Source organism: Dipodomys spectabilis, unplaced genomic scaffold, assembly GCF_019054845.1.
Source record: "Dipodomys spectabilis isolate Male_0828 unplaced genomic scaffold, ASM1905484v1 ptg000480l, whole genome shotgun sequence".
Taxonomy (NCBI): domain Eukaryota; kingdom Metazoa; phylum Chordata; class Mammalia; order Rodentia; family Heteromyidae; genus Dipodomys; species Dipodomys spectabilis.
The window spans coordinates 113,615-174,562 of record NW_024871157.1 but is presented as its reverse complement, the minus strand read 5'-3'; the positions used below and the strand labels follow the sequence as shown (position 1 = coordinate 174,562).

At 62.8% G+C, this 60,948-nt stretch overlaps 2 protein-coding genes across 2 annotated transcripts in view; both read left to right on the top strand.

Moving 5' to 3' along the window:
- Positions 1 to 4,930: 4,930 nt before the first annotated feature.
- On the top strand, positions 4,931 to 28,211 carry Aacs (acetoacetyl-CoA synthetase). The gene is made up of 18 exons (XM_042668957.1): positions 4,931 to 5,096; positions 8,983 to 9,086; positions 9,289 to 9,409; positions 12,784 to 12,897; positions 13,741 to 13,838; positions 15,048 to 15,162; positions 16,085 to 16,166; positions 18,815 to 18,962; positions 22,012 to 22,092; positions 22,173 to 22,297; positions 22,492 to 22,556; positions 22,641 to 22,763; positions 23,805 to 23,918; positions 24,160 to 24,285; positions 24,667 to 24,736; positions 25,003 to 25,061; positions 25,604 to 25,806; positions 27,857 to 28,211. The coding sequence occupies exons 1-18, from the start codon at positions 4,964 to 4,966 to the stop codon at positions 27,992 to 27,994; spliced, it is 2,019 nt and encodes a 672-aa protein (XP_042524891.1). The 5' UTR covers positions 4,931 to 4,963; the 3' UTR covers positions 27,995 to 28,211.
- A 10,354-nt stretch (positions 28,212 to 38,565) lies between these two features.
- The window catches only part of LOC122098492 (transmembrane protein 132B-like), a 102,259-nt gene continuing 79,876 nt past the window's right edge, over positions 38,566 to 60,948 (top strand). Inside the window, exon 1 of the mRNA XM_042668940.1 lies at positions 38,566 to 38,632. Within this exon, the coding sequence (XP_042524874.1) occupies positions 38,566 to 38,632 (67 nt within the window). The remainder of the gene's footprint in view (positions 38,633 to 60,948) is intronic.

Sequence of the window (60,948 nt, the reverse complement as noted above, 5' to 3'; positions counted from 1 at the left end):
TGAGGGCGCCCTGCCAGAAGGGCATCCTCACTCATCTGACCCAGTAATTCAGCAGGACAGCAGAGGAGTACGGCGGCTCCCGCCTGTAATCCCCATGCTCCACAGGCAAAGGCAGGACAACTGGAAGTGAGAGGCTGGCCAGGACTCCATGGTGAGATTCACACTGCAGTTCTCGGTGTGAACAAGGCCGCACTGCTTGTTCTTAGGAGCATTCTGAATTGCTTCACTGTTTTTTTTGATAAAACACTCTCACTGTGAGGTCCATGCTGGCCAGGAACTTGCTCTCCTTCTGTCTCTGCTTCCCAAGTGTGGGATCACAGGCATGTGCCACCGTACCCGGCCTTTCTATTTCCATCGATGACATCTGCCCTTGAGCCCATGACCGATGGTGGTCTCCCAATCCACTGAAGAAGGCCGGCGCTTGCCATCCAGCTCGAATGACTGGGAATTCCCAAGGCTCCTGAGTGCCAACCCTTTGCCCAACCCTTCTTCCAGTGCCAGGGATTGAACCCAGGGCCTAGTGTGTACTCTACCCCAGAACCACACCCCTAGCCTGCAGCCTTTTCTTTTCAAACCTGTGTCACCATTGTGCTAAATTCTCACTTATGGCTATTTTTGAGCCGTAGCAACTTTCTGCTCCTCCCTTGTGAATAACTGAGTTGAATCTACTTTGGTGGGGATGTAAGCGACGACTGTCCCGGACAGCCATCAGTGTGATGTGTTTCAGGTGAGTTCGGCCTGCTGGATTCGTCTCCGTTTGGCACCTCGCTGTTGCCCTTTGTCAGGGGGACAAACACCACAGCCAGTCATTCATCTCTCGAAAGCCTGTGCCGGCTCGTGCGTCTGTGACCTCGCACATCCTAGCGTTGCTGCAGATCTCAAGGTGTCATTGTGTCAGGCTAATACCTGCATGTGTGCTAAATCTCTGAATACCATGTAATTAAATTGATTTCTTGTGATGGTGACTAGTGCACAATTTCAACCCTCTTCTTTACTGGAAATCACATTTGTGAGGTATGAATTTGATTGGGTTCCTATTTTGTGTATTTTTTATCAGGTTATAGAATTTCTATACCATTTGCTTTGACACAGTAGACAGCTGTCTTACCTGAGCCTGGTGTGGGTGTGCCAGCACCATGCTGCCTGGAGCCTTGAGAAACTGATTCTACAAATCTTAGACAAATGTATTAGGCTTATTTTTTGCAAAGCAATATATACATTCCACTTATTTATTAATCTCTGGCTTTGTATTATGTAGAGATATTTGTAGATTGATATTCAGAACAGAATTAAAATATTGTGAAAATCACACAGCTTGTTTACTGTAATTTTGTTACACTGACTTGTTCCATTTGATCAAGCAGGCATGAACGACTTCCCCCAACTTAGACATGCAGTGGCAATGCCATGGTGTGTGTGTGTGTGTTGGTTTGGAATTTTTGCAGTTGCAGACTTGAACTCAGGAGCTGTGGCTGATGGCTCAGCTTACTTGCTCAACTGCTGCTCTACCTTAAGCCTTGCCTCTAGTTTGACATTCTTGCTTCTTAATTGGCAATGAGGAATCTCGGAAATTTTTTGCCCAGGCTGGCTTTGAACTACAGTCCTCAGATCTCAGCCTCCTGAGTAGCTGGGATTTCAGGTGTGACTATCCATGTCTAGGTTGCCTTATTTTTCAGACCGGGATTTTAGAGTATCCCTCATCCAGCCTGGAACCATGTGGTTTCGGTGACAGATGTGTGCCATATATGTGTCCATATATTCTGAAATGGGGTCTTGCATTTATGCTCAGCTGTCTTGAACCACATCCTGATCTCTAGGATTCCAACCTTCAGCCACTGGTAGTACTTGGGTTTGGCCCCTAGACACGCATGTGTCACAATGCATTGGATTTGGTGTGTGGAGCCTGGACAGGTCACATGTCCCCCAGGTGTTCAGTGCACACTTACTGGGAATAGCAAGCGGATTCCCCAGACCTAGAACAACTATTAATTTTCACAGGATGGGGCCTGGGCCTGGGCCTGGGCGCCCCAGGGTCATTCTCATTATCCAGCCCGGTTCCACCTGCCACTGCTCAAGTTTCGCAATCCCTCCCTAAGGAGATTATCTGCCCCACCAGAGGGAAAGCCAGCCCGAGGGAGATTGGCAAACTCGGCCCAAGGTCAAGTGGCTCCTTCGCGGGGACTTTTCACACCATCTTCCATAAAAAACAGCTGTAGTCTCCCTCTTAACGGAGGAAGTGTGTCTTTTCAGGGTTTCTGGAGCGGGGATCAGTGGGGATATTAGTGGGTGGTTCTGATGAACGTGAAATACGCGATGACACAAAGAAAGCTCAAATAGAACCGGGCGCCGGTGGCTCGCGCCTGTAAGCAAAGCTACTCAGCAGGCTGAGGTCCGAGGAGCGCGGTTCGAAGCCAGCCCAGGCAGGAAAGCCCGAGAGACTCCCATCTCCAACCAACCACCTAAAAGCCGGACGTGGCGCTCTGGCCCAAGTGGTAGAGCGCCAGGTCCGGCGCAAAACGCAGTCCCTTCTCCCGCCGGATCGCTGGGCTCCTTCCGGGTCCCATTCGGACACCCAGAGGAATCGCTGGCTTTTCCCAGACAAAAATGCACGGGTCCCCCCACCAGCACAGGTGTTAACCCGGGGCGGGTCCCGGACTCCACGGAGTTTCCGGACTGGCGGGATTGGATGTTGGACCGGACCGACCAGTCCCGCTCCCGGGTTGTCATGGCGACAACGCTCAGGTGACTCCGCCCTGTTGCCCTACTCCGATTGGGCACGCCCTTTCCAGGGTCTTCTTTCGGATTGGCTGAATGGCCCAGCCCACGCGCCGGAACTCCGTGTGATTGGCTGGCGCTGGAGCCAGCCTTCCGCGGCGCGGCGGCCTGGGCCGATGTGGGCCCAGTCCCTCGCCAGCCAATCAGCGCGCGAGAGGAGTGTGGCGCGTGCGTGTGCCCAGGATCCCTCCGCCGTGGCTGCCTTTGCGTGTTCGGATGCGGGAGGGGACGGGCCGCGTGGGGCGGGGGGTGTGGCGCCCGCCGGGGTGTGGCGGGTGAAACCCCGGCCTCCCGGCTCTGCCAGGAGCGGCTTCCCCTCTCCGTGACACTTCCTGCAAAATGGGTAAGTGAGCAAACGAATGAACTTTGAGGAGGACTACCAAATTAAGCAGCACATGCATACAAGGATGATAATGAAGGGCTTCAAACAAACACAGTGTAGGCCAGCCACAATCCCACGTCCTGAACCCCAAGCGACCCCGCTTTTCCTATCAATGTCTGGGGAGCAGCTGCCCCCCCTCGTGCCCTTCCCCACCTCGTGCCGGGCTCCTCGGGGACCCCAGGCCCATGGCCAGGGAGCCTTATGGGAGCCATGAAAAGGCGAATGCCGAGGCCGAGAGCGCTGAAGGGTTAGGATGGAAAAGCCGCAGGCTGCTTTGCTTAGCAACCGTTAGGAAAGGCGAGAGCCGAGTGTAAGCCCAAGACCGAATTCTGCACACCTGTTACTATTTGCAGAGGAGAAAGTGTGCAGAAAGGAAAGGGCATTGCGTGCACGGAATAAACGGAAGCCTTCTTGCACCTTGTCACATCTCAGCCTTCTGTGCAGGGGACCGGAACACTACCGGGAGGCAAAGCACTGGAGGATCAGAGTTCGAGGCCAGCTGGATAGAAAAGTCCCAGAGACCCCTTCTCAACCCCTTCCCGGAGCGGTGTCAGGCGCGCCGGTCATCCTAAGCCACGTGGCAGGCTGAGAATGGCCGGATCCCAGTCCTCGGCCAGGCTGGGTAGAAAACGGAAGAAGCTGGGTGGCATGGCGCACGCCTGCCATCTCTCCTACGATGGGAAACAGAGTAGGCGGATGGAAAGCCAGGCCTATGCCAGGACAGCAAGCCAGACCTTATCTCAAAAGTCATCTGTGTAGGGAGGGACTCTTCAGATCCTGGCCTCCTGCTCCTGGGATTACGGGCAGGAGCTGTGATAATGCACCTGCCGAATCTCCTCTTGGTAGGCGATCAGGTCTCACGTATTCCCTTCCGGCATCGCGAGGTGCTCAGGGCTGAGCGGTCTTAGCCGTGCAGCTAAAAAGAGCCCCTGCCCTCACCAGGCCACGCCGGGGCTCACTGGCTGCGGGGACCCTCCCTGCGGCCTACCACCTCCTCCTTTCCCTCCTCCTCCCCCTTCTCCTCTTCCCGGTCCTCCTCCACCTCCTCCTCCTGCTCCTCCTCGGCCTACCTCCTCCTCTTCCTTCTCGGACCTCCCAGACCCTCGGGCGCCCATGGCTCTCGCTTCTAACCCCAGCTTACCCAGGAGGTTGAGCTCTGGGGGTCATAGTTCAAAAGCATCCCAGGCAGGACAGTCTCTCCAACCCATCACCAAAAAGCTGGAAGTGGAGTGTGGCTCAAGGGGTGGAGCACCGGCCTTGAGCAAAAGAGCTCAGGGTCAGTGCCCAGTCCCAGGACCGGCCCGCGCGCGCACGCACACGCACACACACACACACACGCGCGCCCGCGCGTTCGGTACTGTGCCTGGGGCCTGAGCTCCCTCTGGACACGGCTACCATCCTGACATCTCTACTGAATGGAACACTCCCCCTGCCAGGTCTTCTCTCCCAGACTGTCTACTTCACGTTAATGCCCCCCACACCCCTTGTCCCAGCCGGAGACGGCCGGGCCTCGGGCACCTCCGGTTCCCCCTTTGGCGAGCACTCCTTCTGCCCGCGGCGAGCACTCCTTTTACACGCGGCTCCGCGGAAGGTTACACCGAGGGGGCGGAGCCGCGAGAGGGTGTGGCCACGAGGGGGCGGGGCCAGGCCGGGTGTCCCGCGAGCCGCGGCGGCGGCGCCGGCTCAGTGTCGCGCTGCTCCTGGTGGTCCCCGTCGCCGCTCGGCCCCGCCGCCGCCGCCGCCCCCGCCAGCCGCCGCCTCCGCCAGCCGCCGCCAGCCGCCGCCCCCGCCGCCCCCGACGCAGCCATGTCCAAGCAGGCGCGGGCCGGGCGCGAGGAGATCATGGAGTGCCAGGTGATGTGGGAGCCGGACAGCAAGAAGAACACGCAGATGGACCGCTTCCGGGCGGCCGCCGCCGCCGCCTGTGGCCTGGCGCTGGGTGAGTGTGGGGTCCCCCGGGGTGCTGCCCCGCGGCGCCGCCGCCCGCGCTCCCGCGGCTGCCTGGAGCCTGGACCCTGCCTGGCGCCGAGGCGCTGCCGCCCCCCGGGCGCGTCGCCCGCCCCGCCGGCCCGCGCAGCCCGGGCCGGGCCGGACCGCCCGCGGACCCGCCTCCCTGCGCCGTCACCCCGGCGACCCAGGCCGGCCAGGCCTCCTGCCCAGCCGCGGGGCTTCCTCCCGGAGCGGGGCTCTGGCCGTCCCACTGGCGGGGTTCGCGTTCCGCCCCGCGCGCGGAGCGGTCGGGCGTGGCCCGCTGCGGGCCGGGAGCGCCCTCCCTCCCGCCCGGCCGCTCGCTCCGCGCGCGGGCCCCGGCGCCCTCCCCCGCCCTCTGCCGCAGGGCGCCCTGGCTTCGGTGGGTGTCGTCCCGGGGCTGCCGGCATCGCCCCGCCGCCGCCCCGCCCCGGGCGGCTGCTCCCCGCGCTCCCCGGCTGGCGCCCAGGATGGTCCGAAGCGCCGGTCTCACATGGGCTCCGCGTGGCTCCCCGCGCCCAGCGCGTCCCTGTTGACCAAGGCGTTGGCAGCTGCCACCTGGCTGCCCCCCCCCGCCCCCCCTCCTCCCTCCCCGGACAGGTGTGGGCCTGGCCGCACCGGCCTCCCACCGCCGTCAGCCGAGGGGTGTGGACTAGGGAAGCGGGCAGGGCCCGGCCAGCCCCGCCTTGTGCCAGCTGCGAGATGCTGCCGAGCCCTCTGCTGCAATAACAGCGACGGGAACCGGAGACCCGGGCTGGGCACTTGTTCCACCTCGGTTCACAGCAGGGCGGAACTTCCTCTCTCCACAGGAAGTGGTGCAAAGGAGGGAGCCTGTGTCTGTGCCCACCAGGGTGGTGCACAGGCTGCCCCTCTTCCCAGTCATCAGGTCGTCCCAGCCTCGGTCCCCTCCTGTGCCTCTGGGCGGAGGGAGGGCCGCGTGAGGCGGTCACAGGTCAGACCACAGCATCGCCCCTGGCTGCTGGGCAGCTCCTCTGTTTCCAGCCCGGAATTGTCCCGTGAACCCCAGAGCCTGTCATGCTGGGCCCGCAATCCCAGGAAGCCACGGGGCCGCTGAGAGGTGCCCCTACCTTTGGTGCCAGTTAGCACTTCCTGTTGCTGCTTCCTCTTCTTACCAGCTGCGTACCTGCCTGCCCTCCACGCTTTGGGCTTTGCTTTTAAAAGTGATTTTTGGCCAGGCGCCTGTGGCTCACGTCTGTAATCCTAGATACTCAGGAGGCTGAGGTCTGAGGATCCCAGTTCAAAGTCAACCCTGGTATAAAAATCCCCAATTAACCCCTTAAAGACCAGAAGTGACACTGTAGCTCTAAGTGGTAGAGCATTGACCTTGAGCAAAAGAGTTTGGGGAGTGAGCCCAGGCCCTGAGTTCAAGCCCCCTGACCAAAAAGAAGAAAAAAGTCTCTTGTTTATGCTTTTTGTTCTGCCAGTGGTAGGGCTTGAACTCAGGCCTAGGTGCTCTCCCTTAGCTTTCTTTTGCTCAAGGCTGGTACTCTACCACTTGAGCCACAGCTCCAAGTCTGGCTTTTCAGTTAATTGGAGATAAGCTCTCTAGCTCGGGTGCTGTTGTTCCTTTGTTCTCCTCTCCCCCCAGGGTGTGTGATGGGGCTTATGCCCCAGGTCACGAGTGTGGGTGGGCACCTGTCTGCTTTAGGAGGGGCGAGGCCCTCCTGCAGGTGCAGAGTCCTTTCCCATAGCCAGAGCATAGTTATAGTTCTGTCTGTGCTTGAGCTGACCCCCGCAGGCCCCCCGCATGTCCACACAGGAGCCTATGTGCACATGCTCTCAGGCACAGCCTTCAGTGCCAGCCCCGCCCGCCGTGCCCAGCCCTGCAGCCCATGTGCTGCCAGCCTCTTGCAACCTCATGGCCCTTTAATTACAGAGGGCAGCACTGCCCTGGCTTCAAAGGAATGCTCTTTTGGAGAAAGCTGCTAGCCCTCTCTCTCGGCAGCTGGCCGGAGTTTGCCTACAAGTAGAAGGCTTGGTTCCTGTTGTCAGGTGGCCTTAGCACTGGGTCACCCCAGCGCTGGTCTGTTTAGGGCCCAAGGCTCTGCATCTGACATTTGCAGGTGCGGCTGGTTGACATGTCCCCCAGAACACCCGGAAGCCTGCAGGGAGCAGGCAGGGAGAGCCCGTGGGTCCCCCCCCCCCCCCGCCCCCCTCCGGGCTGCAGGCCTGGAATCAAATCCCAAGTGGCCGAGTTACCTTGAGAGGACTTTCTGGGCCCACTGTGCTTCCCCACTCAGGTCCTGTGGGCATTAAGTTGCTGCCATGGTGACCGCCTGTTTCCCGTGGGGGGGGGCAGGGGCGGGGCGTCCTCTCAGCAAGCTGCTGGAGGGCGGGTCTAGGGCAGGTCGAGGGCGGGGCATCCTCCTTCCTCAGGATGCTGTTGGAGGGCGGGTCAGGGGCGGGGCATCCTCCTTCCTCAGGATGCTGTTGGAGGGTGAGTCTAGGGCGGGTCGAGGGCGGGGCATCCTTCCTCAGGATGCTGTTGGAGGGCGGGTGGGGCGGGCTTCCTTTCTGTGGTGCTGTTGGAGGGAGAGTGTCAGGCAGGTGGAGGTCGGGGGCGGGGCGTCCTGCTTCCTCAGGATGCTGTTGGAGGGCGGGTCGGGGGCGGGGCGTCCTTTCTCGCTATGCTGTTGGAGGGCGGGTCGGGGGCGGGGCGTCCTTTCTCGCTATGCTGTTGGAGGGAGTGTCGGGCAGGTGGAGGTCGGGGGCGGGGCATCCTGCTTCCTCAGGATGCTGTTGGAGGGCGGGGCGGGGCGGGGGCGGGGCGGGGGCGGGGCGTCCTGCTTCCTCAGGATGCTGTTGGAGGGCGGGGCGGGGCGGGGGCGGGGCGTCCTGCTTCCTCAGGATGCTATTGGAGGGCGGGGCGGGGGCGGGGTGGGGGCAGGGTGTCCTGCTTCCTCAGGATGCTATTGGAGGGCGGGGCGGGGGCGGGGTGGGGGCAGGGCGTCCTGCTTCCTCAGGATGCTGTTGGAGGGCGGGTCGGGGGCGGGGCGTCCTGCTTCTTCAGGATGCTATTGGAGGGCGGGGCGGGGGCGGGGCGTCCTCTCCGCCCTGCCTCAGTCTCCTTCAGACTCAGGCATCTGGGACGCTGTCACCAGGGTGATGGGGAGACAAGGTCGAAGAGGCCCGGGTGTGGAGGCTGGAGGCGGGAGCCCAGGGCGGCGGCGCCCTCCTGCTGGGCAGCTGGCATCTTTGGCCGGTGCAGGCCGCCTCGGCACCGGTGCCCCTGCGGGGGCCTCTTCTCAGGCGGTGAGGACAGCTGCGTGCCTCCTTGCCCCCACACGTGTCCTCTGACCCCTGGAGGTCGTGTTGCCTGTGGTGCCCGGAGCTCAGAGGCCCAGCGGGGTCCGTAGGGGGCGCTTTTGCGGGAGCACGTGCGGGGTCAGTGGGCCCCGGGGCGCGTGGTGCCGCCCCCGGCCCTCCGCCGGTCCCCAGCCCCTCCTGGCCTCCCGAGCGCTCGCCTAAGGAGTCGTGACCCGGCGTCCCCAATCGAGTTTACCCAGTGGCTTTGGGCTCCTGACATTGCTCCGATCGTGTCCAAGGCCCGGGGAGTCACGCTCTGTATCCTCCCCATTCTACAGCTGGGTAAACCGAGGCAGAGTAAGGAACTTGACTGAGGGCACATAGCCAGGGTTCTAGGTCTGACTCCTGCTACATGGGTCAGATGTTCAGTTCCCGGCCTCATTCCTTCTGAGGGCCATCTTCACTCAGGGCCTTTGAATGGCTCAGACACACCTGCCCAGGTCGGGGCTGAGGTGCTCTGCCTCCATGCTGCCCTGCCAGCATCCCCCCTCCGAGGGGCATCTGAGCCTGTGCATTGCCTTTGCTTTCAGAGAATTATGACGACCTGTACCATTGGTCAGTGGAATCCTATTCAGACTTCTGGGCAGAATTCTGGAAATTCAGTGGAATCGTCTACTCACGCATGTATGATGAGGTAGGGAGACATTCTGCTTCTCTACCATTGTCATCACTTTGGGTGTGTGTTCGTGCACACCTGTGTGGGTACAGGGAGGTGCTGTGTGTGCACACATGTACAAAGCAGACATACTACGAGTGTGCACACACATGTGTATGAGTACAGGGACGTGCTCTGTATGTGTGTGTGTGAGTTCCAGGACATGCTCTTATCTCTGCAGGTTGTGGACACATCGAAAGGGATTGCAGACGTCCCTGAGTGGTTCAAGGGCAGCCGCCTGAACTACGCTGAGAACATCCTTCGGCACAAGGAGAATGACAGGGTCGCCCTCTATGTGGCACGTGAGTCTGTGGCCCCAGGGCTCTTCCTGAGTGGGGAAGGCGGGCACCGCCAGTGTGAGGAGGGGCTTTGAAGCATCCAGACTACAGGATGGCTGGCGGCCAGTCCTGCTGTGAGGTGTCTGTGGGAGAAGTGGAGACACGCCTTGTTTTTCTTGAGTTTGTCTTTGTTCTGGAGATGGGCTCATTCCGTGTCCCAGGCTGGCATCTGATGCGTGATCCTCTAGCCTCAGCCCCTGAGCATGGCCACCATGCTCAGTATGGAGACATGTGTTGAGTGCTTTCATGTCTTGGAAAGGATAGAGATTAAGGATAGATACTTTCCCACTGTCTTCTCCTTGTAGAATAAAGTTTGAAAAATATTCCTGGCCAGGCACTGGTGACTCAAGTCTGTAATCCTAGCTGCTCAGGAAGCTGAAATCGTGAGGATCACGGTTCAAAGCCAGCCCAGGCAGGAAAGTCCATGAAACTCTTATCTCCAATTAACAAGCAAAAAGCCAAAAGTGGAGCTGTGGCTTAAGTGGTAGAGGGCTAGCCTTGAGCAGAAAAGCTCAGAGATAGTGCCCAAACCCAGAGCTCAAGTCCCAGGACTGGCACATATACACAAAAAAGAATACTTCAATCTATGTGTTATGCAGTCTCTGGAAGAAGTGGTATAAAGGACATGCTTTAACCTTAGTGATGAGTTTTATTGGCAGAGGCTTCCTGTGGGCTGGGCGTGGTGGCTGGTGTCTGTGTTCCCGCACTGGCGAGATTGAGGCCCAGCCTGGACCACACAGTGAGAGATTGTCTCAACGCCAAAAATGAAAATAGAGCTGGGTGCTGGTGGCTCAGGCCTGTAATCCTAGTTACTCAGAAGTCTGAGCCTGGGCAGGAAAGTCTGTGATGCTCTTATCTCCAATGAGCCACCAAAAAACTGGAAGTGGCGCCATGGCTCAAAGTGGTAGAGTGCTAGTTTACAGCAAAAATAGCTCAGGGACAGCACCTAGGTCCTGAGTTCAAGCCCTGACTAACAAAAAAAAAGAAAGAAAAACTGAGTAACTCTCTGATTAAATCAGGGTTTTGGATCTGGCTGAGCAGCCTAGCAGGTTTGGGGAGCTCTGGGCCACACTTGGGAAAGCTCCGGCCCCAGGGCTTCTGAAGGACTGTGCTGAGGGGTGCAGGGGCCGTGAGGGGTACGGGGGCCATGGAGGTGCGGGGGCCGTGGGGGTGTGGGGGCCGTGGGGGTGTGGGGGCCGTGGAGGTGCGGGGGCCGTGGAGGGGTGCGGGGGCCGTGGAGGGGTGCGGGGGCCGTGGAGGGGTGCGGGGGCCGTGGAGGTGCGGGGGCCGTGGAGGGGTGCGGGGGCCGTGGAGGGTGCGGGGGCCGTGGAGGGGTGCGGGGGCCGTGGAGGTGCGGGGGCCGTGGAGGGGTGCGGGGGCCGTGGAGGGGTGCGGGGGCCGTGGAGGGGTGCGGGGGCCGTGGAGGTGCGGGGGCCGTGGAGGGGTGCGGGGGCCGTGGAGGGTGCGGGGGCCGTGGAGGGGTGCGGGGGCCGTGGAGGGGTGCGGGGGCCGTGGGGGTGCGGGGGCCGTGGAGGTGCGGGGGCCGTGGAGGGGTGCGGGGGCCGTGGAGGGGTGCGGGGGCCGTGGAGGTGCGGGGGCCGTGGAGGTGCGGGGGCCGTGGAGGGGTGCGGGGGCCGTGGAGGGGTGCGGGGGCCGTGGAGGGGTGCGGGGGCTGTGGAGGGTGCGGGCTGGGTCCCCGCCATCGCTGCTTGTGCTTGCACACGGTGGCTGGGAGCAGGAGCCTGTGGACTAGGGATCTCGCCCAGATGTTTCTCTCTCTCCTGATGCTGACACACACTGAGCCCTCAGTCGGGTTTCTTCCAAGGCGCTGCTGAGCTGGCCGGCGCTCTGGCTGCGGGCCGTCTGGCCCGTGCCCCTCAGGAATTCCCTGCGTAGCCCAGCCCTGTCCACGGCCCGCACGGGTTCCGAGCTCCCGGGAGCAGCATGCAGTGGCCACAGTGCCTGCCTGATGGGCAGCTGTCCCACGGTAGAGCTCAGGTGACTGGAATGTTCTTAGAAGAGACCTTGCCCTGCTGAGGGAGGGAGGTCAGGAGAGGGTGAACAAAGGCTCCCGGGGTGGGCACAGGGCCGGTGTCCACGGGGCGGGCGGGTGTTCACACCCTTGACGATTAGGAATGAAGCCGTGTGGGAAGGTGGGGGGGGGGCATCTTCCCCAGGCAACAGTGCGGTGCTCAGGTCCCATCTGTGCCTTCGGAGGTAGCAAGTGACCCGACAGCCCTAGTGTCGGTGCCTTAAACACCCTGCAGCAGGGTCTCCGGCGTCTCCGGGGCCTGCCCCCACCCCCCACCCCCGTGAGCCAGTGCATTGAGGCCACAGTCCATCCAGAAATAACCGGCCGGCCGCGGGGCCGCCTGTCACGGGTAGGCTGAGCACTGAATTTTCTTACTTATATTTTTCTCTTTTTTTGCAATGTTTGATATTTACAGAATGTCTGCATTTTCTGGGGCTTGAACTCAGGACTTGGGCTGAGCTGCTTTTGCTCAAGGGGATAGCACTCTTATCACTGGAGCCACAGCATCACTTCCAGCTTTTTCTGAATAGTTTATTGAATCAGAGTCTCACAGACTTTCCTGCCCGGGCTGGCTTTGAACCTTGATCCTCAGATCTCAGCCCCTTGAGTAGCTAGGATTACAGGTGTGAGCCGCTGGTGCTCAGCTTTGCATTATCTTTAGCTCTCTCTCTCTACGTCTCTATGTCTCTCTCTCTGTTTCTCTGTCTCTTTTTGTGTTTCTGTCTCTCTGTCTCTCTCTCTCGCTCTCTCTCTCTGAAACAGGATCTTGCTGTGTAGCCAAGACTGGTCTAGAACTTGAGATTGTCCTGCCCCTACCTCCTGAGTGCTGGGATGGCTGGTGTGAGAGACCACGCCTGGCTGTGTTCTCTTTGTGATCAGTAAATGAGGCACCATCAAAACCACAGGTGGAAGGAGAGGAACGAGCTATTGATCCTTAAGCACTATACTGATTGGAAAAGTCTCAGAAGGCCAGTTTCTGTGTGATTCTGTTTCTAGAACCTTCTTTCAGTGCAAAACTTGTAGGGATGGGCAGCAGATTAATGGCAGCTGAGGGGCAGGGCGGCCCTGTGGAATGCGACTGTGAAATAGGGCGAGGAGGATCTGTGTGGTGCCGACACCTCCCCTGGCTCACAGGGTCACACTCACACGGTGCCCCGGCACACAGGGTCACACTCGCGCGGTGCCCCGGCTCAGATGCATACTCATGCTGTGTCCCTGTCGGCCACCTGGGTCCCTGGGAATGCGTGGGCCTCTCTGCCCCCTCTCCTTGCCCGGTCTGTGTGCAACCTGCCCTTGTGACTTCCAGGCGAGGGCCGAGAGGAGATCGTGAAGGTGACCTTCCAGGAGCTGCGGCAGCAGGTGGCTCTGTTTGCAGCGGCTATGCGCAAGATGGGAGTGAGGAAAGGCGACCGGGTGGTTGGTGAGTGTCCTGGAGGCCAAGGGGGTGCTGGCTGTGGGAATGAAGATGTGTTTAGGACTTGGCCCTAAGCTGCAGGCAGCAGACACAGCTTGGGCAAAGGCCCGTTGGCCCTTTGGGACGCAGCATCTGCAGAGGTGTGCATGCTGGGCCCCCGTTTCAGATGAGAAGCCCAGCTGAGGCCTGGGCTGCCTCCCTCCCCTGTCTCCCTGGAGGAGAGTCCCCGTCCCCACTAAGAGCCCCACGCGCTTTTCCCGTCACTTTAACTTCCAGGAAAATGCCGATGCTGGCAGGTGGGGCTGCGGGGTGGGCAGGTGTGTGTGGGCAGCATCTGTGGCAGCGTTGGCTGAGGTGTGCCTCCCCCCAGGGGATGCACTGGCCTCGGGCAGCAGCTGTGCCTGCCAGGAGGGCGAGGCCAGGGGGCCTCATGGGGCGCAGCAGGGCAGGGCACAGCCAGCTGGTCCCGGGGTGTGCGGGCTGCTTCTGCAGCCTGGGCAGCGAGCGGCGTGGGAGCGGCGCCCTGGCTCTCGTGGGTGGCTGGTGGAGATAGCTCATGGGCGTTTCGTGGAGGGAAGAGTGGGGAGCGTGTGCTCTGGTGTGGATGGACATGTGCTGGCTGAGTGGAAGCCTCCAGGGCCTGAAAGGTGGCTGCTGCGTGGGAGCAGAGTGGGGGCTGTGGACGAGAGGCCCGAGGCCCGGACCCACAGGGGCGGCTTAGGGGAGTGTGGAGAATGGGGGGAGAGGCCAGCAGGTCCCGCTGCTGGTCCCCCCCCCCAGTCTGGCCGCTGGGCGAACTTTGGGGAATCTGCCTTAAACACCCACGGGGGACTTTCCCTGGCCCTGCAGGCTACTTACCGAATGGTGAACATGCCGTGAAGGCCATGCTGGCTGCCGCAAGCATCGGTGCTATCTGGAGCTCCACGTCCCCAGACTTCGGTGTGAACGTGAGTCGGGCCATGTGAGGGTCCTGGGGGACACGGCTGTAGGTTGTGGATGGGGTCTCCAGTGGGGCCGTGTCACAGGAGAAAGAGCCGGTGCTGGGCGTTGAGCCTGGGGCCTCGTGTACGGTCCCTGGTGGGACCTGCTGTCGCTTGCCTCAGTTTCTCTGCCTGTGGCAGGGGGAGTGGGGCCTCTGTGAGTGGTGGGGGAGGTGCTGGCCTGGGAGCCGTCCATCACACCCGTCAGGCTGTGTATTTTATTGATCTGTTTGGTTCTTGTTTTTGGCTGTGCTAGGATTTGAACTTGTGGGCTTGTGCTTGGTAGGGCAGGTGCTCTCAGGATGAGTCACAAGCCTTTTTTATTTTTTTGTCAGTTCTGGGGCTTGAATTCTGGGTCTGGGCCTGAACTCTGGGTCCCTCAGCTCTTCAGCTCAAGGTGAGCGCTCTACCACTTGAGCCACAGCTCCACTTCCAGTTTTCCGGTGGCTCATTGGAGATAAGAGTCTCATGGACTTTCCTGCCCGGACTGGCTTTGAACCTCAATCCTCAGATCTCAGCCTCCTGAGTAGCTAGGATGACAGCAGTGTGAGTTTTTTTTTAAACATTGTTTTCTCTGCTGCTGTTTACCAGTAATTTTTCCCTACAGGGTTAATTCCTCCTTTGTCTTTCTCTTTTTATTTTTTTGAGATGCATCTCATATCAAAATAGCGTTTTTGCTTTGTGCTTGCGATTCTCCTGTCTCAGCCTCCCGTGCTGGGTTTACAGGGGTGATGGCCGCCAGGCAGAGGCTGCCTGCACTGCGCATTGCCTGTAGCATGCGTGGCTGTGGCCACAGCAGAATCTGTGTGGGACCCCGGCCGGTGCCCAGCGCGCAGTGAGAGCAAAGGCCGCGCATCGTTAGTCCCTCTTCCCAGCTCCATTAGCTTCTGGTCCCTCTGCGCTGGCCTTGGCCTGCAGCCAGGAGCAGACCCTGCCTGTCGCGGTGTGGGGTGCAGGGTGCGTGTGCTCTGTAGGCTCCCAGGGGCACCGGGGCGCGCCACAGGACCGGGCACATCGCCACATCCTTCAGTGCTTCCTGCTGCCACGGCCTGCCTTGGTGCGGCGATGGCTTCTCCGCCGCGGCTGCCGTGGCCGTGTTGCCCAGCGCTCCCGTCGGCAGCTGCGGGTCTTTGCTCTTTGCAGGACGACCTGTGGTGACGTCTCCCCCATTTTCAGGGTGTGCTGGACCGGTTTTCTCAGATTCAGCCGAAGCTCATCTTCTCGGTGGAGGCCGTGCTCTACAACGGCAAGGAGCACAGCCACCTGGGCAAGCTGCAGCAGGTGGTGAAAGGTGCGGGGAGGGGTGCGGTGCGAGTGCGCGCGTGCGCGGGGTCACCCCGGAGCACGCGTGAGGGGGAGGGGTGCGGTGCGGGTGCGCGCGTGCGCGGGGTCACCCCGGAGCACGCGTGAGGGAAGGGGTGCGGTGCGGGTGCGCGCGTGCGCGGAGTCACCCCGGAGCGCGCGTGCGCGGAGTCACCCCGGAGCACGCGTGAGGGAAGGGGTGCGGTGCGGGTGCGCGCGTGCGCGGACTCACCCCGGAGCACGCGTGCGCGGAGTCACCCCGGAGCACGCATGAGGGGAGGGGTGCGGTGCGGGTGCGCGCGTGCGCGGGGTCACCCCGGAGCACGCGTGAGGGAAGGGGTGCGGTGGGGGTGTGCGCGTGCGCGGAGTCACCCCGGAGCACGCGTGAGGGGGAGAGGTGCGGTGCGGGTGTGCGCGTGCGCGGAGTCACCCCGGAGCACGCGTGAGGGGAGGGGTGCGGTGCTGGTGCGCGCGTGCGCGGAGTCACCCCGGAGCATGCATGCGCAGAGTCACCCTGGAGCGCGCGTGAGGGGAGGGGTGCGGTGCGGGTGCGCGCGTGCGCGGAGTCACCCCGGAGCACGCGTGAGGGGGAGGGGTGCGGTGCGGGTGCGCGCGTGCGCGGAGTCACCCTGGAGCGCGCGTGAGGGGAGGGGTGCGGTGCGGGTGCGCGCGTGCGCGGAGTCACCCTGGAGCGCGCGTGAGGGGAGGGGTGCGGTGCGGGTGCGCGCGTGCGCGGAGTCACCCCGGAGCCCCGTGTGGGCCCAGAGGTTCCCAGAGACTTCTGCACGTGCGTGTGAATGTGCACGTGTGTGCGTGGCGTCTCCCTGGAGTCCTGTGTGCACCTGTGCACACACACAGCATCAGGCCCAGCGCATACGTCCATTGGGTAATTGGCCTTTCCCTTCCCCTAGGCCTGCCTGACCTGAAGAGGGTGGTGGTGATTCCTTACGTCACCACTAGAGACAAGATAGACATTTCCAAGATCCCCAACAGGTAACAGCCAGGCCTTTGTCTCTCTTGCTTTCGTGGTCCTGGGATAGAGCCCAGACCTGGTTGTGTAAACAGTGGCACGTGGGAACTTAGGGGAGAAAACTGTTTCTTGTGCTGTGACAACTGTCTCTCAGCGTTCAGGGGTGGTGGTAGTCACCTAGACAGAGGTAAATATACAGAAGACCTGCCAGGTCCTGTGCAGGCTTGCTCAGTTTACTCACGGATGCTCTACCCCGTGAGCCATGCTTCCAGCTCACCTTTTTGCTGGTTATTTTGGAGATGGAGTTTAGTGGACGTTCCTGTTGGGACTGGCTTCAAACTGCAATCCTCAGACCGCAGCCTCCTGAGTAGCTGGGATTACAGGTGGTGGGCACGGATGCCCCACTGCTTCCTGACATTTTGTGTCTTGGGTTACTGGTGGTTTAGTTCAAGCTGAGTTTGTCTTGTTCTTAGAGTCTCAGTTTGGCAGGAGGTGCCCAGAGCGAGCCCTGGAGGCTGTGTGGTCGCACCAGGGGTCCTGGGCCCTCCAGGGGAGGGGACAGAAGCCTTGATGTGGGGAGACAGCAGGTGCCATGTTTTGTGCAGCGTACCTCCTAGGGTGCGATGTCCTCTTGGGGTGCGGCACGCTCTATGTGGTGTCACTGCTGCAGCGGGAGTGAGCTGCTGGCCCACAGTGCCCACGAGTAGGCGGAGCTTCAGTGTCCAGGAGTCCGGTGTGGGGCAGGGGGAGGGGGCGCCTGCCTGCCTGGGCCTCCCGGGGGTGCCAGCATTCTGGAAGCAACCTGGCGGCAGCTGCAGGTGCTGGTGGCAGGCACAGTCTGTAGGTCAAGTCCGGGTGACCCCGAGGGGCCTCTCCACCACGCGGTGGCAGCGCAGTGACAGCTGTGGGTCACGTTGTCGTCACCGGGATCTGTATAGTGTCCCAAGGAACACCTGCAGCCTCTGTCCATTAGAGTCAGGAGCTCTGGGCTTGCTGCAAGCCACCCTCGATTCTGTCTCCCGAGTCTTTCTGCGGGAGCCACAGAGCTGCGGGGAGGAAGGCCTGCCGGCTCAGGCCCACGTGGCCCCGCCCCCATGTCCCAGTGACTGGTGGGAAGTGTGTCCACAGTCTCGCTTGCTGTGTGCACAGCTGTCCCCTCATTCCGCCCAGGCCCTAGGCCCTGTCCTGCTTCGGTGGCTGGTGGCTGAGCTACAGCAGAACCCTGCACAGCCCATCCATAGAGGTGAGGTCGAGCCACCCTCGGGCTCTTCATTTCTGGAAGATAAACCAAAGCAGTGGTGTTTGCTGTGATCTGTGGACGGTTTGAAAGCTAGTCTTTCTCTGTGTGGAGCATCTGTCTGATTGGCATTTATATAAATGGCTGTGTGGGGTTGGGGGGTGGGGAGCAAGGCTTTTGTGGCCTGAGTTCCGGGTGTTTCATTTCCTGACCCTCTAGAGCGGGTGGCCTTGCTGGTTTGTCTCTCAGTGCTGAATTATTCTGTTTGTCTGTTACAAACCATTGCGTGGTCAGGACAAGCCTTGGCACTGAGGGCCCTGCCCGGGCCTGAGGCCTCTCCTGCCTTGCACGTGCTGTGTTTCATTCTCCTTGGCCAGTGGTGGACCCCAGTCCATCCCTGGAAGAGAGAAAGTGCGCTGGCCACTGCACAGTGGACAGCCGGTGCTGGGCAGGGGGCAGCTGGGCACACGAAGGGCTGTGTTGCCCTGGTGGCTTGTGGCCACCCTGCTGTTGCTCTCTGTCGGTTTAGGGTAAGGCTGGGCACACGTCAGTCAGTAGCTTGGATTAGTTTTTCTTTTTGCCGGCCCTGGGTCTTGAACTCAGGGCCTGGACGCTGTCCCAGAGCCTCTTTGTACTCAAAGGTAGCGCTCTACCACTTGAGCCACAGCACCATTTCTGGGCTGTGAGTGAACAGTTCATTGGAGATAAGAGTCTCACAGGGGCTTTTCTGCTTGGGCTGGCTTGGAACCTCCATCCTCAGATCTCAGCCTCCTGAGTAGCTGGGATGACAGGCGTGAGCCAGCGGTGCCCAGCAGTAGCTTGGATTTTTAACATTTCTTCTTGGTCAGATGTTTAGTCTTGCTGCGTGAGTGCGCGAGCAGTGCTGTCCCCTCTGTCTGCAGAGTGTGATCCTAGGCTGGCGGCCTCCCTGCGCCGCACAGGGGGCCCTGGGGTCCAGTGCCCAGCAGGTAATCCCAGGAAACAAAGGAGCTGGGCTGGAAGTCCTGATGGCAGTGTGTGCGTGTGCTGGTGGCTGTGGCTCCCAGGGTGACTGCAGAGCTCAGTCCTGTGCTGGGCTAAGGAGCCTTTTCCTCGTGCCAGTCCTGGGGCTTGAACTCCAGGCCTGGATGTTGTCCCTGAGTATTTTTGCTGAAGGCTAGCTCTGTCCCACTTGAGCCACAGCTCCATTTCTGGTCTCCCCCCACTGGTTAATCGGAGACTAGTGTCTCTTAACTTTTCTGCCCCCCTCCGCCCCCCCACTCCGCTCTGTGCCGTGGCTCTCACACCTCTGGCCCCCGAGTAGCACATGCTGGGAGCCAGCTGGAAATCCTCAGCTTGCCTTCAGCCGGACCTTGGTGGCGTGTCTCCCTCTCTGCTCTCCCTGCGGCTCCCGAGCAGCCGCCGCTCACCTTGTCTCCATGTTTCTGTCCACAGCGTGTTTCTGGATGACTTCCTCGCCCTGGGCCTGGGCGAGCCGGCCCCCCAGCTGGAGTTCGAGCAGCTGCCGTTCAGCCACCCGCTCTTCATCATGTTCTCCTCGGGCACCACCGGCGCGCCCAAGTGCATGGTGCACTCCGCCGGGGTATGCCTGCTGCCAGGGCTCCCCCCCACCCCCCGCCGGGGCCCGCTCCCTGCCAGGCCCCCCCCCCCCCCCAGGCCTGCCTGTCCTCCCTACAGACCCCCGGCACACCCACCGCCCAGCCACGGCAGCAGCCGCCACAGGGAGCTGACGCCCCAGGGCTTGCTAGCTGATGCCGCTATGGTGACTGGTGCGGAGGTCACCATGGGACAGTGAGCGCCCAGGGTGGGCTCCCACAGGGTGGGCCAGCCTTGCTCACTGTAGGAGAGATGTGGGAGAACGTGAGAGAGTGTGGGAGAGCGTGGGTGGGTGTGGGAGAGCGTGGGTGGCCGTGGGAGAGCGTGGGTGGCCGTGGGAGAGTGTGGGTGGGTGTGGGAGAGCGTGGGTGGCCGTGGGAGAGCGTGGATGGGTATGGGAGAGCGTGGATGGGTGTGGGAGAGCGTGGGTGGGTGTGGGAGAGCGTGGGTGGCCGTGGGAGAGTGTGGGTGGCCGTAGGAGAGCGTGGGTGGCCGTGCGGGCCTGTGGGTATTTAGTGAATGTGAACGGAGGGTAGTGGGGCCTGGCTGCAGGCAGTCCTGTGAGGTGTGGGTGTTTGTAAACGTGTGCACTTGGTGGCACTGTGAAACACAACTCTGCGGGTGGTGGCTAACAGAGCCGCGGGCTTGCGTCTTGTGCACGTCGTCCAGGCCATTGGCTGGGAACACTTATCCGGCTAGGGATCAGTCCGGAAGGGTGCATCTGGGAACTTGTGTCTTGGGTCCTGGAGGCTGGAGGCTGGGGCTGGGCTCTGGGGGCCCGCCTCCCTGCTTGTGCATGGCCACCGCCTCCCGAGGAGGCTCTCCAGTGGGCCCTTTGTTCTACCCATTTCCAGGCTGTGGCTGAATGCTGCAGACTGGGTAGCATGTGGAGAGCAAAGGCTTGCTCAGTCCCGGCTGGGGGCAGGGAGGCTGAGTGTCAGGTTGCAACCGGCTGCATCCAGTGTGGGCTGGGGAGCCAGAGGGAACTCGCCAGCGGGTCTCTCATCAAGCTGGGTGCCACTGCACAGGACTCCTAGAGCCAGAACTTTCTCTTGGAGAGCTGGTGCCACCATCGGCCCTTACGTCAAGGATGGCGCCACGCTACCAGGCTCACAGCCTGGAGATGCTGCTGGCAGGACATCCGTGGACCACCACGGCCTAGTGGCACCCAGAACCTCGTCCCCCTCCCTGGGCTCAGGCTGTGGGGGCGGGAAGGCCCCCGCAAAGTGGTCAGCCTGCCACGTTCGGCTTTTCTCCCCTCTGAGGAGAGACGCACCGAGGGAAAGGACTCCAGTGCTGGCCGCTGCTGGCCGGCGCTCAGCTGGTGTGTGGGGATGGCGTAAATGCCCGTTGTAGCCGCTGGCCTTTCCAGATGCTTCTTTACACCTGCAAAGTGCGAAGAGCTTTCAGGAGGGGCAGCCTCTCCGGTGTGCTCCCCAAGACGGGAGCTTGCGTGGCCTCGGGGCACGGGGCCAGTCCTGGGTGTGAGGTCCTCCCACAAAACACCGCGGGGCACCAGGCGACCCAGAGACTGCAGCGTGGGAGGCTGGGGACCGCGGCCCGGGCCCCTGCCGGCCCAGTGCCACTTTGTGCGGGCAGAAGTGGCCCTGCCACTCAACGGCAGTTAGCCGCTGACTGCCGGGCACTGGGCTCGACCTTCGCGCAGCCGCTGACCGTGGGGCACTGGCCTTGACCTTCCGAGCAGCCACTGACTGCGGGGCGTTGGCCTTGACCTTCCGAGCAGGGCTGCCACGCGTCTGGCCACAGGCCCATCTCCCAGCCACGAGATGGGCGTTTTTAGAACCTTGTAGGCAGGGAGGATGTGTGGGGCTGAGGAAGACACTTCCAGAACAGCCAGAGCGTGTCACCGTGCGGTTATTTTTAGTGTTTCGCATAGTGACTGCCGTTTTTAAAGCAGCAGAACATAAAAATATATTAGCTATAATGGAGTTTGCTCATAAAATGCCCGTGCCTGGTATATTTAGCATGGGGAAAGATCAAGAAAAGATGTATGTGTTCCATTTTCACTGGGCTCTTTGCTCCAGAGAACTGGTATTAAGCCTCTTGCCCAGTGTTGAGAGTTATCGTGTCTTGAGTGTGGCGCAGGCTGCCCTTGGATTTGTGGTCTTCCTGCGTCAGGGCTGGCTTCACGGGTGTGCCCACCTCCTAACTTCTCCCGAGCGTGACAGGTGTGGGAAACGTGGGCCTTCACGCCAGCCAGGAAGCCTGGCCGGGCGGCTGGTGTTCACATGTGCAGTGGCCCCATGCCGGCCTGGGACCAGGGACCTGTTCTGTCCCTGGTGGGACCCGAGGCCCAGTGCGGGTAACAGGAGAGGAGGCATGCGGGGCCTTCGCTGTGCCCTCGGGACACCAGGGTGGGGTGGGCTCTGGGCGGCTGGGGGAAGCCCTGGGGCTCTGCAGGGCAGCTCAGCACGGTGGCGACAGGGCGGCAGGGAGGCATGTCTGCACCCCTGGCATCTGTTGCCCATAAGCATCGAAATAAAAAAGCAGCAGGCAGGCTGGAAGGTGGCTCAGTGGTAGAGTGCTTGCCTTGCATGCATGAGGCCCTGGGTTCGATTCCTCAGTACCACATAAGCAAAATGAAAAGAGCTGGAAGTGGCACTGTGGCTCAAGTGGTAGAGCACTAGCCTTGAGCTGAAGAGCTGAGGGACAGCGCCCAGACCCAGAGTTTAGACCCCACGACCGGACCCAAAAACCAAACAAAAACAGCAGGCGACGGGTGGCCCCTGCTGTCCCTGGCCGATCTGTCCTGGCTCTGAGCCGGGTCAGCGGGTGGGACATCCTCCCTGGGCAAGCTCCTGCCCTCCAGCAGGTGTCCACGGTGCCTCCAGAGCTTGGCACTGGGCGGGCAGAGCTCGGCGGTTTCCCCGTGTGAGTCACAAATGACGGTGTAGCTCGCCAGGCCAGGCGCTGCCACACCCTGGGCCAGTGCGAGGGGCCTGTGCTACCTCGGGCAGCGTGTGTGGTGGGCGCGAGGCCCGGGCCGCTGCTCACCTGTGTGCCCTCGTCCACAGGGCACCCTCATCCAGCACCTAAAGGAGCACATGCTGCACGGGAACACGGCCCGCAGCGACATTCTGCTCTACTACACCACGGTGGGCCCCGGGGCTTGGCTGGAGGGGCGGGTGGGCGCGGCTCCTGGCCGTGGCTGACCCCCACCCCTGGTCTGCCACAGGTGGGCTGGATGATGTGGAACTGGATGGTGTCCGCTCTGGCCACCGGAGCCTCGGTGGTCCTGTATGATGGCTCCCCGCTGGTCCCCACGCCCGCCGTGCTGTGGGACCTGGTGGACAGGATTGGGTAGGTGCCGAGTCCCGCCAGCCGGAGCCAAACTTTCCTGGCCTGGGTGAGGCCGGCTGAGGCCTGACACCGGGCCCACTACTGGTGGGGAAGGTTCTTTCCTAGTGAGAGAGACTGCAGCAAAGGGTTAGCAGTCCCTGGGAACTTAAACGCTTCAAAACCTCTCTCTCAGTCCCTTTAAACGGTCTCCTTAGCATCACCATCCTGGGGACGGGTGCCAAGTGGCTGTCGGTGCTGGAAGAGAAGGACATGAAGCCAGGTGAGCCCTGTCCCCGCTCTGGGGTGTGGTGGGGCCGTGGGGCTGGGGAGGGGCCCAGGGTAAACTCTCATGACTGCTCATCAGCGGAAACCCACAATCTCCACACACTCCACACCATCCTGTCCACCGGCTCCCCGCTGAAGGCCCAGAGCTACGAGTATGTCTACAAGTGCATCAAGAGCAGCGTGCTCCTGGGCTCCATCTCAGGTATGGGGCCAGGGATACGGAGGGGTGGGCCCGGGGGGTGTCCCCTGTGGTGCTGACAGATGAGTGCTTAGTCACCGTGCCAGCTGGCGTTGAGAGCTAGTCCCCCTGAGGGGCACGTGCAGGCCGCAGAGGTGGTTTTGTGATTGCGTGTGTGCATTTATGCTGGTGCATTGTGTATGGGTTCAGTGGCTTCTCTAGCCCGGCTGGCCTCAAACGTGTCATCTCCTGCCTCGGCCTCCTGGTGTGGGGACTGCAGGCCTGTGCCACCGTGTCCAGCACAAGTGGCCTTTTCTCATCACTTCATAAACGCGCACTGTGCCTAGAGAGTAATGGGTGCAGGTGATAGTAAAGCCTGGAACTCCGTGTCTCCCTTCCCTGCAGTGTTTTCCTTCAGGCCTGTGCCCGCACATGCTGTGTGTATGTATGTATATGCGTGCACCCGTGCGTGTGTATGGGAGAGAGGCCTGAGGCTCCCGCCTTCCTCTCTTGATGATATTGATTGACTCCATATTGCAGTCCATAGAAATCCTTGGGCCACTTTAATTTCTTTTTGAGTATTTGCAATTCTGATTCTTCTCGTGCTGTGAGAACTCTTCATAGACCTCTCTATAAGGTGCCATTTTGGAGGCCTGTGCCGCCCTGCCGACTGCCTTCTGCGTTGCTTCTTTGGCCCTGCTGGGGTTCTTGGGCAGGGCCAGGAGTGGGAGGGCGTCAGGGGCCCCAGGGGTTCCCGGGCCTTTCTGGGCCAGAGAGCTTTGGTTCTGCCCCCTGTGGGGGTGGATCCCCCCCCACCCCCCCGCCCGGCTGCACCCTGTGGGGATGGCCTCATCCTTCCTGGGGCTGCCCGTTCCTGTGGCCCTGATCGTCTGCTCTGTGGGGTGGCTCGTCTGCCCTCCTGTGTGTGTGTGTGTGTGTGTGTGTGTGTGTGTGTGTATGTGTGTGTGTGTGTGTGTGTGTGTGTGTCTGGGGGGGGGTGCCCCTGATCTTTGGCATGGCAGCCGCAGCCCCTCCCCTCGGCTGACTCCTCTGCCCTCACTGCAGGAGGCACGGATATCATCTCCTGCTTCATGGGTCAGAATGTGTCGGTCCCCGTGTACAAGGGGGAGATCCAGGCCCGGAACCTGGCCATGGCTGTGGAGGCCTGGGATGAGGAAGGTGATGAGCTGCTGTTGCTGGTGTGGGTGACTTGGAGGCACCGTGGGGTGGGGGTGGGGTGCCCCTATTGGTTTATATGCGGGGCCGTCCCTGTCCCCACCTGGGGAGGCAGGTGCCGAGCTGGGGGGCAGGTGCTGTGCTCAGGAGCCGGGCAGCGGGGTCCCCGAGGAGAGGTGCCAGCGCCTGGGCAGGGCCACCACCTGAGTGTGGCTTGCACACTTACCCTGCCCCCCCCCACCAGGCAGGGCCGTGTGGGGGGAGAGTGGGGAGCTGGTGTGCACGAAGCCCCTCCCCTGCCAGCCCACCCACTTCTGGAATGATGAGAACGGGAGCAAGTACCGGAAGGCGTATTTCTCCAAGTTCCCAGGTGAGTCTGGAGGCGTGGGCGGGCCGCTCCCCACGCGGGCACTGCCCGGCCAGCCCAAGCCGTCTGTGAAACCACACCTCACCGACTCTGCACCAGGGCCTCCTGGGCGGGCTTGCGCTTGGCCCCTTGGTGGCGGGGTGGGCTGCGGGGCTCTGCTGCCCTCATAGCGGGCATCCCCACACAGGGCTCCCCCAGTGGCCACCCCCAGGTGGGGTGGCACAAAGGTCACAAAGGTCACCGCCTCAAGGGCCAGCAATGGTCTGTATTCCTGGCTCAGCAGGTGGCCAGTGCAGAGGGCTTCCCTCTTGCCTGGCACGGAGCAGGGTCCCGGGCAGGGCTGTGACCGCGAGCCGCCTGAGTGCGCTCTGCTCTGTCCTGCAGGCGTGTGGGCGCACGGCGACTACTGCAGGATCAACCCCCGGACGGGGGGCATCGTCATGCTGGGCCGCAGGTGAGGGGTCTACGTGCTGCGTGCCCTGCCCCGCCCTGCGCCCCGGCTGCCCACCAAGGGCTTCCGCACAGGCTGATGTGGGCCCTGCGCCCAGCCTGTGCTGTCCCCGCCCTGCGCCTTCCTGCACGGGGCCGACCGTGTCTCTGAGCGCCACCACCACAGCTGCCACCGGGGAAGGGACAGTGGACGCTCAGAGCCAGGGTTTGAGTTTGGGGGCAGCCAGGGAAGGCGGGGCCTGCTCCCACTCTCCCTGTCTCCCTGACTAGCGACGGCACACTCAACCCCAACGGCGTGCGGTTCGGCAGCTCGGAGATCTACAACATCGGTAGGCACGTGCTCCCCACCGGGCCCCTCACAGCCCCCGGGTCCCTTTCCAGAGTCCCTGCCCCAGAAGTGACTGGCCTACACACTCTCTTCTAGAACACATCCGTCCAAGTGGCTTACCTGGGGGTCAGCTGTGCCCCACTCCTTCATGGGGGCCTCCTGGTGGGCTCGGTTGGGGTGGTGGGTCACCTCTGTTACCGGGAAGGAAACAGGCATAGAGAGGCACAGAAGGTGCTGCAGTGTACGGGATGCCGGGCGGGCCCTGCAGCCCTGTGCTCACGAAGCCCAGTCAAGCTGCCTGGCCGGGGTGCAGGCCCAGCCTGGGCCCCAAGGACCCCCTTCCAGGGAGGCAGCCTTCCTGCCGGGCTAATGTGGGGTCTGATGGGTGGACCCAGCCCTGTGCCCAGCTCTGGACTCCTGGGCTCCTGAAACACACCAGTCCATCCTGGCGTAGCTGAGCTCTGCCCCTGGCCAGTGTCCTGCAGGCGGCAGGGCACTGCTGCTGCTGAGCACTTCCTGTGCGCCTCACCCCTGTCTCCGCAGTGGAGGCCTTCGAGGAGGTGGAGGACAGCCTGTGTGTGCCCCAGTACAACAGGCACGGCGAGGAGAGGGTGATTCTCTTCCTGAAGATGGCCTCTGGCCACGCCTTCGAGCCGGACCTGGTGAAGCGCATCCGAGATGCCATCCGCATCGGCCTGTCCGCGCGCCACGTCCCCAGCCTCATCCTGGAGACCCAGGGCATCCCGGTACGTCCCCACCTGGCAGCCTGGCCTCCCCTGAGCTCTCAGATAGCTGGAGCCATGTTGCCTAGCAACTGCCCTTTTAGAGTTGCATCTCAGAGGTGTGGGATGGCTGGCCACAGCGTCTCCAGGTCATGGGTGAGAAAGTTCGCTTGTCAGGGGCAGCAGGCACTACAGGTCTGCCTTCTGATTGGAAGCTCCTCTCGGGAAGCTGTCAGGGGACAGCTTAAGACATCTGTGCTGCTGGGCGCGGTGGCTCACGCCTGTAAGCTACTCAGGAGGCTGAGATCTGAGAATCGCGGTTCAAAGCCAGCCTGGGCAGGAAAGACTGTGAGACTCCTATCTCTAATAAGCCACTAGAAAACCGGAAGTGGCGCTGTAGCTGAAGTGGTAGAGCGCTCGCCTTGAGCTGAAGAGCTGAGGGACAGCGCCCAGGCCCAGAGTTCAAGCCCCATGACCGACAAAAAAAAAAAAGACGTCTGTGCCGCTGTTTGGCCCTGAGGTCTAGATGAATGGGGAATGGGGCGATCTGGCCTGGGCTCTTTCAGCTTTGCACTAGAGCCCAGGCGCCCGGCCTCGGGTAGAAGTGGCCGGTGGGGAAGCTCGCCACCCCAGTGTGCCCAGGGCCTGGAGGGTGCTCAGAGTTGATCCCCTGTGCCTTCCTGAGTATGGGGCCTGGGCACCCTCGGAGGGAGCCACTAGCCAACAAGGCACAAAGGGCCAAAGTGTCCCCGGGGGATACAGGCCAACCAGTGTGCTTCCTGCCGCAGGCACGGTCAGGTGTGGCACCGGATAGTCTTTACTGGCTGCAGGCCAGCACCACCACTGCCATTGCCTGGCCTGTGGCCTTTCCCAGACGGGCTGCTTGCCCTGCCAGGCGCCCAGTGGCTGCGCTGCTTTCTTGCAGTTTCTAGCACACTGCCTCTGTCCGTCTTAGCAGCTGGGGTACAAGTCACCGCCCAGTGGGCATCAGCAGGAGACGAGTGTCACAGCCAGAGAGCGGCGATGCACGGAAGCGTCTGCCTCCCTGTAAGCCGCACGCGGGGCTTGGCTGGTGCACACGGCCACTGAAATCTTCAAGTGAATGATTTCAGTCGCATTTCAGATTTAACTCCTGGTGCCAGCAGGTTTACTTGGCTCTCAGAAGGAGGCCTTAGAAGCCTGAAGTGCATTAGTGCAACGATGTCCCCATAGCCCATCTTGAGTAAAGAGGAAAGACTCGGTCACACGTTGGACATCTGCACAGCGTGCCACCCACATGGTTTGGGGAGTGGGTTGGATTTCGACCTGATCGAGGACTGGTACACACCACAAAAACCAGGAAGTGTGAATCTGGGCACTTTGGGCTTTGTGGTGACCTGTGTGTGCCCCTCTCCCCCAAGGTGTGCCAGCTGGGGCACCACGCCCCGGAAGTCTCCATTGCTGGCTTCCTGGGGTGGCCGCTGGTGTGGGGATGGCCGGGGGCCTCTGCCAGGACTAGTGGTGGCGGGCGAGCCGCCTCCAGCCTGATGGCCGGTGCCGGGAGCATTCATGTGCTCACGTGGGGGGCTGCCCGGAGCTCAGCCTCGCTCTGGTGCTGCCTTCTGGGCAGGGAAGTGGGGTGAGGCCTGCGCTGGCCCCCGGGCTGGCGTCAGGCCTCCACGCACCTCACCTGCTGCCCTCTGCGTGGTCAGCACCTTTGGGTCAGCACCCGTGGTGCTGTCCTCGGGGGGCGTGGTCACCAGGATGTGGCCTCGGGGTACCACCCCTGGGGGCGTGCTCATCAGTGTCAGGGTACCGCCCCGGGGGCGTGGCCACAGGATGTGGCCCCGGGGTGCGGCCCTCGGTTTAAGGATGTGGTCTGTTGGGGCGCAGCCCCGGGGTACTGCCCCGGCATGTGGTCATAGGGTGTGGCCTGTGGGGGCGTGGCCTCAGGGCACCGCCCCGGGGGCGTGGTCGCAGGGCGTGGCCCAGGGGCGGCCCTACATTTAAGGATGTGGCCTGTGGGGGCGTGGCCCAGGGTACCGCCCCGGGGGCGTGGCCACAGGGCTTAAGGCCGGCTCTCTCGGCTCCGCAGTACACGCTGAACGGCAAGAAGGTGGAGGTGGCGGTGAAGCAGGTGGTGGCCGGCCGGGCCGTGGAGCACCGCGGCGCCTTCTCTAACCCCGAGACCCTGGATTTGTACCGGGGCATCCCCGAGCTGCAGGACTTCTGAGCGGCGCCGTGCGCCCAACGGTGCGTCTGCGCACGGCACTTCCGGAAACTTCTGGGAAGGAGATGCATGGGCACGTAAGGGAGCGACGTCCGCTCTTCCCGCGCTCGGATGGGCCCGCAGGAGCCGGCCTGGTGAGGGCGCCCGCGCGGCCCGGCTTCCCGCACGCTGTCACCGACGCGGCCCGGCGCCCACCGTCACCCACGCGGCCCGATGCCCGCCGTCACCCACGTGGCCCGACGCCCGCCGTCACCCACGCGGCCCGGCGCCGTCACCCACGCGGCCCGGCGCCGTCACCCACGCGGCCCGGCGCCGTCACCCACGCGGCCCGGCGCCCGCCGTCACCCACGCGGCCCGGCGCCCGCCGTCACCCACGCGGCCCGATGCCCGCCGTCACCCACGCGGCCCGGCGCCGTCACCCACGCGGCCCGATGCCCGCCGTCACCCACGCGGCTCTGTGTCCGTCGTCACCCACGCGGCCCGATGCCCGCCGTCACCCACGCGGCTCTGTGTCCGTCGTCACCCACGCGGCCCGATGCCCGCCGTCACCCACGCGGCCCGATGCCCGCCGTCACCCACGCGGCTCTGTGTCCGTCGTCACCCACGCGGGAAGGCACGCGCGGGATTCTTCTGGATTTTTCTGCGTTCTTCCGGGTTCTGAACTGCAGGGACAGTGCTGTGAAGACTCGCGCGCAAATAAATGTGTACGTGACGGAAGGAAGGAGGGAGGCCGTGTGTTCCCTAGGAGCGGGCTGCTGGTGCCCGGTGCCAGCCCACGGCTGTGCCCCGGGGTGTGCCCCGGAGTGTGCCGGCCCACGCCTGTGCCCCGGGGTGTGCCAGCCCACGGCTGTGCCCCGGGGTGTGCCCCGGAGTGTGCCGGCCCACGCCTGTGCCCCGGGGTGTGCCAGCCCACGGCTGTGCCCCGGGGTGTGCCAGCCCACGGCTGTGCCCACGGCTGTGCCCCGGGGTGTGCCAGCCCACGGCTGTGCCCCGGGGTGTGCCAGCCCACGGCTGTGCCCACGGCTGTGCCCCGGGGTGTGCCAGCCCACGGCTGTGCCCCGGGGTGTGCCAGCCCACGGCTGTGCCCACGGCTGTGCCCCGGGGTGTGCCAGCCCACGGCTGTGTGCTGGAGTGTGCCCCGGAGTGTGCCTCAGTGTACCCTGGAGTGTGCCTTGGTGTGCCTCAGCGTGCCCTGGAGTGTGCCCCGGAGCGTACCTGGGGTGTGCCGGCCCACGGCTGTGCCCGAGTGTGCCCCAGGGTGTGCCCAGAGCATGCCTGGGGTGTGCCTGGAGCGTGCCTGGGGTGTGCCTGGAGCGTGCCTGGGGTGTGCCGGCCCACGGCTGTGCCCGGAGCGTGCCTGGGGTGTGCCGGCCCACGGCTGTGCCCCAGTGTGCCCTGGAGTGTAGGGATGACCGTGTTCCTCGGCCCCAGCTTTGCGCTCCAAGGTGGGCCGTGGTCTCCTTCCCTTGGGTGGCCGCTGGCACCGGGCTGCCCCCTCCGCCCAAGTGGTGGGGCTTAGTGGTTTCCTGTGACCTTGTACGTGTCGGGATCGGGCCTTTCCCGTGTTGTTGTTCCTTTCCCTCACGCTCGCAAGACAGTTGCTGCAGCTCCCGGCGTTGGGAGGAGGGATGGCGGCAGCAGGCCCGTCTCTTTCCCTTCCGCTGAGCCTCTTCTGCGGACGTGACAGTGCTCGGCTGGGCCCTCGCTGCCCTGGGTCCCTCGCTGGCAGTACGAACCGCGGCCGCTGGGGGGGGGGGTGGCTCTGGGTCCCTGTGCGGCACCCGGGAGCGGCCGGGGAGTGGTGGTGGTTCGGTGCTCCCCCAAGTGCACTGTGTTCTGGGGTTTGTGGCCTCCGGTCACCCCCTGCCTTGAGTAGAGGAGGCCCTTAGGACATGGGAGTCGCCCCCTGGCAGTGCTGGGGTCTGAACTCGGGGCTGCGTGCTGCGATGCAGCTGCTCTGCCGCCTGCACCGTGTCCAGCTCTGGTACTTTTCGGTGGGGTCTGGCTGCCGGGTCAGATGGGATCTTGCCGGCTTGTGCCCTGGTTGACCGTCCTGTGGAGCTGGGTGTGGGCCAGACTCGCGGTCTCTTCTCAGTGACGGGCGGTCACAGGTGACATGGTTTCCCTTGTCTTGGGGCTGGGAGGAGCAGCTGGGGCTGCCATCCTGACACTGTCCCCCGCCTTCCCTCCCCCTCTCTCCCCCTCCCCCCGTCTTCTCTTTCCAACCTTGTCTCGTCTTCATTTCTGTTTCTCTGCCTCTGTCTCTCCGAATTTATTTCCCTCTTTTTCTGTCTCCTCTTGGTCTGTGTCTGTCTGTCTGTCTGTCTCTGTCTGTCTGCCTTTCTGCCTGCCTGCCTATTACTTTGTTTCTCTGTCTGTCTCTCTCAGCAGAACACACACCTGTCCGGGCTCCCCGCTGGTTGGGGGTGCCTGTCCTGGTGGTGGCCAGGTGGGGTCAGGTCTGAGCTGGTGGCCGGCCAGGGCCTGGCTGGCTGCGCATGGATCACCGTCGGCAGGCTCTGGTGGCTGTGCCTCGGGCGTTGCCTGAGCTGGTCCACCGCAGCCAGCACCTCCCTGGCTGTGTTAGATGGCGGCCCGCACAGCCCAGGATCCCCGTGAGACCACCAGGGGCTCCTGTGTGTGTGTGTGTGTGCACGCATGTGTGCACCTGGGGGCCTCAGGTGGCCCAGCTGGAAGATGGGGGAGGAAGGCACATGTGAAGCACACGCAAGGAAACCGAGGCTGTGTTTTCAGCATCAAGTGGCGACTACTGTGGTTTGGAAACTGACTTGGGAGGTGCGTCACGCAGCGGAGCTCACAGCCCTCCACCCTCCCCACGGTCACGAGGTGTGCACACACGGTGAGCTCACAGCCCGTCCACCCTCCCCACGGTCACGAGTGTGCACACACAGTGAGCTCACAGCCCTCCACCCTCCCCACGGTCACGAGGTGTGCACACACAGCTCACAGCCCTCCACCCTCCCCACGGTCACGAGGTGTGCACACACACAGCTCACAGCCCTCCACCCTCCCCACGGTCACGAGGTGTGCACACACACAGCTCACAGCCCTCCACCCACCCCACGGTCACGAGTGTGCACACACAGTGAGCTCACAGCCCTCCACCCTCCCCACGGTCACGAGTGTGCACACACAGCTCACAGCCCTCCACCCTCCCCACGGTCACGAGTGTGCACACACAGTGAGCTCACAGCCCTCCACCCTCCCCACGGTCACGAGTGTGCACACACAGTGAGCTCACAGCCCTCCACCCTCCCCACGGTCACGAGTGTGCACACACAGTGAGCTCACAGCCCTCCACCCTCCCCACGGTCACGAGTGTGCACACACAGTGAGCTCACAGCCCTCCACCCTCCCCACGGTCACGAGTGTGCACACACAGTGAGCTCACAGCCCTCCACCCTCCCCACGGTCACGAGTGTGCACACACAGTGAGCTCACAGCCCTCCACCCTCCCCACGGTCACGAGTGTGCACACACAGTGAGCTCACAGCCCTCCACCCTCCCCACGGTCACGAGTGCACACACAGTGAGCTCACAGCCCTCCACCCTCCCCACGGTCACGAGTGTGCACACACAGTGAGCTCACAGCCCTCCACCCTCCCCACGGTCACGAGTGTGCACACACAGCTCACAGCCCTCCACCCTCCCCACGGTCACGAGTGTGCACACACAGCTCACAGCCCTCCACCCTCCCCATGGTCACGAGTGTGCACACACACAGCTCACAGCCCTCCACCCTCCCCACGGTCACGAGTGTGCACACACAGTGAGCTCACAGCCCTCCACCCTCCCCAAGGTCACGAGTGTGCACACACACAGCTCACAGCCCTCCACCCTCCCCACGGTCACGAGTGTGCACACACACAGCTCACAGCCCGTCCACCCTCCCCACGGTCACGAGTGTGCACACACAGTGAGCTCACAGCCGTCCACCCTCCCCACGGTCACGAGTGTGCACACACACAGTGAGCTCACAGCCCTCCACCCTCCCCACGGTCACGAGTGTGCACACACAGCTCACAGCCCTCCACCCTCCCCACGGTCACGAGTGTGCACACACAGTGAGCTCACAGCCCTCCACCCTCCCCACGGTCACGAGTGTGCACACACAGTGAGCTCACAGCCCTCCACCCTCCCCACGGTCACGAGTGTGCACACACAGTGAGCTCACAGCCCTCCACCCTCCCCACGGTCACGAGTGTGCACACACAGTGAGCTCACAGCCCTCCACCCTCCCCACGGTCACGAGTGTGCACACACAGTGAGCTCACAGCCCTCCACCCTCCCCACGGTCACGAGTGTGCACACACAGTGAGCTCACAGCCCTCCACCCTCCCCACGGTCACGAGTGTGCACACACAGTGAGCTCACAGCCCTCCACCCTCCCCACGGTCACGAGTGTGCACACACAGCTCACAGCCCTCCACCCTCCCCACGGTCACGAGTGTGCACACACAGCTCACAGCCCTCCACCCTCCCCACGGTCACGAGTGTGCACACACACAGCTCACAGCCCTCCACCCTCCCCACGGTCACGAGTGTGCACACACAGCTCACAGCCCTCCACCCTCCCCACGGTCACGAGTGTGCACACACAGCTCACAGCCCTCCACCCTCCCCACGGTCACGAGTGTGCACACACGGTGAGCTCACAGCCCGTCCACCCTCCCCACGGTCACGAGTGTGCACACACTGAGCTCACAGCCCTCCACCCTCCCCACGGTCACGAGTGTGCACACACACAGTGAGCTCACAGCCCTCCACCCTCCCCACGGTCACGAGTGTGCACACACAGCTCACAGCCGTCCACCCGCCCCACGGTCACGAGTGTGCACACAGAGTGAGCTCACAGCCCTCCACCCTCCCCACGGTCACGAGTGTGCACACACAGTGAGCTCACAGCCGTCCACCCTCCCCACGGTCACGAGTGTGCACACACACAGCTCACAGCCCTCCACCCTCCCCACGGTCACGAGGTGTGCACACACAGCTCACAGCCCTCCACCCTCCCCATGGTCACGAGTGTGCACACACGGTGAGCTCACAGCCCTCCACCCTCCCCACGGTCACGAGGTGTGCACACACACAGCTCACAGCCCTCCACCCTCCCCACGGTCACGAGTGTGCACACACACAGTGAGCTCACAGCCCTCCATCCCCACGGTCACGAGGTGGCCGCCGCGATCTGCCCATCAAGGCTGCATTTGAAGCAAGAAGCCGAGCCCAGGCCTGGCCAGGCCTCCGCACCCTGGCCTTTGTCAGGTCAACAAAGGTCCCCAGATGACGTCCCAGCCTCTTCTGAGTGCCCCGGGCATCGGGAGTGTACATCTGCACAGGGAGTCGGCGGCTGCTGGGCGCAGGGGCTGCGCACGCCGAGTTCTAGTGAGTTCTAGTGAACTCTAGAGGGCAGGAGCGTCCAGGGCTGTGCTGCCGGGGTGGGGGGTGCCCCATGTCTGTGCTCGACTCTGAGCTCTTCTGGGGGGCCTGGCTGTACCAGGGCAGCAGGCATTTATTTCACTTTGGAGGTGGATTAGATTAAAGATCAGATGCTTGTCATTATGCAAATGGTGTCTCGCTTTTGCTTAAGATTTTCATTTTCCTGTGAATTATTCCCTTTTCCCCTCCTGAGGAAGAAATAAAAGCAACGACTTGACGGATGGGTGGAATTTTCCAGTCACTCCAGCAGTGCGTGTTTCTTGAGTGTTGGCTGGGCCAAATTTCCCCTAAGCTCCTGAGGAGGAAGCGAACGGCTGGGAGGATGTCAGGATGGCGGGTGCAGTGAGCGCGTGTGCACAGGTCCCAGCAAGGTGCTCGAGGTGGCGTTTTGTTGAGAAATTTAAGAGATGGGAGGAAGCATGGTCTGGGCATGGGAGATGTCATGTGCAAAGGCCCTGGGGCGGGAATGAGGAAGAGGACTCCAGGAGGCTCCGGCACATGAGAAGGGGAGATTAGGAGGAGGAGAGGCCCTGGAGGCGCCAGAGCTGTTTAAATCCCGCTGTGGCATCTGTAGATCCCCCTTGGGGCTTTGGGCCCTGCCGGGAGGGCCTGGCCGGGCCTCAGGCCTCTGTGCTCTGCTCCACGCATGCTCTGCCCCATCTGATGAGCTTGCTTGAATGTCACCTGCATGGTCCCTCCTGCTTAAAACCACCTCCTCTGCTCTAAAAATACGCAGCCTCCGCCTCCCGCTCACCGTCCTCTGGCCTCTGCTGAGCCTAGGTGATCGTGTGGTTCACCCTGGCCCGGGAGCACGGACTGCCCTGATTCTTATCACCTTCTCAGTACATGGAACTGGGCTCCCGGCGCGGTGGGATGTGAGTGAATGATTGAATAAATGAATGAGTGAGGCAGGCTCAGGGAGGTCTCCCCAGCTGGCAGCCGGTTTTCCTCACCCGCCGGGCTGTCCACCGCAGGCAGCGGTTATGTGTGGGGTTCACTGGCCGCGGCTCCCTCCGGCTGCACATTCTAAGCGTTCCAGAAGCCAGGCCTGGCTTCCACCAGGCCATGGGGCTGACGAGGGTCTCCGGCCCGCCTCTGGGGCGGTCACTCGCCCTGCCAAGGGTGGGGGAGAGAGGCTGGCGCTGCTGCTTGCCAACTATGACTTCCACTCCTCCTTCACCTGCCGGGCCTCAGCGCGCTCCTGCACCGAGCAGGACAGAGGAGCAACACCCGGCCAGCCCGGGTAGTTGGAGCCGAGGATCTTGGTTTGAGGCCACGTTGTCAGGAGGACAGCTCCCCTGGACGGGGTCCCACGCTGCGGCGGAGGCCTCAGGCATGCGCATGGCCGTGGGTTCCATTTCCTGCCCTACAAAACAGGACAGAACGAGAGCCTGAGGAGTCGGACAGGCCACTGCGTGGCTGGGAGAGGGCCTTGTGGATCTTTATTCTCACTTGCAGCCCCAGTTCTGCCCCCGGATGGCTTCGGGCTCCCGGAGCCTCAGCGTCTCCCCCGCAGGTCCTCAGCCTGCCGGTGTGGCGGGTGGGAGGTGAAGCGTCCTCACGGACACCGGAGAGCCTGCCTGCCGGGTTCTGCTCTGAGCCGCTGGGTGAGGCCCGGGGCTGGGCCTGCGAGGCGGGGGTGGGACCGAGTGCCCCCCACGCATGGTCAGGCGTTGCTGTTTCGGGGCGCGACTCCAGTCCCTCTGTCCTCAGCTCTCATCGGCGGCAGCAGCACCACTGCCCACGGCTCCGCTCTGTATCTGTCCTGTGATCCTGTTTCCTCAGCCGTTTCCATCCATTGCACCCTCCATTTTCCATCCTCAGTCCGTCCATCCATCCATCCATCCTGTGTCAAATTACTCACGCACCCACCATTCATCTGTCCCCTGGGTTTATCTCCAAGTTCACCTATCCCTCCATCCCACCACCTGCCCATCCATCCACTCCTGCCTGCGTCAAACCATCGCTCTGCCATCCCTCCCTCCATCCGCCCATCACCTGGCTACCTGTCCGTCCACCCACGTCCATCCACATGAGCTGTCACCTCTATCCATCTTACCCGTCATCTACCCATCACCGATCGCCTATCACCCGGCGATTGTCTGCCCATCATTTACCCATCACCCACCTTTCACCCAGTGCGTCCTGGACGCGTCCGCTCAAGCCCAGGGGTCCTGGCCTTGGCCACGAGCGACCAGAGAGGACAGGGCTGGCCTCCGAATGTGACCCCAGGCAGCCGCGGTCTGCAGAGATGGCGTGACCCGGGAAGGTCGAGGCCTACGGCTCGGGCAGCTGTCGGTTTCCGGTGCCTCGGCGGGCGGGCTCCTGGAAGGTCTGTGCCCAGCTGCCCCCGCGTGCCCGGCCCGCAGGCCCGGGGGGTGGGGGTGTCTCCGGAAGCCTGCAGTGCCGGCCCTGACCACGAGATGGCGACGTTACTCTATGATGCGGTGGAGCTGTGGGCAGACGCGGGGGCGGAGGTGTGGGCGGGGCTTCTGGGAGACGCGGGGGCGGGGCCGCGGGCAGATGCCAGGCGGTGTGGGCAGGCTCCGGGGTGGGGGGAGAGATGGGGGGAGGGGTGGGAGGGGTGGGCGGGTGGAAGTGTGGGCAGGGCTCCTGGCAGAGGCCGAGATGCGGTGGAGGCGGCGGGGGCCGCGCGCGGAGGGGCGGGGCTTCTGGCAGAGGCGTGGCCGCGGCCGGAGGGGCGTGGCCGCGGCCGGAGGGGCGTGGCCCGGGCCGCCAGGTCCGCTGGGTGCGGGCTGCGATGTGGCGGGGCGGGGCGGGGCCGGCACGCCCCTGGGCGGGACCCACGCGTGCGGAACGTGGGGCGGCCCGTGCGGCCGCAGTTTCCCCGTGTGGACGCAGGGGAGGTCTGGCGTTCGGGGCGGCCCTGCCCCGGGCCGACCTCTGCCTTCCACAGCCCGGACAGGTTGAACTCCTGCCCTGCCGGGTGCGGGGCGCGACCTGCACCACCCATGGGGGCTGGGCTCTCCCGCGTCGGCACGGGAGCTGAGAGAGTGCGGAACTCATCCCAGAGCAGACCCTCCCCACCCCACCCCGGCCTCCGGAGGGCGGGAGGGCAGGCCGGCTGGGGGGGCGGGGGGAGGGCAGGCCGGCTGGGGAGGGCAGGCTGGCTGGGGGGGACCAGGGGGAGGGCAGGCCGGCTGGGGAGGGCAGGCTGGCTGGGGGGGACGGGGGGAGGGCAGGCCGGCTGGGGAGGGCAGGCTGGCTGGGGGGGACCGGGGGGAGGGCAGGCCGGCTGGGGGGGGCCGGGGAAGGGCAGGCCAGCTGGGGAGGGCAGGCCGGCTGGGGAGGGCAGGCCGGCTGGGGAGGGCAGGCCGAGGGCAAGCCGGCTGGGGGACAGGGTTGGCGAGTCCCCGGCTGTGACCTGCCGCCCCTAGGCGTGGCCCTCGCCGCACGTTCCCTGCACGCACTAGGCGCTCAGCTCGAGGAAACGCGAGCCTGGGGGAGAAAAAGGGTGAGGGGCCGCTGGGCCTCCCACGTCCCGGGTTCCCACTGTCCAGCCCTGGGAGGCCCAAAGGGCTTTGCAGGGCGCCACCTCCGGGCCGGGCCGGCTCCCAACTGCCCAGGCCAGGCCGGCGGCCCCGGCTACGTCCTTCGGTCATCCGGAGGACTGCGGGTGCCGCGCCACGGGCAGGCCGGGCCCGCACCCCGCGCCCCGTGCCCCGCGCCCCGCCGGCCGGCGGTGCAGGGCCGGTGCGGGGCTGTGCCCGGAGCCCCATCAGGCTCTTCAGACGCGTCCACTCGGGCGGGCGCAGGTCCAGGCCCAGGTCGGGGGCCTGGCCCGCGGTGCGGGGCGCCAGGAGGGCCGTGTCCCCAGGAACAGGCGAGCGCCCAGATGGCTCCATCAGCGGGGCGGAGGCCGGCTGGGGTGGAGACCCGGCGGGCGGAGCGGGTCTCAGCCCAGAAGCCAGCCGCGGCGTCCCCACGTCGTCTTTGTTTCTAAAGAGTTTGACCCACTTTCCTACCCTGAAAAACAGAGGCTGGAGCGCGGGGCAGGCGCGGGGGGACGCGCGGGGCAGGATCCCAGCCAGATCTTCCAGCGCGGCCAGAACTTTCCAGGCCTGCGGGGGGGGGGGGGGGCAGGGGGCGGAAGACGGGACCCGTGCGCCCGGCGAGACTCATTCATTCGAACGGATCAACGGCTTTTGACCCTCGTGACCTCTGACCTGAGACCTCCCTCCCCGCACGGGCTGAGGCCTCGCCCACGGCACGGAAAAACTCGGGCCGATTCGGGTCCGGGGCCCCGCCTTGCCCCTGCGGACGGCGCCCGGCCCGCGCCCCGACCTCGCGCGGCGCCCGCCCCCCGCAGGCGTCTGCGCCCGGCCACGCGACCGCCCCTGACGTCGCCGTCCCGTCCGCGGGCCTCACCCCGCACTCCGCTCCCCTCCCACCTGCCCGGAGGCCCGGCCGCCCCGCACTCTTGTCAGCTGGAGGCCCGGCCCGCCCTGCCCCGCACTCTGGTCAGCTGGAGGCCCGGCCCGCCCTGCCCCGCACTCTGGTCAGCTGGAGGCCCGGCCCGCCCTGCCCCGCACTCCGCTCCCGCGGCCCGGCGCCCCCCGCATCGTCCGGCCGCCTGCCGGTGGTGCGGCCGCCGGTGCCCGGTTCCCCCTCCCCCCGCTGGCCCCTCCCACGCCCGCCCCTCCCGGCCCCTCCCTCCCGCAGTCCTCCCTCCTGGCGGCGCTCGCGCCCTCGGTCGCTCGCTCACTCGCTCGCTGGCTGGAGGGCGGCCGGCAGCTGGCGCTGGCCGAGGCGGCGCGGCGCGGCCGGGATGGGACGGGCGCTGGGGCGCAGGAGCCGCGGCGCCGGCGGCGGCGGGGGCCGCGCAACCGGGGCCAAGAGCGGGGCGGCGGGCGAGGGCGCGCGGCGCTGAGCCGGGCCCCAGCTCGCCGGGCGCGCACGGCCGAGCCCGGGAGAGCGCGCGGAGGCGCCGCCGGCCCCGGCGCCTGCGTCTGGGGAGGAGCGGCGCGCTGGGAGCCCGCCATGCCTGGCGCCCGGCCCTAGGCGCGGGGTCTCGCTCCCCGGAACCGCGGGCCGGGCCGCACCGGGCGCGCACAGGAGCGGCCCCGCACCGCGCCCGCCGCGCGCCGAGGATCATGCCGCCCCCCGGCCGGGCGCCGCCGCTCGGGCTCCTGCTGGCGCTGACTGCGCTCCGGTGCCCAGGTAACGCGTCCCGGACCCCGTCCCCGACCCCAGCCGCCGCGCGCGAAGTTGGCTCCCCGCGTTTCCAGTCCTGGGCAGCTTGGATAGATCTGGGGACCCCCTAGGGGTCCGAGGCGAGACCCCCGTCCGCCCGACCCCCGCGGCCCGCGGGTCCCTTCCCGCGCACGGGGGCACCGCTGGGGTTCGCTCCGCCTGCGGGGCGGTGGGGTGGGCGGGGGCGCGCGCCCGGCGGCCTGGCCCCTTCCGCCCGGGCGCCCTCCCGGCCCGTTTCCAGCGGGGGCTTGGGGCCGCGGAGCCCCCGCTCGCGGAACACCCGCGGGGCCTTGAGGCCGTCCGGGCCAGCGCCGTCCGGCGTCCGCAGCCCCTCCTCGCGTCCCCTCGCGCCCCTGCTTTCAGCCTCACGGAGCCCCCCCCCCCCCCGCCCCAGCGCCCAAGCCAGGGGCCGCTCGCCACCCGCAGACGCGGCGCCCCGCGCCCCGAGCCCCGGGCCGCCCGGAATGGGGTGATGTCCAGGGCCGGCGCCAGGGCTCTGCTGCCCGCCGGACCGACCGGGACGGGGGAAGGCCAAACCCGGGGGTTTCCGCCCTCGCGGGAGTTCGGGCAGCTCCCCACCACCTCGGTGCGGGGTTGGAGGAGGCGGATCTCAAATGACGGCGCCTCCCCTCCCCCGCCGCCGCGGGACCCCCACCGCACCGCGGGAGCCCGAGAGCGCGTCCTCCCCTCCGCTCCAAGAACCCCCCCAGGCTCGCAGACAGCCGGAGGAGAAGCAGGCAACTTTAACTTTCTCTCCGTCTCTGTAAACACCAGCGGCGCCTGTCCGTGCGGCGCTGCTGTCTGTCTGTCCCTGCCTGTCCGCGAGGCGCCCTGAGGTGACCCCGGCGCTGAGCCGGGCTCCTGGCTCGGGCTCCCGCGGCGGCCTGGCCGTGTGTGCGTGCGTGCGTGCGTCTGTGCGTCCTGCCCGAGCCTGACCTGGGCGCTGCCCCCAGCCGCAGCTCACCTCTGGCTGTCGGTGGTTCATTGGAGGTAAGAGTCACGGCCCTTCCCACCGGGCGGCTGCCGACCTCCGTCCTGCAGGCGCAGCCTGCTGACCGGCTGCCCTGACAGGCCGCCGTCACGGGCGTTCGGGGTTCCGGGCGGGTTCAGCCTGGGGTCCCCGGCCTCCTCCCGAGAAGGACAGAGGGACGGGCCTCCCGAAGTGGCGATTTTGTTGCTATGTCGTCCCCCGCGGGGGTCAGCACGGGCTGGGTCATGTTCCCGCGTGACTGGGACTCCCCAGCCGGAGCTGCCGTGCGAGCCTCGGCGGTGCCCGGCCTGCCCTGCCCTGCCCTGGCCCACCGCGAGTCCGCGGCTCTGCGGCCTGGTGGCCGTGCGCGTCTTGGGGGCCTGGTGGTGGCAGGGGAGGGGTGTCACCCCGAAGGCGCTGCTGGTGGGCTCCGGGCCCTGTTGTGCTGCCAGGGCCGAGCCCAGCGCCAGCGACGTGTTCGGCCAGGGGCACCGGGAGGTGGCAGTTTGGAAACTATATTTAGCAGTAGCTCAGACAGGAAGGCTGGAATTCCTGAAAGGTACTCTGCCGCCTGGGCTCGGTTGACAGGCTTGGAGGAGTTAACCAGAGCTGCTTCCTAGCTGGCTGGATTTCACAGATGGTGTCTGCTGCGACTTCGTGGCTGAGGCTTGGGGAGAGGGGCTGGCGGAGTTCAGAGGCAAGAACGCGGGCTCCCACGGCGCCTTCCCGCGTGGGTAGCTGCCATGGCAGGGAACGCGGTGGGTGGACTGCGCCGCAGGCTTGCCAGGGTGCACACAGAGGGAACTGTGCTCCGCCGGATTAGCTCGACTCCCGGCTCGGCGACCAGGCCCTGCTGTGTAACGGGCTTGGGTGCTGAGCTCCACCGCCCATGCAGGGGTCTGTGCCGGGGAGGGGGGCGGTATCTGTGCGCACAGGGATCTGTGGGTGGGTGTGTCTGTGTGCGTGGGTCTGTGCGCACGGGGGTCTGTGCGCATGGGGGTCTGTGCGCATGGGTCTGCATGGGGATCTGTGCGCAGGGGTCTGTGTGCAGGGGGTCTGTGCACAGGGGTTTGTGTGCGGGGTAGGGGTGTCTGTGCAAGCGGGGGTCTGTGCGCGTGGGGGTCTGTGTGCATGGGTCTGTGCATGGGGATCTGTGCACGGGGGTCTGTGTGTGGGGAGGTCTGTGCTTAGGGTTCTGTGTGCGCGGGTCTGTGTGCGGAGGTCTGCGCAGGGGTCTTTGTGGGGGGTAGGGGTGTCTGAGCGGGGGTCTGCGCATGGGTCTGTGCGTGGGGATCTGTGCCCACGGGGGTCTGTGCATGGGGGGGTCTGTGCGCTGAGGTCTGTGAGTGGAGGTCTGTGCGTGGAGGTCTGTGGGGGGGGTGGTGGTGTCTGTGTGCCAGGATCTGTGCGTGGTGGGGTATTTGCGTGGGGGTCTGTGCACGGAGGTCTGTTCGTGGGGGGGGCTCTGAGTGGGGATCTCTGCGTTGGGGTCTCTGTGCAGAGGTCTGTGAGTGGGGTCTGTGCGTGCAGGGGGGGGCAGTGTGTCTGCGCACGGGGGGGGTTCTGTGCGTGCGAGGGGGGAGGGAATCTGTGTGGGGTGTGGTCTGTGCGCACCCGGGTCTGTGGGGGGGGGTCTACGCGGAGGTGGGGGGGTGGAGGGAGGGCCTGTGTGCGCGGAGGTCTGCGTGGGGGGGAGGGTCTGTGCGCGAGAGGGTCTGTGGCGTGGCTGGCCCCGCCTGCTCCCACGCGCCAGCTGGAGGTGGGCCGGGCCGCGCTGGCTCAGAGCAGAGGGCTCAGCCCCGCGCCCTCGCTGGCTCATGTGGAGGGGCTGCCCGTGGCTGCGTGTGCGTGGTGGTGGGGCGCGTGGCGGGCAGAGGCCGGGCTCCCCCAGTGATGTCGGGGCCCCCACGCGTGGGGAGGGCGTGGCGGCGCAGCCTCTGCGGTGGTGCGCGTGGAGCCCAGCCCCGCGCACACGTACAGAGCCGCTCCCGGCCCGCTCCCCGCCCCTTCCAGCACGTTCTTCACGCGTCGTCTGGGCCTTTCCTGGCACTGACCTCTGCAGCGCGGTCCCTGGGGCTGCGACCCCACGGGAGGAGCTGGGAAGATGGGAGGAAAGCCCCACAGGGGCGCGGAGGCTGCTCGTGGAGTCCGCGGCTCCGGGGACCCAGGCCGTCACTTGACGGGCATCCCACAGACAGGCCCGGCCCGGCCCACGGAGCACGCGCACTGGCCTGTGTGTGTGTGTGTGTGGAAGTGCACAGAGCACGCGCAGTGGCCTGTGTGTGTGTGTGTGTGTGGGCAAGTGCACAGAGCACGCGCAGTGGCCTGTGTGTGTGTGTGTGTGGAAGTGCACAGAGCACGCGCAGTGGCCTGTGTGTGTGTGTGTGTGAAGTGCACAGAGCACGCGCAGTGGCCTGTGTGTGTGTGTGTGTGGAAGTGCACAGAGCACGCGCAGTGGCCTGTGTGTGTGTGTGTGTGGAAGTGCACAGAGCACGCGCAGTGGCCTGTGTGTGTGTGTGGGAAGTGCACGGAGCACGCGCAGTGGCCTGTGTGTGTGTGTGTGTGTGTGTGTGGAAGTGCACAGAGCACGCGCAGTGGCCTGTGTGTGTGTGTGTGTGTGAAGTGCACAGAGCACGCGCAGTGGCCTGTGTGTGTGTGTGTGGGGGGGGAAGTGCACGGAGCACGCGCAGTGGCCTGTGTGTGTTTGTGTGGGGGAAGTGCACAGAGCACGCGCAGTGGCCTGTGTGTGTGTGTGGGGAAGTGCACAGAGCACGCGCAGTGGCCTGTGTGTGTGTGTGTGGGGAAGTGCACGGAGCACGCGCAGTGGCCTGTGTGTGTGTGTGTGTGTGTGGGGAAGTGCACGGAGCACGCGCAGTGGCCTGTGTGTGTGTGTGTGGGGAAGTGCAGAGAGCACGCGCAGTGGCCTGTGTGTGTGTGTGTGTGTGTGTGGAAGTGCACAGAGCACGCGCAGTGGCCTGTGTGTGTGTGTGTGTGTGTGGAAGTGCACAGAGCACGCGCAGTGGCCTGTGTGTGTGTGTGTGTGGGCAAGTGCACAGAGCACGCGCAGTGGCCTCTGTGTGTGTGTGTGTGGAAGTGCACAGAGCACGCACAGTGGCCTGTGTGGGTGTGTGTGGAAGTGCACGGAGCACGCGCAGTGGCCTGTGTGTGTGTGTGTGTGTGAAGTGCACAGAGCACGCGCAGTGGCCTGTGTGTGTGTGTGTGTGTGAAGTGCACAGAGCACGCGCAGTGGCCTGTGTGTGTGTGTGTGTGTGAAGTGCACAGAGCACGCGCAGTGGCCTGTGTGTGTTTGTGTGGGGGAAGTGCACAGAGCACGCGCAGTGGCCTGTGTGTGTGTGTGGGGGAAGTGCACAGAGCACGCGCAGTGGCCTATGTGTGTGTGTGTGTGTGTGTGAAGTGCACAGAGCACGCGCAGTGGCCTGTGTGTGTGTGTGTGTGAAGTGCACAGAGCACGCGCAGTGGCCTGTGTGTGTGTGTGTGTGTGAAGTGCACAGAGCACGCGCAGTGGCCTGTGTGTGTTTGTGTGGGGGAAGTGCACAGAGCACGCGCAGTGGCCTGTGTGTGTGTGTGGGGAAGTGCACAGAGCACGCGCAGTGGCCTGTGTGTGTGTGGGGAAGTGCACAGAGCACGCGCAGTGGCCTGTGTGTGTGTGTGGGGAAGTGCACAGAGCACGCGCAGTGGCCTGTGTGTGTGTGTGTGTGTGAAGTGCACAGAGCACGCGCAGTGGCCTGTGTGTGTGTGTGTGTGTGAAGTGCACGGAGCACGCGCAGTGGCCTGTGTGTGTTTGTGTTTGTGTGGGGGAAGTGCACAGAGCACGCGCAGTGGCCTGTGTGTGTGTGTGGGGAAGTGCACAGAGCACGCGCAGTGGCCTGTGTGTGTGTGTGTGTGTGTGGGGAAGTGCACGGAGCACGCGCAGTGGCCTGTGTGTGTGTGTGTGTGTGTGTGGGGAAGTGCACGGAGCACGCGCAGTGGCCTGTGTGTGTGTGTGGAAGTGCACAGAGCACGCGCAGTGGCCTGTGTGTGTGTGTGTGTGTGGAAGTGCACGGAGCACGCGCAGTGGCCTGTGTGTGTATGTGTGGGAAGTGCACAGAGCACGCGCAGTGGCCTGTGTGTGTGTGTGTGTGTGTGTGTGTGGGAAGTGCACAGAGCACGCGCAGTGGCCTGTGTGTGTGTGTGGGGAAGTGCACAGAGCACGCGCAGTGGCCTGTGTGTGTGTGTGGGGAAGTGCACAGAGCACGCGCAGTGGCCTGTGTGTGTGTGTGGGGAAGTGCACAGAGCACGCGCAGTGGCCTGTGTGTGTTTGTGTGTGTGGAAGTGCACGGAGCACGCGCAGTGGCCTGTGTGTGTGTGTGTGTGTGTGTGGGGAAGTGCACAGAGCACGCGCAGTGGCCTGTGTGTGTGTGTGTGTGTGAAGTGCACAGAGCACGCGCAGTGGCCTGTGTGTGTTTGTGTGGGGGAAGTGCACAGAGCACGCGCAGTGGCCTGTGTGTGTGTGTGTGTGTGGAAGTGCACAGAGCACGCGCAGTGGCCTGTGTGTGTGTGTGTGTGGGGGAGGAAGTGCACAGAGCACGCGCAGTGGCCTGTGTGTGTGTGTGTGTGAAGTGCACAGAGCACGCGCAGTGGCCTGTGTGTGTGTGTGTGTGTGTGTGTGTGGGGAAGTGCACGGAGCACGCGCAGTGGCCTGTGTGTGTGTGTGTGTGTGGAAGTGCACAGAGCACGCGCAGTGGCCTGTGTGTGTGTGTGTGTGTGAAGTGCACAGAGCACGCGCAGTGGCCTGTGTGTGTTTGTGTGGGGGAAGTGCACAGAGCACGCGCAGTGGCCTGTGTGTGTGTGTGTGTGTGTGTGGAAGTACACAGAGCACGCGCAGTGGCCTGTGTGTGTGTGTGTGTGGGGGAAGTGCACAGAGCACGCGCAGTGGCCTGTGTGTGTGTGTGTGGGAAGTGCACAGAGCACGCGCAGTGGCCTGTGTGTGTGTGTGTGTGTGAAGTGCACAGAGCACGCGCAGTGGCCTGTGTGTGTTTGTGTGGGGGAAGTGCACAGAGCACGCGCAGTGGCCTGTGTGTGTGTGTGTGTGTGTGTGGAAGTGCACAGAGCACGCGCAGTGGCCTGTGTGTGTGTGGGGGGGAGAAGTGCACAGAGCACGCGCAGTGGCCTGTGTGTGTGTGTGTGGGAAGTGCACAGAGCACGCGCAGTGGCCTGTGTGTGTGTGTGTGTGTGAAGTGCACAGAGCACGCGCAGTGGCCTGTGTGTGTGTGTGTGTGTGGGGAAGTGCACAGAGCACGCGCAGTGGCCTGTGTGTGTGTGTGTTTGTGTGGGGGAAGTGCACAGAGTACGCACAGTGGCCTGTGTGTGTGTGTGTGGGAAGTGCACAGAGCACGCGCAGTGGCCTGTGTGTGTGTGTGTGTGTGAAGTGCACAGAGCACGCGCAGTGGCCTGTGTGTGTTTGTGTGGGGGAAGTGCACAGAGCACGCGCAGTGGCCTGTGTGTGTGTGTGTGTGTGTGAAGTGCACAGAGCACGCGCAGTGGCCTGTGTGTGTGTGTGTGTGGGCAAGTGCACAGAGCACGCGCCGTGGCCTGTGTGTGTGTGTGTGTGGAAGTGCACAGAGCACGCGCAGTGGCCTGTGTGTGTGTGTGTGGGGAAGTGCACAGAGCACGCGCAGTGGCCTGTGTGTGTGTGTGTGTGTGTGTGTGGAAGTGCACAGAGCACGCGCAGTGGCCTGTGTGTGTGTATGTGGGGAAGTGCACAGAGCACGCGCAGTGGCCTGTGTGTGCGTGTGTGTGTGTGTGTGGAAGTGCACAGAGCACGCGCAGTGGCCTGTGTGTGTGTGTGTGTGTGAAGTGCACAGAGCACGCGCAGTGGCCTGTGTGTGTTTGTGTGGGGGAAGTGCACAGAGCACGCGCAGTGGCCTGTGTGTGTGTGTGTGGGAAGTGCACAGAGCACGCGCAGTGGCCTGTGTGTGTGTGTGTGTGGAAGTGCACAGAGCACGCGCAGTGGCCTGTGTGTGTGTGTGTGTGTGTGTGTGAAGTGCACAGAGCACGCGCAGTGGCCTGTGTGTGTGTGTGTGTGGGCAAGTGCACAGAGCACGCGCAGTGGCCTGTGTGTGTGTGTGTGTGTGTGGAAGTGCACAGAGCACGCGCAGTGGCCTGTGTGTGTGTGTGTGGGGAAGTGCACAGAGCACGCGCAGTGGCCTGTGTGTGTGTGTGTGTGTGTGGAAGTGCACAGAGCACGCGCAGTGGCCTGTGTGTGTGTGTGGGGAAGTGCACAGAACACGCGCAGTGGCCTGTGTGTGTGTGTGTGTGTGTGTGTGGAAGTGCACAGAGCACGCGCAGTGGCCTGTGTGTGTGTGTGTGTGAAGTGCACAGAGCACGCGCAGTGGCCTGTGTGTGTGTGTGTGTGTGTGTGGAAGTGCACAGAGCACGCGCAGTGGCCTGTGTGTGTGTGTGTGTGTGAAGTGCACAGAGCACGCGCAGTGGCCTGTGTGTGTGTGTGTGTGTGAAGTGCACAGAGCACGCGCAGTGGCCTGTGTGTGTGTGTGTGGGGAAGTGCACAGAGCAAGCGCAGTGGCCTGTGTGTGTGTGTGTGTGTGTGTGAAGTGCACAGAGCACGCGCAGTGGCCTGTGTGTGTGTGTGTGTGGGCAAGTGCACAGAGCACGCGCAGTGGCCTGTGTGTGTGTGTGTGTGAAGTGCACAGAGCACGCGCAGTGGCCTGTGTGTGTGTGTGTGTGTGGAAGTGCACAGAGCACGCGCAGTGGCCTGTGTGTTTGTGTGTGTGGGGAAGTGCACAGAGCACGCGCAGTGGCCTGTGTGTGTGTGTGTTGTGGGGGGGAAGTGCACAGAGCACGGGCAGTGGCCTGTGTGTGTGTGTGGAAGTGCACGGAGCACGCGCAGTGGCCTGTGTGTGTGTGGAAGTGCACGGAGCACGCGCAGTGGCCTGTGTGTGTGTGCGGGGAAGTGCACAGAGCACGCGCAGTGGCCTGTGTGTGTGTGTGTGTGAAGTGCACAGAGCACGCGCAGTGGCCTGTGTGTGTGTGTGTGTGGAAGTGCACAGAGCACGCGCAGTGGCCTGTGTGTGTGTGTGTGTGAAGTGCACAGAGCACGCGCAGTGGCCTGTGTGTGTGTGTGTGTGTGTGGAAGTGCACAGAGCACGCGCAGTGGCCTGTGTGTGTGTGTGTGTGGAAGTGCACAGAGCACGCGCAGTGGCCTGTGTGTGTGTGTGTGTGTGGGGGAACTGCACTGAGCACGCGCAGTGGCCTGTGTGTGTGTGTGGGAAGTGCACGGAGCACGCGCAGTGGCCTGTGTGTGTGTGTGTGGAAGTGCACAGAGCACGCGCAGTGGCCTGTGTGTGTGTGTGTGTGGAAGTGCACGGAGCACGCGCAGTGGCCTGTGTGTGTGTGTGGGGAAGTGCACGGAGCACGCGCAGTGGCCTGTGAGTGTGTGTGTGTGTGTGGGGAAGTGCACGGAGCACGCGCAGTGGCCTGTGTGTGTGTGTGTGTGTGTGTGGGGAAGTGCACAGAGCACGCGCAGTGGCCTGTGTCTGTGTGTGTGTGAAGTGCACAGAGCACGTGCAGTGGCCTGTGTGTGTGTGTGTGTGTGTGTGTGTGGAAGTGCACAGAGCACGCGCAGTGGCCTGTGTGTGTGTGTGTGTGTGTGGAAGTGCACAGAGCACGCGCAGTGGCCTGTGTGTGTGTGTGTGGGCCAGTGCACAGAGCACGCGCAGTGGCCTCTGTGTGTGTGTGTGTGTGTGGAAGTGCACAGAGCACGCGCAGTGGCCTGTGTGTGTGTGTGTGTGTGGAAGTGCACGGAGCACGCGCAGTGGCCTGTGTGTGTGTGTGTGTGGAAGTGCACGGAGCACGCGCAGTGGCCTGTGTGTGTGTGTGTGTGTGAAGTACACAGAGCACGCGCAGTGGCCTGTGTGTGTTTGTGTGGGGGAAGTGCACAGAGCACGCGCAGTGGCCTGTGTGTGTGTTGGGGGGAAGTGCACAGAGCACGCGCAGTGGCCTGTGTGTGTGTGTGTGTGTGTGTGTGAAGTGCACAGAGCACGCGCAGTGGCCTGTGTGTGTGTGTGTGTGTGAAGTGCACAGAGCACGTGCAGTGGCCTGTGTGTGTGTGTGTGTGTGAAGTGCACAGAGCACGCGCAGTGGCCTGTGTGTGTGTGTGTGTGAAGTGCACAGAGCACGCGCAGTGGCCTGTGTGTGTTTGTGTGGGGGAAGTGCACAGAGCACGCGCAGTGGCCTGTGTGTGTGTGTGGAAGTGCACGGAGCACGCGCAGTGGCCTGTGTGTGTGTGGAAGTGCACGGAGCACGCGCAGTGGCCTGTGTGTGTGTGCGGGGAAGTGCACAGAGCACGCGCAGTGGCCTGTGTGTGTGTGTGTGTGTGTGTGACGTGCACAGAGCACGCGCAGTGGCCTGTGTGTGTGTGTGTGTGTGTGGAAGTGCACAGAGCACGCGCAGTGGCCTGTGTGTGTGTGTGTGTGAAGTGCACAGAGCACGCGCAGTGGCCTGTGTGTGTGTGTGTGTGTGTGGGGAAGTGCACAGAGCACGCGCAGTGGCCTGTGTGTGTGTGTGGGGAAGTGCACAGAGCACGCGCAGTGGCCTGTGTGTGTGTGTGTGTGTGTGAAGTGCACAGAGCACGCGCAGTGGCCTGTGTGTGTGTGTGTGGGGGGAAGTGCACAGAGCACGCGCAGTGGCCTGTTTGTGTGTGTGTGTGGGGGGAAGTGCACAGAGCAGGCGCAGTGGCCTGTGTGTGTGTGTGTGTGTGTGGGGAAGTGCACGGAGCACGCGCAGTGGCCTGTGTGTGTGTGTGTGTGTGTGGAAGTGCACAGAGCACGCGCAGTGGCCTGTGTGTGTGTGTGTGTGTGGAAGTGCACAGAGCACGCGCAGTGGCCTGTGTGTGTTTGTGTGGGGGAAGTGCACAGAGCACGCGCAGTGGCCTGTGTGTGTGTGTGTGGAAGTGCACAGAGCACGCGCAGTGGCCTGTGTGTGTGTGTGTGGGGGAAGTGCACGGAGCACGCGCAGTAGCCTGTGTGTGTGTGTGTGTGTGTGGGAAGTGCACAGAGCACGCGCAGTGGCCTGTGTGTGTGTGTGTGTGTGAAGTGCACAGAGCACGTGCAGTGGCCTGTGTGTGTGTGTGTGTGTGAAGTGCACAGAGCACGCGCAGTGGCCTGTGTGTGTGTGTGTGTGAAGTGCACAGAGCACGCGCAGTGGCCTGTGTGTGTTTGTGTGGGGGAAGTGCACAGAGCACGCGCAGTGGCCTGTGTGTGTGTGTGGAAGTGCACGGAGCACGCGCAGTGGCCTGTGTGTGTGTGGAAGTGCACGGAGCACGCGCAGTGGCCTGTGTGTGTGTGCGGGGAAGTGCACAGAGCACGCGCAGTGGCCTGTGTGTGTGTGTGTGTGTGTGTGTGAAGTGCACAGAGCACGCGCAGTGGCCTGTGTGTGTGTGTGTGTGTGGAAGTGCACAGAGCACGCGCAGTGGCCTGTGTGTGTGTGTGTGTGAAGTGCACAGAGCACGCGCAGTGGCCTGTGTGTGTGTGTGTGTGTGGGGAAGTGCACAGAGCACGCGCAGTGTCCTGTGTGTGTGTGTGGGGAAGTGCACAGAGCACGCGCAGTGGCCTGTGTGTGTGTGTGTGTGTGTGTGAAGTGCACAGAGCACGCGCAGTGGCCTGTGTGTGTGTGTGTGGGGGGAAGTGCACAGAGCACGCGCAGTGGCCTGTTTGTGTGTGTGTGGGGGGGGAAGTGCACAGAGCAGGCGCAGTGGCCTGTGTGTGTGTGTGTGTGTGTGGGGAAGTGCACGGAGCCCGCGCAGTGGCCTGTGTGTGTGTGTGTGTGTGTGGAAGTGCACAGAGCACGCGCAGTGGCCTGTGTGTGTGTGTGTGTGTGGAAGTGCACAGAGCACGCGCAGTGGCCTGTGTGTGTTTGTGTGGGGGAAGTGCACAGAGCACGCGCAGTGGCCTGTGTGTGTGTGTGTGAAGTGCACAGAGCACGCGCAGTGGCCTGTGTGTGTTTGTGTGGGGGAAGTGCACAGAGCACGCGCAGTGGCCTGTGTGTGTGTGTGGGGAAGTGCACAGAGCACGCGCAGTGGCCTGTGTGTGTGTGTGGGGAAGTGCACAGAGCACGCGCAGTGGCCTGTGTGTGTGTGGGGAAGTGCACAGAGCACGCGCAGTGGCCTGTGTGTGTGTGTGTGTGTGGAAGTGCACAGAGCACGCGCAGTGGCCTGTGTGTGTTTGTGTGGGGGAAGTGCACAGAGCACGCGCAGTGGCCTGTGTGTGTGTGTGTGGAAGTGCACAGAGCACGCGCAGTGGCCTGTGTGTGTGTGTGTGGGGAAGTGCACAGCGCACGCGCAGTGGCCTGTGTGTGTGTGTGTGGAAGTGCACAGAGCACGCGCAGTGGCCTGTGTGTGTATGTGTGGGGAAGTGCACAGAGCACGCGCAGTGGCCTGTGTGTGTGTGTGGGGAAGTGCACAGAGCACGCGCAGTGGCCTGTGTGTGTGTGTGTGGGGGAAGTGCACAGAGCACGCGCAGTGGCCTGTGTGTGTATGTGTGGGGAAGTGCACAGAGCACGCGCAGTGGCCTGTGTGTGTGTGTGTATGTGTGGGGAAGTGCACAGAGCACGCGCAGTGGCTCGGCCGTGCATGTGTGGATGTGTGAGATGGGCCAGGCACATAGAACATGCCAGTGATATGGGGGGGGGGTAGGCGACGTGTCCAGGCACACAGAGCATGCGCAGTGGCCTTGGGTGTGAGAGATGGTCCAGGCACACAGAGCATGCGCAGTGGCCTTGGGTGTGAGAGATGGTCCAGGCACACAGAGCATGCGCAGTGGCCTTGGGTGTGAGAGACGGTCCAGGCACACAGAGCATGCGCAGCGGCCTTGGGTGTGTGTGAGACGGTCCAGGCACACAGAGCATGCGCAGTGGCCTTGGGTGTGAGAGACGGTCCAGGCACACAGAGCATGCGCAGCGGCCTTGGGTGTGTGTGAGACGGTCCAGGCACACAGAGCATGCGCAGTGGCCTTGGGTGTGTGTGAGACGGTCCAGGCACACAGAGCATGCGCAGCGGCCTTGGGTGTGTGAGAGACGGTCCAGGCACACAGAGCATGCGCAGCGGCCTTGGGTGTGTGTGAGACGGTCCAGGCACACAGAGCATGCGCAGCGGCCTTGGGTGTGTGAGAGACGGTCCAGGCACACAGAGCATGCGCAGCGGCCTTGGGTGTGTGAGAGACGGTCCAGGCACACAGAGCATGCGCAGCGGCCTTGGGTGTGTGAGAGATGGTCCAGGCACACAGAGCATGCGCAGCAGCTTTGGGTGTGTGAGAGACGGTCCAGGCACACAGAGCATGCGCAGCGGCCTCTGGGGCACGGGGCCCACACTCTAAGGGGTGCTTGAACACCCAGATGTCGGCAGGCTGGATCCCCTTCCCTTCTTCTGGTCTCAGGAGTGGAGTCCTAAGACTCCATCTTGCTTCTGGAATGTTCCGAGCCCTTCCTGGGCCTCGCGCTGTTTTACAAGTGAGGAGCCTGAGCTCGGGCCGGGCGTGCGCGTGCGCGTGCGCGGCCACGGGCCGCTCCGGGTCTGGGCCGGGTCTGGAGCCGCGTCCCTCGTCGCGGAGGAGGCGGGATGGGGGGCGCTCAGGCGCGGGGAGGCGCCGGCCTGGAGCTGCAGAGCGAGGGCCGCGCGGAGCCGGTCCAGAGAGAACACACAGCGCGCTGGCGAGCGAAGCCTGCGCTTGGCTCCCCGGAGGAGCCTCCAGAGCCTCAGTTTCCCCATCTGCACCCCACCCCCACTCTCATCACAGAGGGGAGGCTGGGGTCCAACTGCCATCCTCCGCCCGGAGCCGGGGTGGGAGGGCCGGGGTGGGAGGGACGGGAGGGGGGACAGATGTGGAGGGGGCAGGGGAGGGGCGGGAGGGGGGACAGGGGAGGGGCAGGAGGGGGGCAGGTGTAGAGGGGATAGGGGAGGGGCAGGAGGGGGGGACAGGTGTGGAGGGCAGGGGAGGGGTGGGAGGGGGGCAGGTGTAGAGGGGATAGGGGAGGGGCAGGAGGGGGGCAGGTGTGGAGGGGGGACAGGGGAGGGGCAGGAGGGGGGGACAGGTGTGGAGGGCAGGGGAGGGGCGGGAGGGGGGCAGGTGTGGAGGGGGCAGGGGAGGGGCAGGAGGGGGGGCAAGTGTGGAGGGGGCAGAGGAGGGGCAGGAGGGGGGGCAGGTGTGGAGGGGCAGGGGAGGGGCGGGAGGGGGGAAAGGTGTGGAAGGCAGGGGAGGGGCGGGAGGGGAGACAGGTGTGGAGGGCAGGGGAGGGGCCGGAGGGGGGGACAGGTGTGGAGGGGGCAGGGGAGGGGCGGGAGGGGAGACAGGTGTGGAGGGCAGGGGAGGGGCCGGAGGGGGATAGATGTGGAGTGGGCAGGGGAGGGGTGATGGGAGTCAGATGGGGGAGGGCCCGGGCACCATGAGAGCCAGTATGGCGAGGCAGGACTTGGCTGGGTTCGGGGCAGCGATGGTGGAGGGTGGAGGAGCCCTGACATGCCAGGGCAGGGCTGGCATGCCTGCAGCTCCTGATTTCTGCCCGGAGGAGCCCTGTCCCGTTCCCTGCCCTCCTTTCAGCTTAAATGCCATGCTCCAGAGCCCCCAGTGAACACACACTACACACAGTCCACACACACTACACACACCACACACACTACACACACGGTCCTCACACTACACATACACTACAGTCCACATACACTACACACACCACTCACACACTACACACACTACACACACACTACAGTCCACACACACTACACACACCACTCACACTACACACACTACACACACAGTCCACATTCTACACACACAGTCCTCACACACTACACACACACTACATACACAGTCCACATACTACACACACGGTCCTCACACACCACACACACATTACACACATGGTCCTCACACACTACACACACTACACTCCACATACACTACAGTCCACACACACTACACACACTACACACACAGTCCACATTCTACACACACAGTCCTCACACACTACACACACACTACATACACAGTCCACATACTACACACACGGTCCTCACACACCACACACACATTACACACATGGTCCTCACACACTACACACACACCACACACACGGTCCTCACACACTACACACACATACTACGCACACGGTCCTCACACACCACACACACCCTGAAATCCAGTCCTCACACAGTCCACACACACTACGCACACAGTCCACATCTAGTCCTCGCACACGTCCACACACACTACGCACACAGTCCACATCTAGTCCTCGCACACGCTTGCATGCGCTCGCGGTGCCTGTAGCTCCTCACAAGCCAGTCTGTGGTGTTGGTCGGGACTCCTCACAGGTCCGCATTGTCCCTCTTAGCCCCCCACATAGTGATGGGTGGGGGGGCAGGGCTAATGCAGGAAGACTTCTTAAAGGAGGGGGCACTTTTCTTTTTTCTTTTTTTTTTTGCCAGTTATGGTGCCTGAACTCTGGGTCTGGGCACTGTCCCTCAGCTCTTCAGCTCAAGGCTAGCACTCTACCATTTGAGCCACAGCGCCTCTTCCGGCTTTTTCTGCTTATGTGGTGGTGAGGAATCGAACCCAGGGCCTCATGCATGCAAGGCAAGCGCTCTACCACTGAGCCACCTTCCCAGCCCTAGGGGGCACTTTTCTTACCCGAGACCCAGATGACCTGAAGGGGCCATGAGAGGAAGGTGAATGTTTGCCAGGTCCTCTGTACAGTGCCAGAGATGCCAGCCAGTTCACTCACCCATTCCTTCCTTCCTTCCTTCCCTTTTTCCTTCCTTCCTTCCTTCCCTCATTTTGCAGTCCTGTGCTTTCTTTCTTTTTTTGGTTGGTCGTGGGGCCTGAACTCCTGGGCGCTGTCCCTCAGCTCTTCAGCTCAAGGCTAGCGCTCTACCATTTGAGCCACAGCACCACTTCCGTTTTTTTCCTGCTTATGTGGTGCTGAGGAATCGAACCCAGGGCCTCATGCATGCAAGGCAAGCGCTCTACCACTGAGCCACCTTCCCAGCCCCGTCCTGGGCTGTCTTGGAGCACAGGAGACACATGTGCCCCACGGAGCAGTCATCTCAGGCTCAGGATGGAGTGGATGCAGGGAGCTGGTGGTCACTGCCCCTCCCACTGCCCCACGGCACACCTTCCCGTCCAGTGCTCCCCTCCAGGGAAGGGGAGGGGTGAGCCAGCTCCTGGACCCTGGGATTCTCCATCCAGCCCCTGGCATGGCAGCCTGGAGGCTCTGACTCTGCTGCTTCCCCGACACCCGGCTCCTTAGTGGACCCCTAACCATTCCCGTGCTTCGGCCCCAAAATAGTTACATAAGAAACCAATGGAGTGCAATTTGACTCTTCCTTTCATCTCAGAGGCTGATGGAGTGTCCAGCCTTCCTGGGGTCTGGGAGCCTGGCATCTTGTAGCGTTGACTTGAACGAACCCTCTGGGAGCAACTCCTTACGTCTGATGGGGTTTGAGAGGCAGGGCCCAGAGGGTCCGGGGCTGTGGGCTCCTGCGCTGTTAATGGTCACAAGAAGGGCGCGCAGGGAAAGGCGCCGGTGTGGACACCACGCGGTGCCTTCTCAGGTCTGCCTGGCACCGTGGGCAGGAGGAGGGGACCCTGGGGGCGGGGGAGGGGTGGGGGCCCTGAAAGGGGGGCTGCGGGAAGGGGAGGACGTCTCTTGCCAGGCCGGTCTGCTCCCTCGTCCTGCGGGTGGGTTGGCGGGGGGGGGGGGGGGGGGGGGGAGGGGGGGAGGGGGAGAGCTTGCCCCGTCTCTGTGGAAAGGGGCATTGTGTGGTGCAGTGGCAGCGAGGGCTCTCCCACCCGGTGGGGGCCTCGTCTGGCCGTCGCGTTCTTGCTGCTGGCAGGAATGATCACAGTCCAGATGTGCGGTTCAGATAAGAATCTGGGAGAGGTGGACAATGTCAGCCTAGCCCCCCCCCTTTTTTTTAATGTTTTGTTTCAAGTAAAATCTCCACAGTCAAGTGTATTTTTTTTTCTGGTGTTTTTTTTTTTTTTTGTGATTAAGTGATTTCATAATTTCCCAAATTTCACAGTATTGTGGGATAATGATGCTCATTTAAAGTCACAAGCTCATTCTAACTTTCCTGGAGCAAATTGTCTATCACGGTCTATAACATACAACAGTGTACACATATACACCATACATGTGATCAGCAGCATGGGGATATTTAGTAATGGTTCGACCAGATGAGTGGAAGTTCTTTGTTTCTTATGTCCTGTTAATTTTGTCGTATCACCTAACATTTTGGATTTAACATCCACTTATCAGGGAGACCATGTACCATTTGTCTCTCTGCTCTTGGCTTACCTCGCTCAACATGATTTCTTCTAGCCCCATCCATTTCCCTGCAAATGCCATTATTTTGTCATTTCTAATGGCTGCATAATATTCCATTGTGTATAGATACCACAATTTTTGGATCCATTCATCTGTGGTGGGGCATCTGGGTTGTTTCCATATCCTGGCTATTGTGAACAGTTCAGCCTAGCCCTTTGACCTCTCTGAGACTCAGTTTCCCCAGCATGTAAGGGCAGGCTCTGACTTTGGTTTCCTGCTGGTCTTTTCCCTGGAAGGTCTTTCAGGCCGGCCCACCCCCCATGCTGGTTTCGTGAAGCAGAAGGCATCTTCACAGTGCCACCTGTGCCGGGCACCGCTGGTGGCTCTGGAGGAGCGGCAGTGACCAGGCGGACACAGGCCCTGTCTTCAGTGGGGTGGATGGTGGGATAGTTTTGGTGGTCTCCACATAGGTGTACCCCTGCTGTGTGTTGATGTGCAGGCAAAAGCACAAGTCAGTCACATTCAACCTCCTACATCCCTTCCTGAGACGCTTGACATTCATTGCTGGGGCTTGAACTCAGGGCCTAGGGAATATCACTTAGCTTTTTCTGCTTAAGGCTGGTGCTTTACCACTTGAGCTACAGCTTTACTTCCAGCTTTTTGCTGGTTAATCTGAGATGACTTTCACAGACTTTCCTGCCCGGGCTGGACTCAGCTTTCTGAGTAGCTTGGGATTGTAGGTATGGTCACCAGCGCCCAGCCATTTCCATGACATGTGAGGGCCGTGTCGATGCCTTGTGCTGTCTGACTTGTTCCTTGTCATCTTCTGTACCTTTTATGCTCAGTGTTAGCAAACTGGGGTCATAGACCAAAACTGGCTTCTACTTGTTTTTGTTAATAAAGTTTTATTGGAACGTAGTCATGCCTATGTTCACATATCCCTTAAGGAAGCTTGTTAGAGATTATGTATGTGGCTCCATAGACCAAGCAGACAGCCTGCTATCTGGTCTTTTTACAGACAAGCTTTCAGAGTTGGCCTTCAATGACTGGGCAGGACTTGTCTGCAAATGTGTGTTTACAGCCACTCTGCTTGTGGCCCAGAGCGAGGGGCCCTGTGTAACTTCAAAGACAAATGAGAATTGTGGGCTTGGTATCTCTTGGTTGAAAAAGAAAAACATATTGATCGAAAGTCGCCATCAATTCAGTGCTGCTTTTGAATGTGTGGGTTTTGGTAATTACAGTAGCATTTATGTAACATTTTAAAAATAGTAGCATATGTGTGCAAGCTATTTTTTGCTCTGCAGGCAAAGCTCAACGCTCACAGCTCAGAAGACCCCTTGTGGGGAGCTGCAGGGGCGAGTGTGACGAGGTCCACTGGTTCTTTGCTCTCACTCCCTCTCTCCACCACCCTGCGGTTCTTTCCTGGGCCTGGCCTCTCTGGTGGGCAGCACTGAAGTGAGAACTCAGGGCCTTGTTCTTGCTAGGCAGGCATTCTCCATCCCTTTTTGCTCTCGTCGTTTATCAAGCAGGGCTCTGCACTTCTGGCTGGCTCTCCCTGGACAGTGGTCCTCCTATACTCACATCCCGCGTGGCGGGGGCGGCAGGCATGTGCCACCACGCCCAGCACTTGTGTTTTTTCCCTTTTGGGTTGTTGTAAAGATGGACGCAGTTGCCTCTGTGACACCGAGGTTTGAGTGCCTAGTGCTGATTCTTGGAGACAGTGTGCCAAGTGCAGAAGCACGTCACTACAGCTCTTGTAAAGGATACAGATGGGCATTTAGTGATCCATGGGGTGGAGATGTTCCTGGGAAAATGGCTTCGGGCATGGCTGGATCCAGAGGTTCACTCTCTCCTAACAGAGCTTCAGCTTTCTCCTGTGATCCATTAGTCTTCTTCTCGCCCTCCCTCATAGCAGAGCTAGCCACAGAGGGCTTCATCCTGTCCAGCCATCTGCAGAAGTCAAACATTTCCTTCCTAATCCTCCTCCCCCCCCAGCAGTAGCCCCAGGACTGACTTGTACTGGACGAATCTGGATCGCATGCCAGGCCCTGACATGGGGGCTGAGAGGGGAGAGGGAACATTGTATTGGACCAGCCTTGCATAGGCCTGCAGCTCATCTCTGGACCTGGACAGGAGTGGTTTCCCCAAGCCAAGTCCTGGGTGGGCAGGGGCAGGCTGGGGGGTACCCACAGGTGGGTTGGAGCCTCTGGTCTCCCCCTCTCCCTGCCTGCTCCTTGGGGTCCCCTTTGTGCCTCAGTCAGGGAGTGGCGGGCATGTGGCAGGGGCGCAGTGGCCGTGAGGACGGCTTGCTCTTTCCCTTAGGGATTCTGGCTGGTGGATTTGGGGTGACCTGAGCTCCTGGCCTCAGAGCCCAAGCCCATGGCCCCACTGCATGCTCACTCAGAACTGAGGCGCGGGGAAGGTTGGGGAGGCCCGGGGAAGGTTGGGGAGGCCCGGGGGGGGGGGGCTCCTCCCCGAATTGTTTCCGGGGGACATGATTGTAAGAGGACCTGTGGTGTCAGGGTCAGGCACGGGCGGCCCCTGCTCCGCCCTGCTCCCACCGGGCCGGTCATTTAACTGGGCCAGTCATGATGGTGGGCGGATTCCTGGTGCTTTTTAGAGAGCCTTTCCCATGACACACAAATGTGTGCGGTGCTACCGAGCTCTGGGCAGCGCTGGGAATCATCCAGAACACAGAGAATCACGGAGAAGGAACAAGCTGGCATGACCTGCCCTCTGGGGGTCAGGCCCCGCCTGGGGCTCGGGCAGAGTCAGTGGGGAAGCGCCTGTGGGGGCGGGGCCTGGGTGTGGGGCGGGGCCTGGGTGTGGGGCGGGGCTTGGGGCGGGGCCTGGGTGTGGGGCGGGGCCTGGGTGTGGGGCGGGGCCTGGGTTTGGGGTGGGGCCTGGGCGTGGGGTGGGGCCTGGGTGTGGGGCGGGACCTGGGTTTGGGGCCTGGCCTGGGCTTGGGGCGGGGCCTGGGTTTGGGGTGGGGCCTGGGTTTGGGGCAGGGCTTGGGGCGGGGCCTAGGTGTGGGGCGGGGCCTTGGTGTGGGGAGGGGCCTGGGTCTGGGGCGGGGCCTGGGCTTGGTGCGGGGCTTGGTGCGGTCAGAGCCTGGGCCTGGGGCGGGACCTGCGCACAGGGCGGGGCCGGGGCAGGGCCTGGGCGGCCCCCTGCCCCCAGGTCTCCCAGGCTTTACCCTGTGGCTCCCGCCCGGGGTCTCCCAGGAGCCCTGAGCCCTCTGTGCTTGCCCGACCCCGCTCAGCGCGGCTTGAAGCTGGGATGACAGGCAGGTACCACGCCACGCTTTTCCTCAGCCTGGAACCACGGTCCTGCCCCTCAGTCTCCCGCAGCGCTTGCTGCTCAGTGGCGGAGGTTGTCTGCTGCTCTCGCCTGCGTCTGAGACGCGGGGCTTTGCTCCGGGAACCGGTGGCTCCAGGCTCTGCGGACCCAGCTTCTTTCTCCTCCCCCGGAGGTGGGCTCATGACTTGCATCAACCAAGGAGAGCACGACTTTTCTTTAGGCCTCGTGGATTATGCCAGAGCTGGTCTCATGACCGTGGCTGGGCCAATGACTGTGAAAACGGGCTGGGCATGCGCACATCACAGCTGCCAGCTTGGTCCCATGTTGGCGTGGAGTCACCACAGGGCTCAGCGCTCCAAGCATTCCTCATGGCTCCATCCATGGTGACTTGTCACCTGTCAGGAGCCCCGCCCATGGTGACTTGTCACCTGTCAGGAGCCCCGCCCATGGTGACTTGTCACCTGTCAGGAGCCCCGCCCATGGTGACTTGTCACCTGTCAGGAGGAGCCCCATCCATGGTGACTTGTCACCTGTCAGGAGCCCCGCCCATGGTGACTTGTCACCTGTCAGGAGCCCCATCCATGGTGACTTGTCACCTGTCAGGAGGAGCCCCATCCATGGTGACTTGTCACCTGTCAGGAGCCCCATCCATGGTGACTTGTCACCTGTCAGGAGCCCCATCCATGGTGACTTGTCACCTGTCAGGAGCCCCGTCCATGGTGACTTGTCACCTGTCAGGAGGAGCCTCATGGTGACTTGTCACCTGTCAGGAGGAGCCCCATCCATGGTGACTTGTCACCTGTCAGGAGCCCCGCCCATGGTGACTTGTCACCTGTCAGGAGCCCCATCCATGGTGACTTGTCACCTGTCAGGAGGAGCCCCATCCATGGTGACTTGTCACCTGTCAGGAGCCCCATCCATGGTGACTTGTCACCTGTCAGGAGCCCCATCCATGGTGACTTGTCACCTGTCAGGAGCCCCATCCATGGTGACTTGTCACCTGTCAGGAGGAGCCTCATGGTGACTTGTCACCTGTCAGGAGCCCCATCCATGGTGACTTGTCACCTGTCAGGAGGAGCCTCATGGTGACTTGTCACCTGTCAGGAGCCCCGTCCATGGTGATTTGTCACCTGTCAGGAGGAGCCTCATGGTGACTTGTCACCTGTCAGGAGGAGCCCCGCCCATGGTGACTTGTCACCTGTCAGGAGCCCCGTCCATGGTGACTTGTCACCTGTCAGGAGGAGCCCCGTCCATGGTGACTTGTCATCTGTCAGGAGGAGCCCCGCCCATGGTGACTTGTCACCTGTCAGGAGCCCCGCCCATGGTGACTTGTCACCTGTCAGGAGGAGCCTCATGGTGACTTGTCACCTGGTCACAGAGGTGCGCTCTGCCAGTAGAAGAAATGGAAAAACCCCATAGCTGGAAATACACAAACTAAAATCACCCTAGGACATCCATGTGGAGGCTGAGGAGCAGGCTTATTGGGGACTGTACCTGAGCACCCCAAATCGCTTTTCCACAGGAGCTTGACCTCAGAAGTGTCAGGTGTGTGACCCAGGGGGTTGTCCTCTCAGCACACTTCAAGCTGAATTCCTTTTTTATTTTTGTCAGGTGTGGGGTTTGAACTCAGGGCCTGGGCGCTGTCCCTGAGCTTTTTTCTCATGGCTTAAAGCTCTACCACTTTGAGCTACACTCTACTTCCAGCTTTTAAGTGAGCAATTGGAAATAAGAGTCTCACAGGGACTTTTCTGCCTGGGCTGGCTTTGACCTGTGATCCTTAGATCTCAGCCTCCTGAGTAGCTAAGATTACAGGTGTGCACCACCAGCACCTGACTTTTTTCTTTGTGTCAGTATCAGAGCTTGAACTCAAGGCCTTAAGCTCTCTCTCTTGGCATTTTCATGCAAGGCTGGTGCTCTATCACTTGGACCATAACTCTACTTCTGGCTTTTTGCTATCTAATTAGAGACGAGTTTTACAGACTTTCCTGCTCCGGCTGGCTGGTTTTGAATCGTGATCCTCAGATCTCGGCCTTGTGAGGTGCGAGGATTACAGATGCCAGCTACTTCACACGGCTCAGGCTGATTTTGGTCACTGGCAACCATGAAGTCTAAGTGTCCAGCCGGGCAGCCTCCAACCGTGGGGCATGCTGAGTGTTTGAGATGAGGCCAGGAAATGTGCACCACGGGGTCTGAATGATGGTGGGCACTTGTGCCCATCTTTTCCCATCTTCTTCCTTGCTGCTTCAGTACTGCGAAGGCTATCAGTGTAGACGCCATCTACCAGGGACTGCCAAGGGGAGGGGCTCCTTTCTGCCCATCAAAAATGTTTCCGAAATTACCTTCATCCACACACCTGTTGACGGTGGGAACACAGATGCCAAAGACAAAGCATTGTTGACCTGACCCAGTTAGGGCCACAGGAAAATCTCTGAGAGTGAATTTCACAACCCCGAAGAGCATTTCCTGGCCTCTCCTCTCCTCCTCTTCGTCTATACCAGTGGGAAGGGTGCTGCACCTGGGCCCCTCCACTGGCCCCTGGCACATGCTGTTTGCCAGGGCTGCGGCTGCTGTGTCCACAAGGCTAGCCCTGTTTGCAGAGTGGATTCCAGCAGGATGCGGCGGGAGTGGGGGATGGGGGGAGAGGGGAGGAGGGGTTCCAGCCTGGAGGAGAGTGGTC

Bases quoted from the DNA above. Each gene is read 5' to 3' on its own strand.
- Aacs (XM_042668957.1), top strand. From the start codon at position 4,964: ATGTCCAAGCAGGCGCGGGCCGGGCGCGAGGAGATCATGGAGTGCCAG. The intron at 22,093-22,172 runs GTGGGCCCCGGG...GGTCTGCCACAG, and splicing joins TTCTGCTCTACTACACCACG to GTGGGCTGGATGATGTGGAA. The intron at 25,062-25,603 runs GTAGGCACGTGC...CTGTCTCCGCAG, and splicing joins CTCGGAGATCTACAACATCG to TGGAGGCCTTCGAGGAGGTG.